The sequence below is a fragment of the Neolamprologus multifasciatus genome, chromosome 14 (genome assembly GCF_963576455.1).
Source record: "Neolamprologus multifasciatus chromosome 14, fNeoMul1.2, whole genome shotgun sequence".
Classification (NCBI taxonomy): domain Eukaryota; kingdom Metazoa; phylum Chordata; class Actinopteri; order Cichliformes; family Cichlidae; genus Neolamprologus; species Neolamprologus multifasciatus.
Window position 1 is genome coordinate 33,712,502 of NC_140452.1, and position 72,089 is coordinate 33,784,590.

The window sequence follows — 72,089 nt, forward strand, 5'->3', positions numbered from 1 at the left end:
TCATATAAGGACATTCTTGTAGTTTAATTGGGGAAAAAAGAAAACAAGAGAGACAGTGTTATATAATCTCCTCCATTCACATAGCAAAGAATGAAACCCGTGATTCACTGAAAATCAATCCGGGATGTCAGGAATTCACACACACTGCAGTCTCTCAGACTCAATGTGTCTCTTGCCAACCCATATCTCATGATGTTCACACACACACACACACACACCTGATCCCCAAGCCTGATTTGAATTCTTATGAAATCATATTAGCACAGCCTTAGCATTACTGTAAAAAAAGACACACTCAAACATAGTACACATTTGCTCAGTTAACTTCTTAAAGGTTTTCACGTGGCAACACAAATGCACACACATGAGCACAGACATGATATTCCCAATCACCCGCATAATCCCTGTCATCCCCATCCCATGACTTCCATTGGTGCAGAGTAGAGTGGGAAGGAAACCGTTCAAGTTAAGTGGTTGCACGTTCAACAGCTCTGCTCATATGACTGCCGTACCTTCAGATATTACTGCAGAAGAAGCAGGAGGACGTTACAGACAATGAGCCACTGAGGGCCTGAGAGCTTCCTCCAAGAATGCTGATCCAGTGGCTGACAGTCATTTCAGCTTGTTCCATGAAAAGGTTTCAAACGTTTTCAAAGGAAAGGGTTATTGAACAATGGTGTAACAGAATTTGGGGTTACTCATCCGTTGTATTAACAAACATAAACTGAAGTGAGGGCAAGGAAGTGCCTTCTTACATCTACATATTAGCTGTGCGGGACAAAGTTCAAGGGTCACCTCATTTTTTTCTCTCCTTGCAATTGTTTTGGTTGCTAGGAGGTTGCTCTGGCAGTTTCTGTTTGACTTGTCTACAAACTAAGAAGACTGTGAAACATGCAACACAAATTGGAAAAGAAGAAGGTTCTGCCTAGTGAATATTCGCCTCTTATGGTTTGTGTTTCTTCAAGTTTTATTACGACTCAGCTACTAGTTAGTGAGTGAGTGCTTGCATATAATTTGGCATCTTCCATGCAAACTATTGGCGATCAGGGTATCCAAAGCAATCACAAGGTGTTTTTTACCGTGGCAACTCCTTTGTGACTGATTTCGCCTAGCAACTGTGAGAATTGTGGTTTGGCTCTAGTTACAAGAAATCCTCATTGAACAGGAGTGAATGGAGCTAAAAACCTGCTTCCAGACAAAAAACAATGCCACTGTATTTTAGTTTCGGATCAAGATCAAGAAAGATATTGATTGCAAAATTGGCATTTTGGCTAACTTATGCTAATTGGTTGATTAAGGATTTATGACAAGACATGTCCCTTGATCAGTAAAAAATGACAACTACACTAAACATTAAGAGCAGAAGATTAAAACAATAACAGATTTGTAAGAAAAATTGACCACAAGTGAATGCCATAAAGAGGATGTTGACACTGGAATGTCCCTAAAACTTCCACAAAGGTATTTTCCGACAGCTAAACCACTGCAGATAATCTAAAAATGAAACTTTTGATGAAATTTTTTTAAATGAAACTTATTGTTCTCTCAACCACGAGATGAAAGTGTGATTATTTTTGACTTTTAATTTAACTTAACTTTATTTATAGATCTCTAGGATCCCTTTCATTCTTGACTATCTTATGATCACCGCCTAGTAAGACCAAGAGTGGGAGTTCTCCCTTGTCGATAAATGTATTTTTTTTATACTCATGTTCTTATATTCTTTATCTTCTGTACAGATATTTTAATGAATTTAAATTCGATTGCGGCAAAATGTAACTTTTCACTCTTAAAACATATTGATGTATCCACTAAATTCACATCACATTCAGCGATGAACTGACTAGTGTGTTTGTCTTGGCAGACAAAGGCTGAAAACACTGAAATAAACAATGGAGCTGTGAGTTAAGCAGGTAAGCAGACTAAAAATGCGTCCTGAAATAAGATGTTGTTATCAGCAAAAGTCTCAGCGTCTTGCCTGGGCCGAGGCTGAATGCGAGTTAAGTCATTGCAGAATTCGTTAACCACATGAGCAGACAGTGGTGTGCTGCAGGCAGGATGACACTGATTAGTGGCAGCCAGACGGCAGCGCTGCGGGACACTGTCAGCAGTAGTCTAGAAAGAAACGGACCATTAACTTTGAACCAATCGTGTCATTTTTCAAAACTTTTCAGTGGTGACATTTTCATTTAAATCATAAAGGAAGTGTTATGGCACTTTTAGAACTGCATCAAATATGTCTGACTTTGGCAAAATAAAACCAAAACACACAAAAGACCTATGTTTAAATTTTGATATTTCTCAATAGAAGTCTGAAAATAACGCAGAACAGCGGAATCTTTGTGCTTTCATTTAGTTTAAACTGTGGCTGCTGTTGTTTCCTACATGAGAAGAATTTAAAGTTTGAGTTAATGTCATTCAGTGCACTCCACTGCTGGTGATTTTATAACGGCTGAAGTAACTTAAATTAATTTCTGAATGTCATTAAGTATCTCTGCATGTTGACTTTTGGACCATTCATGCTTATTCTTAGCATGCTTCAGGCTTACCTTTACAAAGTATGGGTAACCCCTCATATTATAGCCTATGATTAAGGCTGTAATTCCCCTGTAATTAAAAGGAATTTCAATGACCTCAAAGCACATTGTGTGCTGTCGGTCTTGCGTGCTGAACAATAACATTCAGCATTTAGTATTTACTGTTATTTACACTTAATCAGATTATTGTGATGGTCTTATGTATTATGTTGCTCTCTTTTATTTAATATTACATATTAATTATATTTAACTACAGATACTTAATTGTATGCAAGCTAGAGTAAGGGGGTAACAAATCTGGTTTCTACAGGAAACAAATAAATATACTGTTAGTAAATTAAGTACTCCATAAGTAATTTTAAGTACTGCATAATTTCTTGGTAATTTTTCACAAAACAAACAATATTTCTCCATTTTGCATTATAAGTACACTGTACTTTTCAGGGTGGAGGCTGTATTATGAAGCTTAATTTTGCCTAACTTGCAAGTATGTTTAAGGAAAAGGGTGTCTCTTTTCCTGCAAAATACTTAAAACTACTTTTGAAAGTTACATTTGAACAGTGATTGTGAAAGACAAAGAAATTAAGTTGGACTTGTCTCTATCATTAGAAGGTTACACAGGACTGCAAATTTTAATGATATTTATTTTTTCTTGTGAGCTGTGGGAGGAAACTAGAGTAAACAAAGAACCCACGCAGACACAGTGGGAACATGCAAACTCAGAATCACCTTATTGTTTTGCAATACACTATATACCTACTGATATTCTAGGGCAGGGCTGTCAAACTCATTTAAATACCGGACCACATACATCCCACTTTGATCTTAAAGGACCAGTGAAGCGCTCCCTTCTGTCATTGTAAAGAAGATGAACTGTGCATTTAATGCCAGAGATATCTTTATATTAGAAAGGAAAGAGCAATTTCAACAGCATGTCTGGATTTCCATGTGATAAAGAAATAGTGCTCTAAGCATGACTTTTTGGCCTTAAATTGTAAAAAAAAAAAGTTCCTCTCTGTGAAAAAACATTTCTATAAAAAATTTCTGTAAAATTACAGAAATATATATATAAGAGTTCTTCTATAAAATCTTTCTGTAATTTTAAATAACTTGGACATTATTGTGATTTATCTACTACTTAATTACTTTGGTGAAGTATATTTACGATAGAGGTCTTTATCTGTTGGGAAACCTGTAAAACCTATTAATATACAGTTAAATGTCCAAAATTGACAACTTCCTTTAAATTTTCCAAACCTGTCCAGTGGGCCGGTTTACGGTGTCTGCTAGGCTGATTGTGGCCCCCAGGCCTTATGTTTGACACACCTGTTTTAGGGTATTTGTGGGACCTTAGGCCGATATAAATACCAATTTGATGTTAAATTAATTTCTTATAGGTAAGAGCACAACTAATCGAAATACTTAAGCAGCTAACTAGCTAGACAATATTATGTCTATGACATAAAGAGCAGTGCATGGGCCTACTAGACATTCAGGGAATGTTTGCTTGTGGGGACTTTGATATCACATCCAAACACCTGTCAGCAAAGACTGAGTGAAGACTGATGGTGAAAGAAAACACCCCTGCAACATAGGAATGCTTAATTGTCTGCAAAACTGTGCTTCAAACTAACAGTGACTTAACATTCCAAAATTTCCAGTAGAGGAGTGCTTTAACTAATCTGTAGTGTCAGCAATGCCACCTATAGAAGCACACACTCATTCAATAAATACCTGCAGATGTGTGTGGATGCTGGCATCGCTGCATCATCCAATCAATAACTTTTAAATATAAAAAACCTCTCTGATTAAAAAAATCACTCATCCTGCTCTATGCTGAGCTGCTATTCTTTTTAAACTTACCAATGCAAGGTTGATTTTTGAAGTCATCTTTATAAATGGCCCAAACACAGCTCTCTGCATAAATGAGATGCAGATGTAACCGGTGTGTTCCTGCGTTGTGTCTGACAAAGAAAGGTAAAAGAAAGAAAGACCCTCAAGTAAATAACTTGCTCACTGTAGCTCCTCTCCCACAGGGGAATTGTAGAAAAGGGGCAGAGGCCAAAGGGGTTCACTGTATTTACATGGTTGCACTGAAGAAGAAGAAAAGATGAGGAGGGGCTCTAACTGATGATGAATATAACTACAGGCTTGGAGGTCCTAACAGTCAGGTATAAAGAACACATTTTGTGTAATTATAACAATATGTAATCTATGCCCGGGTTACACTGAGACAGATTGTGTCTTGAATAAAATCACGTTCAAGACACTATCCTCTTTGGTGTTGTGTCAGGGAGAGCATCAAACATGCGGAGCTACCAGTTGTGGCCGTTCCTGATGGAAAGGGAGCAGCTGAAAGTAGCTTACATGCTTGCTTTGTGGCCTACTGTTGAATATTACATAAATTACATACGATTAAATAAAAGATTCTAATTTACAATCAAAGGTATTTAACTACACATCTCATAGGCGACAACATGCATTGCTGTTGCTGGTCCAGTAGATGGAGCAGTCGCGCTACGCTTTTGACTGGCTTTACACATTTGTTAAGTTAGAGAAAGAGTGCTAAATTAAAACCGGAAACCCAAAAGAGAACTATTTTTGTTCTGACCTCTTTCATAATTTATATTCACGGTAGTTATTATCCTGCTTAAATTCGCAAATTAGAAAAAAACGGCATATCTAAAAATAAGGCACACAATTGATGCCCTCGTTTATGTGCGAAATGTGGCAGGATATTTGCCATGGCCATTTTTATTTTGAAAATTGCGACAGGAAGTCGTGCTGTACATCGTCTCTGACTCGACGCCGGTCTCTTCACACTGTCCACAGTCAGTCGTATCGCGGACACAGAAGCGCTGGATTCAAGTGCTTGACCCTGTTGTCCGTGGCTCTGACAGCGGCAGTTCTTCCAGGTAAGAAAAACAAAAAACAAAATATTGATTTGTTGATGATTGTAGCTGTTCGAAAGTGTGCAACTAGTGTTTCCTTGTTCGTCTTTTTTGCAGCGAGTCGGATTGTTGATGTGGCAACTTAATGTATTCATGCTTGGTAACACAAAGCTACGCTTTAACATGATAACTTGCCTTTTTTCCAGCGCTTTGAAGCAACAGGTATAGACGAATAAAGTGAAAGGAAGTCGAGTCACAGTAACCCTGATAACACTGGCAACAGTGCTGTATTGTCCATAAAGCTGTCAGTCAGCGGGACTGCTGAGGCAACATGAAAGATTAATGAACGCCAGCTAGCTAAATGTTAGCTAACTAGTTAACTAACGCTAACAGACCCTTCTGTCCCGCATCTCTCAAGTACTTCCGTTTTTTGTCTGTTAGTTAAAGCGTGACTCCAGATAACTCAATGTTATTTGACTCCTTTATTTCGGATTCTTTGAGTTTCACGTGAAAGCAATGTGCAAAGTAGCACCCCGTTAACTTAAAATAGGCCTCCCTTATTCATTAAAAAAACAAAAAAAAGATAACAAGCATATGGATTAAATCAGAGGCGGAGGCAGGCATTTGATACACCCGGGGCTTAGCCCTAAAGGGTAGTATGCATGTGGGATTTGGAGGGGGGCGGTTAGAAATGACTGAAAGATTAATAGACTCTGTTTTGAGTTTTGTTAAAAAAAGAATGACTTCATATAGCAAAAAATATATATCACATATGCAGGACACCTTATACTAGGTTTTTAATTAGGCAGCAAGGCAGAACAAAATCAGGGCTGTATCAAGACACGAGGACTAAACCCCAATTCAACCAGACCCAGAACAGATCCGGAATTAAAACAGGACTACAACAGTTCAAAATCAGGACTACTTAGGACTTAACCAAGACAGAACCAGAATCAGAACTAGATGATAGTAGCACTAAAAATCATCATAGACCTGCACTACACTTATTTTTTAATTCTACACTATTAGTACACTATTTAGATTCAGAAAAGTTTATATAATTATTTAGCCTTGTTGTGCAAACAAGCCTGCAGAACTTAATAAATACAGAATTTGAAAAAATAACAAACCTAAAAAGAAACACTTGGTACGAGATACATGAGTACCGATGATACTTTTAGTAAACAACCATTTGACTAACATGTGTTTCTCACCTGCTCTTGTTCCCTCTCTGTTCTGACCTCATTCTCCATCTCCCTCTCTGTTCCTCTCTCTCCCTCTCTGTTCCTCTCTCTCCCTCTCTGTTCCTCTCTCTCCCTCTCTGTTCCTCTCTCTCCCTCTCTCTGTTCCTCTCTCTCCCTCTCTCCCTCTCTGTTCCTCTCTCTCCCTCTCTGTTCCTCTCTCTCCCTCTCTGTTCCTCTCTCTCCCTCTCTCCCTCTCTGTTCCTCTCTCTCCCTCTTTGTGCTGACAATCAAGCCAAACACCAACATCATCAAATATACAGTTGAAACCAGATATTTACATACTCTTCAGATAAAAACACAAACACTTTTTTAACTGTAACATCAAATCAGACTAAATGTTTATTTTTTTAGATTGATAAATATAAAAAACATATTTGTTAACTTTCTATCTGTATTTCTTAATTATAAATGGCACCAAATTGTATTCCAAATTGAGTCACACTTATGGAGCTCCACAATTCTTTTCCTGGTGTTTTGGTTGACATCTCTCGATTTTCCCATTTCAAAGAAACAGCCTCTGTGTTTTGCCTTATATGCATCCACAGCTGTGCCACCAATTTACTCACATGGACTCTACTAACCTATCAGAAGCTTCTTCAGTTCAGAATGGAATCATCTGGAGTTTTCTTATTAATTAACAATAAACTTAGTGTATATGTACTCCTAAATTTGATGAAAGTGATAAAAAATAGACAGCTCTGTCTCTCTTTATTCTGACATTTAACTAATTCAAAAGATATTTCAATATTCATTTATCCAAAACAAAACAAGTTTACTCTAAACTGATGTTGTACACTAAAAAAATGTTTTTGTATTTTCCATAAAGTGTATGTAAATATCTGGCTTCAACTGTGACTATACTGCTGTATATTGAAATTCCTCTTGTTTTTCATAGAAATATACTAAACAACATTCAAAACATAATATATAAAATAACATTACCGGAGTTTTTTCTTTGAAAGAAGCCCCTTATGTCCATTCTTGTATATCAGTACATTACTGAAACCGATTTATTTAGCCGTGGAGGGAAACAACTGAAAATATGAAATAAACACACATGTAAGCTAAGACTCTCTAAAGAAACAGCATTGTTGTTGTTCGGCTTTTCATTTTGCCTTTTGTTGATTCACTTGAAGAGCAAGTAACGTAATATGGGTTAAGTGATCCGTTTCTTTCGTGATACAACGTCATATTTACATTATTTGTACAGTACGAATGATTTGCTTTGGTACCTGGTCAAACTTCAGTTCTCCTCTGTTTGCCTGGCTGCGCTTCTCCAACAGCGCACTCGCAGGCAGCAGCTCCCCCCGCCCCCTCGCTCAGTGTCTGAGCTCAGATCATACCAATATTAGGGGGGATTTAAGCACAGTCGTAAATTCCCACAGTGTGCACTATGTGCTTCGAATATTGTGTGTAGTTTTTGTTTTATACAGTTGTCAGCCAGGCATCTAACTATGAAAAAATTACACTCCAAAAGACCCCGGGCTTATGAAAAAACAACCCGGGCTTAAGCCCAGTAAGCCACCCTCCCCGCTCCGCCACTGGATTAAATATAAGTGTATGTATGCCGAAACATCCAGTAGACATCCCCCCCCCAACCCTAAAATGCAGTCATACTGAGTTATGTCATACTTCTGTTTTTAAGATCACCTAAAAAAGGGGCCATTCCAGGAAACCTTTAGGTGGGCTCAGCCTCTGATCATAATGCCCATGCGTAAAAGTGCCTTGCAGTAATATTAATTGAATATCTTGTTTGCAAAGGTAGTCGACCATTTTTAAATTTGCAAACCGTAATTTAGGTGGTTACACATTACAGTCTTGCCTTAAAACAGTCTCATTAGTTGAATGACCTATTGCAGTTTTTAAGTATAATTCAGAATGAATAATCACAGATTTCAGTATAATACATTGGTTTTATGGTGAACTCTTTAGTTATTGAACCCAGAGCAAAGGATCAGCTATGTTTACCAGACACTGTTTCAGTCTCCTAACCACATGCAGTAGAGGTAGTCCACCAAATCATCAAGAATTTAAAGCAGCATTACTCCATACTGACTGATCCATATTCATTTACAGCAAAATTCAAACTGAATAAAGGCTGCTGCTGGCCAGTGACATGTAACATCCATTTGACTTGAAGTCACCTGGAACTGTAGCTGTGCTGTAAACAAATAATGAAGCCAAGTGTGACCAGAATAAGAACAGCAATCTTCAATATGCTGAAATAATAAAGTACACAAGCTCGCTGGCTGGTAACTAGCAATAAGCCAGAGGACTGATGGCTTGGGAGGCTCATTAATATAGCTCATCACTAGCTTAATATTCATTAAGTAATTTAGAGAGCAAATATGCATAAGCATATTTCCTTCGGGATTAATAAAGTATTCTGATTCATACACTTTCTAAGTGACAATGATGCCCTGCATTTGCAAACCAGTTTGCACTTTTGCTCTGTTTCAGGCAAAGTGTAGATCTGCACCACTGATTTGTGCGATGAAATTTTGTCTTTGTCTTTTTTCTGCTGCAGCAACCAAAGTCTGATTTATTAATGACAAACCAGCACTAGATGCATCATGACATCAAGAACACTGGACAGTTAAATGTGTTTTCATTCTGTCCTAGTACTACATCTATGTGACAGACAGATGTGGTTGTCTGGTGTAAATTCACATCAAGCGAGTGGACGTGGTGTTTTCAGCGCCCGCACACGCTGTCCAGTTAGCCTGAACCGCTTGGAGTATTTCCAGCAGAGACAACACATCTGATGCACCGCTCAAATTGATTCTCCTGAAACAGTCCGGAGCTTGTGCCAGAATGGCTCAGCTGTGCTTTCGTGAGGTGTCCATTCATCAGCGTTTGTTTCATATGGGCAAATGTATTATATCTGTGAATTTCATGACATAAAGGGTGGAAAACCTTTATCTGCTGATATGTTTGAAATATTTGAAATGTTGTGAAGCACAAGGAGAAACAAGTTTATTGCATGAAACTTTCAGGGATGTCAGGCAAAGGTAAAGATAATGTTTGACATGGATTCCCTGGCTCTGTGTCCAGATTGCAGGGGATTGGACTTGGTCTGGATGGCTGACGGACAGGGGCGCAGCAGACCAATCACATGATCACATGACAAGATGCTGGCTCGTAACCGCTTCCTCCTCCTGGTGGTGGTAGGTGGAGCAGCACTGGCCATCCTCAGCCTGAGCCTCCAGTTCTGTAAGTATGGTGTCTTTGAAGTGTGATGTCTGATTTTTAAAGGTCATTCATGTAATGAGTGAAGTGAGTGATTTGTTTTTTTTTTTTTTGGAGGCGTCGGGATCATGGACCGTTTTTTTTTTTTTTAAATTTATTTTGAACTCTTGTTGCTATTAAAGAAACACTGAGGTATAAACTAGTGTTTTTTTCTGCTATTTCCTCTTAAGTTGCTTCTGTTATTTTTTTTCTTCTGCTTGTGGTTTTGTCTTCACACATGCATATCCTGTCATTGCTGTCCCATTCAGGAGACCCCATTTGTATCTAAACAAAGCAGAATCCCCCATTGACTCTCTATTAATAACCAGCAGCACCAGTGGCCCTCTGTCGATGCTCTGTCGCCCTCACATCTGCTGTGGAATGTCTAGGTGAACTCAGTTGTGTCTTTTCTCAATCAAGTCATTGTTCAGCATCCCCTTCAGGTATTGTCTAGATAGCATATCCCGGCCGGCCGCAGTGAATGCAAGGAAACCACCGCTCTGTAAAAGGAGACAAGCTTGCCCCGCTCTGGATGTGATTTGCAAGTCGTGCTGGTGAGAAAGGGAATATTGCTGCTTGATGAAGCAGATGGGGTGTGGTGAACAAATTGCAAAGCTGTTTTGCGCTGGCTTCATGAAAACCCCCGAAGCAGCACAAGTGTTAATAGCGACTGCAAGCTTGTGTCTGGACGAGCGTATAGGATTAGACTGCCATAAATCACACTCACAGGATTATGCTGGTATTTTGGACTTTAAAATCTTCTGAGCTGTCCTTCATCAGCTGTTTTAACATTTTGTCCTCGTATAAAAAAAAAAGTCAAGTGTAAGATGGGGTGCTGAAATGACTGCATTTACTGCTCCTTTATTATTCCTCATATTTTGCCTTGAATGACACAAATTTGCAGTTTAATCTTTTGGAAAATAATGCAAGAGCAAGCTGGCTGTGACTCTTGCTCATCTAGTGATTGCACTTTGGGGCCTTAAATCCAGACTGTTTTTCTGTGCCTCTCTCCCCTTCTCGCACATAATAAGAAGTGGTTGAGCATGTTGGAGGAAGCTGCTGTGTAAGTTAATATTAGTGCCATGCTATCAGTCTCATGCTTGTCTCCTAGACTGTAATATTCTAGTTTGTAAAAGTGCCAGACACCCCTCTATAACTCAAAGTGTATTTAAAAATGTTAGAAAGTGGAGATGGCCTAATATATCAGCCAATATCAGCTTTGTTGACTGTGTGTTAGCAAATGATATGACATTTAGTGTTTAGCTGAATATTTTTTATAATGGTCATTTCATTTTGTTTTCTAAACTAAACAAGCAAAAAGACACTTTTTTTCTTTTTAAAGGTACAGTGAGTAATTTGCTGAGGTTCTTTGATAGACAAAAAGAATGTTGTAAGCATAAATATACATTGATTAATGTGTCTTCCAACAAACTGATGCATTCTTATTAACTTATATTTTCAATAGAATAATTCTATAGGAGCGGTCACCAGTTTGTGGAAACCACCATGTTGCTCAACCATCTGGAATACAGTAACTCAGTTGGATATCAAAGTTCCCCCTAATCTGGTTTTATTTATGTGGTTAGAGACCGGGCACATGCATAATACGCCTTTTAATTAATTCAAAGGTTTAATATTTGTACATGTATAATTTTCTCATTATGTCTTTTTCCATGTCCTCATCATCTGCCTCCTTCACTGCTTTCTCTCCTTCCTCATGTCCAATTCATCCTCTCTACCTCAAGCTTCATCTCTTGAACTGAACTCAGAACTCGTAACACATGAAAACGTACATCAACATACTTGCTTATTTTGTCATAATTACATACGGTCAGCAGATTGGGCATGTGGCCCTCCTGTCTCTGGACGCCTGACAACAAGCCAGCTAAACAACAATAACAACTGCTTATAGGCTAACATGACGCCAGCTAATATTAGGCTTGAGTGTCCTAAAATCACACGTATCTTCTGATAAACAGTTTGACCACATTCTCACATCGTATGATACTTTATGCATTAAGTGTCACTAAGATTTTACACAGTGTACATTTAATATTGGGATCAGCCCAGAATTTCACATTCATGGCGTCCTCATTACTTGATATCGTCCTTTTCATTAACGGTATTAAATTCTCTGGTGTCTTAGCTAAGAGATAGTTCTTGTGGCTTATCAGGACTTGAATTTCAGTGTGGGATTGCAGATGTGACCCACAATTCAGTCAGTCAATGCAGGCAATTCCTACACCCAGCTACATCGATCTAATAATGTTCAGCCCAACGTTTATACTAGTGCAGAACAGCTGGCCAGAAGCAGTGCAGAGGTAAATCGACATTCGTCTTGGACAACACTTGGCACACATGAGTATCAGGTCTCTGCTTTTTGATACATTCTTGCTACCTTCAAAGATCTGAACATGAAGGAATACAAACATGGACTCACTGCAGGAGTCTCACTGAAGGTCAAGTCAGCAACTTAAATCCACAAACTCCTCAGATAGCTAACTAGAACTATTAAGATCAATCAGCAGTCTAAAGTATGTCAGGCTAACTGGTTTACCAGCATATCCATGGCTTAGTCTTATAGCAGTCAAATGAATGGTTGAATTTGTAAACTATACAGTGCTATGGTGCTTGTGCAGATGTGCCAGATTACTGGGAAAGAACAAAGCATGCCATGGAGACCAGAGGAAAGACAACCACCAAGACAAAGATAGACAAAGCACAAATTACAGCAGCGTTATAGTTGGGAGGAGTGCAGCAAAACACAGTCTGGGAAAAAAAAAGACCTGTAGTTAAGCTCACAAGTAGCAATCCTCCCAAGAGCACTGTTTATGTTTAAAACTGCCCTCACAAACCTTTTTTTGATCAGTAATACTGCTGAGGAAAAGTTGCTGTCATCATTTATTCATCACAAATAGAAAAAGAATTGAGCCATTATCCAGAAAAAGCATGGTAGGAAAGCATGAGGGATTTTCTCCTCATGTTTAATAGATGGACAGCTTCTGTTTTTGTTCCACTTTTCTGCTATTGCTCGGTAGCCTGTTCATCTGCTCCAGTGCTGCTCTTCCTTCTTACCCCCAGCCTGCTTTTAAGAAAAAGCCCATCCTTATTTTTATTGTTGTTTGTTGACCATTACGGTGAGAGACAGAGTGACCGAGGATTATTGATGAGTAAATGAGCCTGTCTGGCTCCAGACTACCTCAAATTAAAACCAATACATGCTTTAGAGCAGGGCAGGCAAAGGTAGGGGAAGGGACTGACAGGGAACTCCCAGAGGACGGTGATGACAGTGTTCTGGGGCACTCCAGAGAACTGAGAGTAATCTATTTTGAGATGTAAGCAGCGAAAGTAAAAGTGATGCAGAACTTTGTGAGAGTCAAGCACTTCTAGAGTGTCAGATTCTGTGAGAGAGGACTGCCATGGGAGGATATAAAAGAAGAAGAAAGGCAGGTTGTCTGTGAGGTTTACACAACGATAAAAGCAAGTCCCATAAGTATACCCTTCAAACAAAGTGCTGTTTGGACAGATCAAAAAAGACCAAAAGCTTCTTTTCAGTGTTTTAACAGGCACGGGCATCACTTAACTTTTTTTTTTTTTTTTTTTTTTTTTACTTTGGAAATGATAATCTACCAATGAGTGTCCTTAAGTATTTAATAGGCATACCTCCAAGCACATGTCAAATTCCTCTCTCCACATTTCTCACATTCCTTCCCTTGCAGTCACTACCAGCGACAGTGATGGTGTCTGAGCAAAATCTGGATATGCTTTTGAGCTACCAGTACATGCAGTGAAAGTGCTATGGAAAAAAAATCTTGTGGAAGGGATTGTACTCAACGGCCCACTTGGCTTTCTGAACATTTCTGAACAGCTGATTCTGCTCTTTAATTTCTGTGGCCATTGAAGTTCCACTTAAGAAACTACACCTTCATCCAGCGTCTATAATTAAAGCATTGTCTATCTTTTTGTTCTTTTTATATTTATTCTCCAAATAATTATTTTCCAGCCATTATTAGCCCAAATGTGCAACAAGAATTGTGTCATTTCAGTCCATTTCCAGAGTTGCTGGAGCAAAGCTCACCAAAGCAGGAAACAGTCTCCATCGTTCATGAGTCTTAGTGTGGTTTTCAACACCATCAATCTCGGTATCCTCTTAGCTGGAAACCAGCTGAAAAAATATGTGGTCTGGCTCTCGTTTAGAAATGTTAGAACTGCTAGCCTACATCTTAATTCTTTAAGGTTAAATATGGTGTGGCTCAAGGCTCTGTTCGTGGTCTTCTGTTTTTCTTGCACTATATAAAAGCGTTGCCCTTTTGCTATGGTAACCTGCTGATCATCATTCCCTGAGAAGGAAAACAGAACAAATAGAGTGGAAGTCATGGCTGTATGAATACAGTTGCATTACCTTTTGTGGTGTAAGAAAAGCTTGCAAAAAAGTAAAAGTCTTTCTTCTGCTGGAAATCATAATTGAAATGCAACCTCCCCAAAACAAACATCAGTAATGGAGTCGGTAATTAAACATTACTAACAGCAGCATCTGCAAAGCTCGCACTTTTATTAGTAGACCAAAGAATGCTGTTAGCAACATTGTCATTTTTATCATCATGTAAAGAAGTTTCCCATAGACAGTTTATCTCTTCACCTGCACATTTTATGAATGAAGCCTGTATGAAGCGATACCATCTCTGTGATATCACATGCACATTACACTATGACTGAACACAATGCAGCTAAAGTTTCGGACCATATCATTTGCATCCACATGATGATATCTTACAGTATGGGCATCTCTGGAGACACACATTCCACACTTTTCTTCTGCTTATTCTAGACACAGTTGGTTTTCAGAGGCTCTGTTATTGGTTTATAACAAGTGACGCCCTCCAGAGCTGAAAAATGAAGGTAACGCAGAAGAAAAAATAAAAGCAAGTTAACAGACTTGGCCTCTTTGAATAGTTTTCCCCTTTATAACAGCTTGTTCACCTGCCCTTTATGTTCATTATTGTCAATTGGTTATAGGCTTTCAACATGTATTATAAAGAAGTCATTGGATATGACCACAAGGTGCGTAACTGAATGTATCTATAGACGTCTGGGGGGCATATAGACGCTGGCTTTTTATGCCAAAGTACAACAATTGTTACAGCAAAAGTCACTCTATCCTAGAGTGTATCCTACCCGAGTGTCCAAAACACCCAGCATTGATAGACCGTGGACAGAGTAGGCATCATTCCTCTGTAGCAGGAATGTCAAACTGCTTTTACATTACCCACTTTAATCTTAAGTGGGTCAGCCCAGTGAAACTTCCCTTTCTGTCATTCTACAGAGGTTTCTCTGCAATTTAATCCTAGTGATGTGTTAATATAAGATAGTAGTATATACATGTTATAAAATATAGACTGAAAAAACAGGAACTTTTATGTCATTTAATTGTTTATTTATTACTTTGGTGTACTATGGTCATCCGAGCGGTTTTTATAAGTAGGAGAAGCTGTAACACTTGTGAAAATACAGTAAAAAGTGTCAAATGTTTGCCCTCATTCACATTTTTCAAAGCAGTCCAGTCTTTGTCAGGCCAATTCTGGCCCCCAGGCCTTATGTTTGACTCCCATCTTCTATAGGCTGTTAAATACCCCAATTCTTTCATCTTTGGGCTGAAGGAAGAACAACACTCGGTGTATAAATACTCAATCAACAATCTCTTTATTCCATACAACACTTTGAGCATCCGAACGGGAGATGTGGACAGGAGGGTGTCCGCCAGATCTTGAAGTGTCTGACAGTTTCTCACATTCTTATAGCTTCAGCTTCCCTCCAAAGTCATAAAACCTAAACATCCACATTCTTTCTCTCTCAGTGAGCCTAAGTTATGACCTTGGCTTCCTGTGCAGTATGTTCTGTTCTTTTCTAATCAGACAAATAAGGCCATGATTCTCTGAAAACAGTATTTCTTATAAATCAGCAGTATAATGCATCATAAAACAATGTAATTCATTCACAATAAATCAGCAGTCTAATGTAATACAAATCAGTCTAATAAATCTAATAGTTGTCACCTTCTTCTAAGTCAAGAGTTAAATGCAACCTAAAACTACATAATGATTTCAGTCTTTAATTAGGGGTATAACGTGGCATAAGATAATATAATAATCTCACAAGGCTCAACTGAGACCAGCCTTTACTGATAGTAAGAGCCCATCAAATACAGGTGTTGCCCTTAAAAACATTCATTACATTGGGTGGATAGAAAATACGGAACATACGGATGTGGTGTTTGTGAGTGTTTGCTGTGGGGTTGTTTAGTCGCTTGAAGTAAAACAGGCTGATGTATTTTGATGAGATTGGATTTCAGAGTAAGAGTCAGCTTGCTGCAAATGCATGACAAACAACATTTAGACGGGTATTGAAAATATGACTTTAGAGAAGATGTTCAGCCTTTCCTGCCAACATTCAGACGCTATTACTCATCCTCAACAAAACAGCTCAAAACACTGCAGAGCACGATACGAATAGACCTAGTGTAGTATAGATATGCATTAAAGACAAATTGTGGTGCAGCCTACATTTTTAATGCAAAGCTATTCAACTGTCAAGCATACTAAATTAAATGGCTTCACTAATTATTAAAGTGGCCTGTTGTAGACTAACTGTCTGCACTGTTCAGACATATTAGCTGGAAGATAGAATGAGAATATTCCCTCACTCTATCCATCAGCTTTCTCTAGTGCTTATTTTATGCCAGGATGTATGAGCTGAAATGCATCCCAGCATGCATTTGGCAAAATGAAGGCTTCTGGAACGGTGCCAGACTGTCATAGGCGTAGCACACTGACAGATTACCACGCTTTATATTACCTGTGTGTTTCATATGGTTTATGACCTGGGGGGCTTTTTGCCCATGTGTTAACACACTTAAGGAAGAGTAAAAATTGCCACAGGTGCTGCAGTTATTGTCCTGTGAAGTCAAAGTAGTCCAATCTCAGTGAGTAGTATACATTACATGTGATTTTTATCATAAATTGTAAATACATAAATCAGAGTCTTGTGCATGCATAGCCTAATTTTTTTCTGGTAAATCTTTTAACCATGCAGATTCATTTAGAGCTTTTGAACTGTGACGGTCATAAAAATCATCCAGCAAATCATCAGTGTGGTTCAGTTGCTAGGACATGGCAGCTGTGCATGGCATGCTAATGGCATAACCTAAGTACAAAACTAAGCTGATTAGGTTGTTGGTATTGATGTTTAATGTAGATGCTGCAGACATGGACATGCATTTTGTCCTGCAGCCCTGAACTCTTTCTAGGATTTAGCTGACAGAGGTGGATGTAAGAGATCAAATGAGGTATCCTGATGATTTTGATGATTGGCCTTAGGGTCTTGCATCCCCAAGGCCAGCTAAACCAGACCGTAGGTGGAGTAGAAACCTAACACTCATATTTGCATTTAACTATGATTTAGCATTTCCATGTTTTCTCTTTGTTTTCTCCAGATGGTTCAGTTTCCACTAACATTTATATAATGATTCTAACCAAAGAGCTGCTGTGCCACCCTAATGACAAAATAAATCCGACCAGATACCGGGTATTAAAAGACTCAGATCTATATCGGGGGCAATCAGGAGCTTATGGGCGCTTTTGCTGTAACACTGACCATTAGTGATTAATGAAATGCGAACCACGAGGATGTTAATCTGTTTCGTCCCGGTGGATTGTTTGTAAAGCCGCATAGCGCTGCCTCCTCCAGCTGTGAATGATTTCATTCTTGATGAGCTTTTCTGTTACGAGTTGTTCCATTCGCGTTCACTAGACATAAGGTGAGGATGCAACAAGTCCTGGCTGCCTGCAGCTGCTCGTTATGTCTGTACTATGAGTCAATATTTGCTCCATCTTTTCCACTGGGCTTTGGTTACAGCAGTGCTGACAGTACAGTGTGCTCTCAAGTTGGGTACTATAAGTGGGCACCCACCTTCTTAATTTGAGGCCAAGCCACATGCTCTGAGTATCTTTATACTTCCATAATCGCAGCGGTGCTCGACTTGACACAGATGTGTTTGTGTGCATTTCTGAGGCAGAGCCGCCTGTTTGCCTTGAGGTAAAAATCAGGCTGCGTGTTTATAATGATGGCCTCACACATACTCAGAGGTGGGAGAATTAACAGGGCAGACTGTTTAGCTTTGAGTTTGTGAGTCAGGATGCATGAATGTTTGCATGCTGTCACCTTTGCTGAAAACACTCAGGTAGCCCTCTTCTCAGGTCTGATGGAGGTGGAAGGATACTTGGAAGGCATGTTAATCGAGCCACATTTAGCATGTCTGCATGAATTTGTTGTCCCGTGTGCGTAATGCTCTGTTTGCCGTTTCTGTGTATGCACGTGACAGTGTCGGGCAGGGAGTAACAAAAGCCCCATTGTGGAGGCAACTGTGACTGAACTGGCCTCCAAACGTTTGGTTTGTCCAGGCAGACTTGTGTGTGTGTGTGTGTATGTGTGTGTGTGTGTGTGTGTTTGTTGCTGGGAGGTGGTGGTGGAGGGGGGATAGCAGTGTATGGGGCACAGTGAGTGGAGGAGGACAAGTTATGGTAATGAATGAGCTCCAGTGTGTGCAGTCAGACCTCGAGCTACTGAACGGTCGTCAAAATGCTCTCCACTCGTGTCGCTCAGCTTGTCGTTTTTCTCATTTGTGGTGAGTTTATGTCCAAATTCAAAACTTTTCATGAAGACTTTCATTTTTTATTTACCAAGACAAAGACATCAGGCTTTGTCTTGGTAAATAACTGTTCTTAGATGTTCTTGCTTGTTCTATGTTCTAAAAGTCTACCAGCTTTTCTAGTATTTGTGTACTACAATTCTTGATTATCATGACAAACCTGTTAAGAAGCATTGACAAACACCTGTGACAGGTTGTGCTTTACGTACATCAGCTGCACAGATTGTGTGTGATAATATTGTTGTGCTGCTGAGGGAGATGTGAGATATGGCTCCATTCAGCTACTTTTACTAAAAGCAGAGCTGTTTGTCTCACTTTTTAAATATTTATTGAATGAACTATTGTGTTTTCCTTTTGATATTATTTACTTCTAAACCTGACTGAGTGGAAAACTCATAATGCACATGGACCAAAGTAAAACAGAAAAAAAGGGATTTAAAAGATACTGATGTTGCGAGTCAGAGTTTGGATCCTAAAAGCAAAAGCTCAGGCGCTTTAAAACAGCAGCCAAAGCTCACATTTGAATAGCTGGAAGCAGCAACAGTCTGGGTCTTTCCAATTGATAAATGCCTTTAAAGGATTATTTAAATCAGGTTAAAGTAATAGGCAAGATTTAATTTTGCATATATGCACAATGGTTACATTGATGGGCCATGAGGATATTTACTGTCCTTTCAGAGCGTTAGAAAGTATGGAGTCTTTCACAGACGGCTCACAATGCATGTGGCAGTTAAACAAATGGAAAACATGATCCTTGGAGCAAAAGTGCAAGGCAGTTCATTTGTGTAGTACATTTCAATAAAGTGGAAATTCAGAGGGCTTTCTCAGGGTTTAAAGGTATTATGGTAAAATATAAAGCAGGCATAAGTCAATCTGAAGTTACTCTATAAAAAATGGTGTAAATACTAGTGTGAAGTACAAACAGAAGTAAATATTTGAGCAAACTGTGCGGTCTTGATGAGCCCCGCTGGAGACAAGGCGCTGTGTAACATTATTTACACTTTGTTGTTGTTTTCAGTCATTTCACTCTGAGAAATAAAAACTCATTAGGTCTTTTATGATGAGGCAGACAGTGGGCCTCTCTTTTTCTTCTCTGCAGCAGGATGAAATGTTTACACAGTTGACTTGCCAGCCTGGATTTTGTGTGTGTGTGTGTGTGTGTGTGTGTGTGGGTTCAGCCTCTTTTTCTTCAGGGTTGGATCCGTTTAAATGATCCTTCCAGTTCCCACTGCCGCTCCGCTCTCTTTGGACCATTTCTCCTCGGGTTCACAGGTCAGCCAGTGCCTAGGCAACACTGTGGTGGCAGTGAGGGGGTTTTAGGATACAGAGCTGTTGACATGGAGATGAACTGAGATGGAAATGATTTTCTCAGATGTCTGTGTCTCGCTACTCCATTATTTTGTGGTTTTACTTTTCTCCTCTATTTACCATTAGATGAAAACCTTTTGAAACTTGTGCTGCCAGGTTTTAGACTCCATCTTATTATTATTACTATTATAAGAAGGTACCATGATGGCACCGTGTTCAGCACTATATATTTCCCTGTCAGCTGGCAGGACCAGTTTACTGTTGTGAGCATAATTGATATCATAAAGTTGGCTTTACAAGAAATACCCACATCCTGCAGGGACCCACGTAAGCATGTCCACCCCAGCTACTGCCAAAAATATAGATCCAGTCAAAAATATAGATCCAAAAATAGAATCCAGTTTTATGGAAAACACTTGAAATGTTGTACACACATTAATGAAATGGTAAAGTCCCATGTTGATCCCTGGGCAGAAGACAAAACAGTACTATTTAGAGTTCTAAGCCAGTGAAGCTGCTCACTATGATGCTTTAGATTGATGTTTTTTAGTTTTCCTAATTCTTTCATTTCTCTTTCTACCTTTACTTTTAACTTAAAAAACATATTTATACTGTATTTCTACCTGTTCTCATGCCACTTTGTTTCTCCACAGTGAACCTGATCCCCACCACACCGATAGTGGAGGAGCGCCCTTTCCATGCTCCGGATGGAGGTATCGGGGTGGCTGTGGGGAAGAGCAGAAAGCGAGTGTTCCCACAGCCTCACACCCAGGAGCCCAACCCCATATTTGAGGCTTATGGGTACTGCAACATTCCCAACCGCACTGAACAGGCCTGGGAGGGTGAGACCTGCACAGTGACACAAAAAAAACCAAACTTAATGCTGTGTGTGATTGTGAGTTTGGTTATATGAGAGACATATTCTTGAGGCCGACTCTCTCTTTGCATGAGTCAGTAGCAGATTTGATGGACAGCACAAAAAATGCTTAATTTAGTAATAATGTCAGCTTTAGTGTGTCAGCGCACGAGGGATGTGTTATTTTTGGAGACGTCACTTCTCCTGGACTGCATCATCTGTAATGCTGCAGCTCCATCTCACTACAGCACAGCTCTGTTTCTAGCCTGAGGCAACCATACAAATATCCTGCACTGCTTGAGATGAGTTACACAAGCAACCGCTAATTTACTGCGTGGTAGTTTCTCTCACCGGAGGAAAATAAATCACGTTCATCATTTAGATTTATTAGACCACCTGTCATAAGAACAAGAAATAATAAATCTTTTTTTTTTTTTTTTTTTAAATCTCCCCAAAAACTTGTTTAAAACAAGAACATACGTTGTTATTCATTAGGTACATAACAGACACTTGACAATCACTAAATACTGATTTTCCTGTTTGGTATGCAAGTAAATAAGTGTAATTTTGCATCTTAATCAAAAATTAATGTTCTTTTTTATATTTTTCTTTTTTCCACACATACCTGTGGATCGACCATTACGGAAACATAAAAAGTATTTTTGCTACTTATAATTGTGTTGATTTATAGCATCTGTGGCATAAAGCTAGATTTGACAGACTCTGGGCATCCAAAGTTATTGACATGCGCAGTGGTGGTTTTTTTGTTTTTAGGTGGTGTAATGTTCCCAAGGACACACACTCATTTCCCTGCATCTCCTATCTTCTGATTTGACTTTTAAATAACTCACTTACACTCACAGTCATGCACTCACAGTCAGTGCTCCAATTTCTTTGATGTGTCTCATGTTGCTGCCAACTCCAGCCTTAGTTGATGCCCCGAGCAGAGCACTTTTGCTTCAAATTGTCTCAAATCTTGTGATATTTTTTGTATAGTTTTTTACATTTGCAAATGTGCACTATATGCTAACTATCTCTGCCTTCCATTTGGTACTAGGTTAAAACAGTGAATTTATGAGAACTTTAAAACTGAAAATATTTCTCCCTTGTGTGTCAGAATGAGTACATGTTGGACTATATAACAAAAACAACTGAGTGATAGTTGGGGAAACAGCTCTGTGGAGATTGCCAGAAACTCTACGGGAGATAATTCGATGTACTTGTTGCTAAGAGTCACACTTTGTAAAGTGATTGCATTGTTGATAGAAAGAAATGAACATACCTGCTCTAATTTCTTATCATCATATGCCTGCTACATCCTAATCTAACCACAGTCTTGATGCTTGGATAAGTAATCTGATATCTGCTAACAAAAGGGAGAATAATGGTGAATAATAAAGTGGTGCCTTTTTCCACCGCATGCATTGGAACATTGCTGAAGATGGTCTCCTCTGACAGGTCACAGTCCTGCTGACTACAAGCTGCTGTCTGTCCATGTGATGATTCGCCATGGTGATCGCTATCCGCTTTATTCCATTCCCAAGACCAAGCGACCCGCCATTGACTGCACCCTGTCCACTAGCAGGTACACCCACGTTTCCCATTAGATGAACAAATACAACCTGCAGCATTTTTCATTAATCACATTCTTATTCTAACATGATGCTACAATAAACCTCAAGAAATGTTTTCTGGACTGATCTAAAAGTGTAGCGGAAGCTTATTAGTGTGGTGTTTTACTCTTTTAACAGAAGGGCAAGAGCATGAGTGGCATAGCTAAAGTGTTACATTGGTTTCTACAGTGTGAAAATGAAGGCTTTGTGCCCACTGTTTTAATTAAACCAGATCGGAGAATAGTGCTTCCTTAGCAGTAACTATCTCCCAGCTATGAACTCTGGCCCCCTTTTGTCTAATGGTTGGCAGGAAGACCTGATGGGAAGTGGGAGAGAGTGAGACACCAATTACTGAACCAGGCTTTGATATCCTCCTACAAAAACTGCTGGCTAGATAACAGCTGTCAGAAAATGAGCTCAATGAGAAAGCAGCTTTAGATTCTTTTTGTGTGATGTTCAAGAGCCTCACAGCAATTAATTTGCATCACACTTGGTAAATCAGGACCTGTATAAGCATTAAACATATGAATACCCCAGACAGTCGCTTGGTTTTCCAGCGATTGCAGGCGGCAGGACAGAAACTCCCTATAGAAATGCGTGGAAGCACGCACACATACACACACACACACACACAGAAATTAATATTGTTATCTTCCTTTATTCATTATGCTCCATTCTCCAGACTTTACAGTGTGTCTGCTCTTCCCGGCTCTGCAGCTCAGTCAAGAGGGGCTAGACAAGACTTCCTGATAGGAAGTTATTAAAAGCCAGCTTGCCCCTGTGCTTGAGCTTCAGAAGAGGTCTGCTTCTGTGTGGTTGTGTTCACTTCAGTTATTGCAAATGCACGTTGCTATGGCAGTTTTTCTTGTTATTCGGTCAGATGGGTTTTGTGCACTCACACTCTGTGGGATTTTGGACCATATGGTCAATAAATTCTCTGTGACCGGTCCTGTGTTTGGGCTGTGTACCTGGCTTCAGATTCAGTCACTTCTTAACTTAATTCTGCACCAAGCTTTAAAGCAGCAACATCAGCTCTGCACATCTGGACAGTGCAGGCCACATGCCAATCTCTCAGGCTGAAACAAATGGTTGCATTTCAGATCAGTTAGTTGCAGCTGATATGCAATGAACATTTGATTATTAAATATAAAGTGTCACTCTGGTTTTAGGTGGTTTATGATCAAGTACCTGCAGGAATAGAATAGAATAGAATAGAATGCCTTTATTGTGACTATACGGTTGTACAATGAGATACAGAATAACAGCGTTCCCATCAGGCGGAGTGGCAATTTGTTTTTAGTGCTTATTACTGAATATTGACTTTTTGCTTTGTCTTTAATAAAGTAGTTCTCTACTTAGATTGTATTTTTACCAAATAAGTTCATTCACAAAGATATGTAGAGCCACATATATCAGCCAATATTTGTTATTTGATTATATATTTATTTGTTATTTTTATTTGTGTCTAAAGTGAAATTTAAAATGAGTAAAGAAGAGATGGAGGAAACACCCTTCCACAGGTTATTGGAGTTTGTCCTTCAGAGGCAGGACTTCCCTGTTGGCAACTCTACAAAATCAACAACCAGCTGATCTAAGCAGAGTCGGGCAGAGCATAAACCGTAATCCATGACTAGTTGTGACAAGTATTTTAAAAGTAAAAATATATTTAAAAAGCCTTGTCATATCATGTCACATCATCTTAGTAATATGGCCATGCCCATAGCAAAGCTGGCTGTGGTGGGGCGTGGCCTGCGGGGCCGTGCAGGGAGGGCGGACGCACCTGCACGGCATCCTTAATCACGTCCACCAAGTTTAAAAACACGAGGACTCAGGGGTTGCGGGTGGTGGTGTGAGGTGTTGTAAATAAAATGTCTCAAAACGCTGATCCCTGGACCCGCCGTGCCTTATTCGCACCACACTGGTGCCGAAACCCAGGAGGCGGCATGGTGGATCCTTACCAGAGCCAGGGAAGGGAGGAGCTGGCTCAGATGGTGGTCGAAATAGCGGCCACCCAGCGGGAGCAGGCGGTGGAGGTGCGTCGCCAACAGGAAGAGCTGCGGAAGGAGAGCGAACGCCACCTGGGGAAGATGGCGGAGCTGGCAGCGCTGCTCCAGGCCTGGGCGACCTCGACGCCGCCACCCCCACCGGGGTATACTGACGGTGGTAAAGCGGTGGAGGCATCTCGGCAGCCGAAGGTGGTGGACGAGTCACGCGGGGGTCCGAGCCTGCCGGAGGAGGAGGAACAGCCCAGGAGGAGCCGCTCCAATCGGAGGTGGAGGACGAGGCGGGCGAGGGTCTGCGCCGGCTGGAGGGAGAGGAGCCGCGGGTGGTGACGGAGGAGCCACGCGAGGGGCTGCTTGAGGCGGCGGCAGCGGAGGCGGCGCCCGAGGAGCCGCTCCAGCCGGGAGAGGCAGCGGCGGAGGCGGCGCCCGAGGAGCCGCGGGATAAGTCGGAGGTGCCCGTGCAAGGGGAGTCCGCGCCACCGGAGCCCTAGGTCGGCGGGCGGAGCAGAGCGGCCTCGCCTCCACCAGAGGCCGGCGTGTGGTGTGGTTCGGCGTGCTGGATGCCTGCCCAGCTGCCCATGAGCCCTGGCTCAAGGTCACGCCGGCTGCGCCGCTGCTTGCCACATGGGTGGCCTCCGGTCCATCTCCGGGGCTGCCATTGGATACGTGGGCGACCACCAGAACAGACACCTCCCTCTCGCTAGGCCAGGGCCCGGGGGTGCCGACGGTCCGGGCTGATCCCCTCTCCCGCTCGCGGTGGGGGGAGTAGGTTCGGCCGGATGGCTCCCCGGCCTCAGTTGGGCGATGGGGGTATGTGGTGGGGCGTGGCCTGCAGGGCCGTGCAGGGAGGGCGGACGCACCTGCACGGCATCCTTAATCACGTCCACCAAGTTTAAAAACACAAGGACTCAGGGATTGCGGGTGGTGGTGTGAGGTCTTGTAAATAAAATGTCTCAAAACGCTGATCCCTGGACCCGCCGTGCCTTATTCACACCACACTGGCATATAGCAGCAGATTTTGGATTTGATGCGTTGTCTTCTTGTTTGGTGTTGAACTGCCTTCACTGTGGAAGAATTTAGTGTTATTTGTATTCAAGACTCAACTTGCTAAATATCTCAAATTGCGCCACTACCCTGACTTCCGTTCATTGTTAGTCCAACCGTCTGCAGTGGTACAGTACACAGTGAAACGTTCCTCTAAGACCACGGTGCTACATATGACATATAACAGACAGTCAACACAGGACTACATAAAGTGCAATGTTCAAAAATTGCAAAAAACCCCCCAAAGATGGTGCAACACCAGACAGAACAGAGCGATACAGACACAAGACAGTGCAGTCACAACAGTGCAATTAGAAATGTGCAAAAGCCTGTGTATTGTGCAAAAACTCACAATACTCAGTCTTGTACTATAATACTACTACCAACACGGAAGTGTCCCATTATCTTCGTGTTTATCGGTCTGAGAGCATCCCCACTCTTCTTGTTTTGCTGCTGACCAACTGGTCCTGACTCTTCCTGTCTCTTCCTGTCTCATTACATCACGTCACATTCTCCCTGCCGGCTGCAGTGCTGTGCGTTTTGCTGTTTTGAGGTCCTCTGTATCATTCAGTTTCACCCCTCTGAGTGGATCTCTCTTGATTTTTCTCCACCTCCAGTCTTGGATTGCAGATGGTTAGTCCTTCTGATCTTGTGAGCTGCTGTGAGCTGCAGGACCACTCTAAGCAGGAGGATGACTGGTTCTTTGCTACAGAATCATCAAAGCTACTTTGCAAATACATATTCACAGAGGAGCAACTAAAAAACAGAAAAGGTTTCACGCACTGCATGTATACATACCAGCAGACTGAGATAGAAGCTCTTTAAATGTAAAGTTATGTACAGAGAAGCCTGCACAAAACTGCCTGGTTCTTATCTTCGCCCAGTGTGATATAGCAGCCAGTGACAACACTTTACAGGCCCAGGAACAACTTCTTATGGATGCAGTGCTTCTCTCTTATGTCCATAATTCCACGGTGCCGCTCAGGCTGCCCAGGAACACCACAGAATATGATAAAGTCCAGCATGTGAAACCTGATAAGCTGAGAATGGACAGGTTTCCTAACCATGCTGAGTTTGCTGATAACAACCCTTTGATTGAGAGTGGGCATTATTTAAAAGGTCTAGGCTACAATAATATGAGTTTCCTCAGTTTTATTTATGCAGGATTACTTTGTGGGGAAATAGATCGTGCTGTGCAAAGTTCAGCACTATAAGGGGCATTTTAATGCTTATATATTTTTAGCTGAACCATCAACTTGCTCTTCTGTCGCCACACATTTTGGATCTCTGTCAGTGCCATCCCCGTTAATATCCTGTGTAAACACTCACCTCTTTTCATTTTTGGCTGTAACTAAATGATCATCATGACAGTGTGTTTCATTTTTGATGGCCATGTTTTCAGTGTCAGTCCTCAGTCTATTTAGTCCCAACTGAAATATCTCATCTGTTAAAGATTTATGAATAAATACTCCATCCATCCATTTGCTTCCGCTTATCCTTTTCAGGGTTGTGGGGTGCGCTGGAGCCTATCCCAGCTGTCTTAGGGCCAGAGGCGGGGTACAGGTCGTCAGTCTGTCGCAGAGCTAACACGTAGACACAGAAAACCATTCGCACTCATAGTCACGCTAACATTTTCTCACGTTTACAACATGGTTTAAATTAAAACCATGTTGTAAACATGACATTTTTATGGCTGAATTTTGGGATTTTTAACCTAAGAGGTCATGGGGATTGATCCACTTGTGAAGCAAACTCCAACTTCAGCTTGGTTTCAGGGGGTTGGTGGACACTTCCTTGTTGGCTTCGGTCCCAAACATTGCTGCTTGGTTGGTCACCACTTCAAAATTCTTTTCAGGTGTAGATCTCAGAAAGATTCATAACCTAGCTGAAATGCATTTGTGTTTGTCTGTTGTGTGTCTTGGTTTATTCTGGTAATAACATAGGTAGTTCTGTTTTTATTTAGACCAGCATGTAATTACAGGGATCTCAACTAGCATATGCCCAGGGCAGGATCCTTACAGAGAGCTCAGCAGTGTGTGTCCTTGTGTGTGTGCACGTCTGTGTGTGTACCCTGGCACCAGCTTGTCGACCCACTGTCTCCGTCTGTGGTTAACTGAGCTCTTTCATCAGGGAACATCTCTTCTCTTCTTCTTCTGCTTTTTCTTCTTCTACCAATGCAGTCTTTGTCCAGGTTTTTGTCTCCCTGAACCAGTCATCCGATTTGCTTTCATCCCAGCTTTGACCACACCATCTCATTCCCTTTTTTATTTACCCCACCCCCTCCTCTCATGCTACCTCTTCTTTCCTCATCTCTCCATCCAGCCACACTAATCTTTCCCTCCATCCCATTCAGTGATAATAATCCCTGCTTAATGTAATTGGGCTGCATAATCTTTGGTTAGCAACAATCAGCCTAATAGACAGCCTGGCTGGCTCTTTGTCTGCACTAGTGTCCCCATCCGCTGACATCCAGTCTCCCAGTGTAGCCAATTAAAATGCGAATTGTCTCAAACTCCCTAAAGCAAAGTCATCAGTTGATGGCACCGAACTGGAGCACTTGTGGGCACTGAATAGCACATATTCAGTGTCGTTTAAGGGAGCATTAACTTGTGATAATGCAGAGAAAGGTTTGGTTAAATGGTGACAACAGCTGCTGATGCAGCATGATAGGAAAAGGCAATAATGATTAAAAAACTAAGAGTTTAATGCTGTGAAGCCTTTGTTTTGGCATAAAAAGCACAAACTACCCATTGTCATCATGCAATTGTCCTTTGTAATGTAGCTGCTGGCTGTAGAGCTGCGTCACAACAATCACAGGCATGATTTAAGGGTGATGACGGCTCTGTCTGCGTGTGTGTTGTTGTTGTTTTTTCCTAAAACGGCTCATTCCTGAACCAGTATGTAATCACTATGGAAACTGTGTATGTGCGCATGACCCGTTTTAATCTGAGTGAACTGAACTGCAGCTCCCTCAGATTTGTTATATTGAACTGTAATCTTCAATCATCTCTAATCTACTACAACTTGGATTGCTCCTCTCGCTGCCCTCATCCCTACGTGTTTGTGCGTGCTTGTATACGTGCTTGAGTGGGTGTTAGGCTTTGTGCATGTGTACATGTGTGCATTTCTCCCAAGGCAACAAATTCTTTCATCTTTTTATATCTCCATTTCCCGTATTGCCTCCCACACATATTGAACAGTGCTGCTGCTGCAGAGCAGTGTTGTGCGGGAGAGACACCTGGTGGTGAATGTGGGGAGTGGCACCACATGCTGTGACTGATGATTATTTTCGTTACAGGTTATCTTATCAGCTTTGTTAAGATTTCTAAGAGGGCAAATGACAATTTCATCATTTTTTTCATACCCCAGTGTGATGTTATAAGATTATGTAAATTGTATAATACAAAAACATCCTCACATTTTGGAAGCACGCTGTACATTTTTTTAAAAATATAATGCAAACATAATACTGGCAGGGCCTGGTTTGAATGCACCATCCTTTCTGTGTGGAGCTTGCATTTGTTCCCCATTTCTGAGTGGGCTTTCTCTGGGTACTCTAGGTTCCTAACATGCAGTTAGTGGGGTTAGGTGTGAATGTGAGTGTGAATGGTTGTCTGTCTCTCTGTTGGCCCTGTGTGGCAGTCTGTCCATGGTGTGGATCTGACTTGAATAAGTGTAAGAGGATGGATAATGCTAACAGGCTTCATAAAAATTGTAAAGCCTCAATACATAGACTTAAGTGATGCATTGGCTTGCTGTTTTAGCTTTACTGCACACCAAGAAGATCCTTGGTTTGAATTCACTGGCCCTCTGGGACTGTGTGGAGTCTGCATGTTCTCCTTATGGCAGCTTTGGTTCTCTTGGGTCCACAGGGAGACTCCCACAGTCCAAAGACGCGTTAGGTTAACTGGTGATTCTAAATTAGCCGTAGATGTGTGTTGGTCCTGTGGTAGACTGGCAACCTGTCCAGAGTGTACTTAACCTTTTGTCCCATGACACCTGAGGGAGACCCTGTGACTGTGAATTTGATAAGGAGAACAATGATGGATGTTTCAGCTTTACGAGTGTTTCATGTTTTGAGGGGAAAAAAGCATTATTATATAAATACCTTTCTTTAGTTATTGTATTATTCCTATTAATTTATTAACAAGGGGTGGGGGAAAAAATAGATACTGTGTAGTATCGTGATATTTTGTTTGCCAATAATGTATCGATACAGGGACAGCAGAAATCGATATTTTCTGACTTCAGAGCATGTTGATCCTTTTTCTGAGCAAGAATCCTGACATTCCTTCACTGTCCAAATGTGTTTAACTTTTTTTATGGCAGCAATAAACATGACAGTTTACTTATTTTAATTTAAGACATGTTTTATTTTAATTAAGTTTAAAACTTTTTTATTTAATGTAAAATTATATTTTGTTTTAATTTACTTTCAAATTCTTCAGTTGCTGAAGGGGCTGCATAGTTTCCACAAATTGCATAGTTCAGAATAGCTATAATTGTACCAGATGGTTGCATTCAGTTAAGTTGGACTAGACTGTAATACAAACCGTTCAGTTTGTCAACAATAAAACTGACTGAAATGAGAGAAAGACTCAGTGTGAGACTTTGATATTAGATAAAACAAATATTGATGAAGTTTATGTACAGAATCTGAATATCGCAAAATATTTTAAAAAATTGCAATGATATTGTATTGTGCGTTAAGTATTGTGATAATATCCTATTGTGGGATGTATGGTGATTCCCACCTCTATTATTAACCTTGGGGATTTTATAAACAATTCATTATGTAAGTCAGATTTTCCATTAAGATTTAAAAGGGAGTATTTGTATTAGTTTTTATGCATTTAAAATCTTTTTGAGTGGACAACAAACATAAGCAGGATTAAAAGGAGCAAACATCATGTTAGCAAAAAGGTTAGACACTCAGGGGTCACACAGCTGCCTGCCAGTGGTTAAAGCTGAAATATGAACAGGAAGTTCTGTTGAAAGGTTAGAAGCAGTTTAGAGAGTTAACGTTTGCCTTTGCAATGCTGCGTTATATAGTGTAATGACATGAGCTAAAGGTTATTCCATGTGTGGATCTACTGGATGACTTTTTTTTTTTAAAGCAGCTTTAGTAAGAAAACGCTGAGTAAATGTTTAAGATTGAGCACAGTTTAATTAATTAGTCCTGACAAATAGTGCTGTACACATTTGCTTGGTAAGTGGAAGGTTGCTGGTTCAGTTCCAGCTGGAGACACAAATCCCCTGTGGGGCTGTGTCAGGAAGGGCATCCAAACATGCAGCACTGCGGCGACCCCTTGTGGCAGCAGCCGAAAGTACCTATAAACAGAACTATTTGAAACAAGTAATCACATTCAAATACTCCACTACTGTTTGTCAGCCTTTACTGAACTTGATTCGGGTATTGTGTAGAGTTGCTGAGAATGGAGCTCTGCCTGGTTATTTAGATGTTACATTAAAGTCACTTATGATTGAAAATATTATGATTAGTTGGAAATATTGTAATTGGACATCTTAAAATTATTTAAACTCATTTATCATCATTTGTCAACTGTGACACTTCTGATCAATTTAACGATGTCTTTAAAATCAAAAAGCTGATCTCTGTTCAGAAACAAAGAGCAGCTTTCAAGCTGTCACATATTTCATCTGTGTGGGGAAACCACATCCACCTGAGCAGCAACGCAGGCTTAAGTTTGTGTTATGTGAACATGAGACCATGGATTACATCTTTAACCCCTCTTGTCTTTTCTTCTAACCCTCAGGAAACCCTCCCACCCCCTGCTGGACTCCTTCATCCATCACATGGGCCTGGGGGGTCGCGGCCACTGGGAGTCACCTCTGGGCTCGGTTCCTCGTCTGCCCAGCCACAGTGCCTGTGAGATGGGAGAACTCACGCAGACAGGTGACATGAACAGATGAACCGAACCCTTACAGACATTGTTATGTGTTGAGTACTCACATAATTTATTCTACATCATTCATGCCACATTTCATTTTCCCATCGTTGTCCAGGTGTGGTGCAGCACCTTCGCAATGGGCAGCTCCTCCACCACGCCTACAAACAACACAATCTCTTCCCTTCTGATTGGTCGCCCCGTCAGATCTGGGTGGAGACCACAGGGAAGAGTCGCACTCTTCAGAGCGGGCTGGCCTTCCTCTACGGTTTCCTTCCGGACTTTGATTGGACGAAGCTGACCGTGCGTCACCAGTGGAGCACGCTGTTCTGCAGCTCGGCCTGCGACTGCCCTGCCAGGAACAGGTACCTGGAGGAGGAGCAGAGGAGGCAGTATCAGCTCAGAGCGGCCGATACTGAACTGGAGAGAACTTACATGGATATGGCACGAACTTTGGGTCTTCCCACTCGGCAGCTCCGAGCTGCAAACCCCATAGACTCCCTGCTGTGCCACCTGTGCCATGGCCTTTCGTTCCCATGTGTTCCCATAGGGGATAGTGGCGCCGGCGGATGCCTGACTATGGAACAGTTTGCCGTGATCCGACGGCAGCAGCTGGACGATGAGGTGGACCGGAGGAGAGCGGGGCTGTACCACAAATACGCCATCCTGGCGATGTATCCCTACCTCAACCGAACCGCTGCCAAGATGGAGCGGATCGCTAAGAGCAGCGAGGCTGGTCGTCAGCCTCGATCCGGGGGCGAGGAGGTCTTCACTCTCTCTTCAGCCCATGATGTCACAGTGGCTCCATTGCTAAGTGCCCTGGGTCTCGAAGAAGCCCGGTTCCCAAGGTTTGCAGCAAGAATTGTCTTTGAACTGTGGAAAAGTCCCCCGACGATACAAGGCCAAGTAAAAAAGAGAGGTGGAAAAGGTGAGAAGTCAAAGGCCAAATACAGCGAAACATTCATCCGGGTGCTGTACAACGGCGAGGACGTGACATTTCACACCACCTTCTGTCGCCCACACGACCGCCAGGTCAGCCAGCCTCTCTGCCCTCTGAAAAATTTCCTGTCTTTTGTTAGGAGAGACATGTTCAGCGTTGTCAATGCCACCTCCTACAAGGAGGCCTGCTACAGGCGCCCTGGTTGACAGACGGAGAGGAGGGCGACTGAGTAAAGCTTGATGGCAGATGGTTGTACTTTCATTTAGAACCTGTTTTGAAGACGGCGTACTCTTACTCTGCTCGTAGCGTCTCCACATTTTATAACATAGTCCTTTACATTTCTGAGCATGAAGTGTGACACAATCACACACAACATGACCTTCACTTTATAACCTTTGTACAAGCGTACGATCATTTTATAAGGATCTGTTCTCAACTCTATCTGTACAACACAAACAATTCAAGGGAAGTTGAACAGCACTCAGCCACTTTATTCCAACATTCCACGACAACTTGAAACTGCAACATTTCATTATTTCCAAATGCCTGTAAGAAAGAGGAATATCGAAGCTGGAAATACTATGATGGGAATATTTTGTGTATAATAATGTATTTTAGTCAAAACTTTGGTCTAGTTTGAGCTGTAGAACTCAAGATGACCAAGTTTTGTTTTAACATTTAATCTTTGCAGCAGGCTTTGTTTTTAGCAGTAACATTCTCACACGTTGCCGTGCGTCTTTTTATTCTTGGTTTCATTCAAATTGTTTGCGGTACTCTAATAGTGACAGTTTGGTGCTATTAGTAATCACGCTCCTCTTCTCATTTTGGTCTTTCTGAGGCTAATAAACGTTTTTCCGAACAGACGTACGTTACTGTAAAACAGTAAAATAAATGCCGCCGTGTTTTAATGCTCTGTTCTCTTAATGTTTTTTTTTTTTCTTTTTTCAGCTATGACCCATTAGGTTTGGATTTTGAATACTGAATAAACAAATCTTACTGATCTTACTTTGTCTTACTGGTGATTTTTAATTTTTTTTAAAGCGATGATATAAAATCATTGCATCTAAAATGTACCCATATGATTAAAAGTCGTTAAAAAAATTTCTGCAAGAATATCAACAATGTCGTTTCATACCTTCGTATGTCGTTTTGTCACCCTTGTAAAAATGTCTTGCTTTAGGTGTTAGCTGATCCTTCTACCACCATCTTCCATTTCAACTCACTCTTTTTAAAAAAATACTGTCCCTGATTTTGACTAAGCCATTTCAACACCCTGGATTTCCACTTCTCGGCCCATTACTTGGTGGATTTTCTGTTGTTTAGGATCATTATTCTGTTGAAATGGCTCCCTCAGGTCCAACTTTCTGACTGATAACTTGAATTATCTTCAAGCATATGCTTCAAGCTGCCAAATGTGTCCTGTGTTAATGAAGCCAAACGGTTCTTTGTTTCATCCGCGAGAGTAGATCCTCCCAAAAGGCAAATTGTTGCTTTAAAGTCTTTATGGAGCATGAATGTGTGTGGATGGCACACCGTTCACAAAGCTCAAACCTCTTTCTTTCTGCACGTTTAGATAAAGACAGTTCCAGGAGTTTCCCTTTGATTCTGGGATGAACAGTCTGTATTAGATCTTCTAAAATTGCTTGTCAGACATGAACATCTACAAACATTAGATAATGCTTTGGATCTTGGCATGATTATGCCCCACACTGACAGTGAAGAGACAGCAGTCGCTATATTTGACATTCACCAGGTCACAAGTCGCCCATCTAGGGTTGGGATTGGGTTTTATTTTGGCTTAATCTTCAACCACTTACAGAGTTTCCTATTTGTAACTCCCACATGAAAAGGCTTTTGACAAAATAAACTAACAATAAAGGCAAAATAAATGTATGAATGTATTGAAATGTAAAGTGTGAAGAGAGATTCTATTTCCCGGCTGTCCTGGGAACGCCTTGATGTTCCCCCGGACAAGCTGGAGGAGGTAGCTGGGGAGAGGGAGGTCTGGGCTTCTCTGCTTAGGCTGCGCCTGCGACCCGGCCTCGGATAGGCGGAAGAAGATGGATGGATGGAGTGAAGGTGTGCCTATACAACATGAAGCTAAAATAAAACCCAGTTCCATCCCTACATGGGTGACGACCTCATGGATATCAAAAGAGAAATAAGGAAGCTTTCTATCATTCACACCTAACCTACAAAACCTGATTATTATTGTTTTGCACCTAAAGTCGTGTAAAAAAATGTGTCTTGACTGACCTGTTGTCTTGTTTATCTCCTTCTATGTGTGGCTCTGTTGGTTTCCTACATATCTGTACTGAATTACAAGTGCTAATTATAGCTATTTTAGATACTTTTGGGTGGCTTTAGTTCGAAAATATCTGCCCTGTAACTATGTTGCTTTATAAAGTTGAAATTACTACCGTCAGAGAAATCTGGAGTAAACACTTTCACATGTAGGAAAAATAACTGAACTGAAGGTGCTTTCCTTCACTCTGTGCCTAATTTGCTCAGTACTGAAGTGATAAGAGCGGGTTGTACTGCATAGACAGTAAAATTACACCACTAGGTGGCATATTAGCTCCACAGACCATGCATACCTATGCAGTCTGACCCATCTGCTGCTATCAGTTATCCACTTTGTCAGCAGAGCTGCAGGGCCACACCACAGAGGCAATCCATTTATATAAATGTGTGCCTATTCCTCACTACCGGACGAGTCATGTGTCATCATCATTAGGAGCATAATACATTGATGACAAGGTATCTATTGTACAGCTCATTTTCAAAAGTGCCTCAGCTTGTTCGCTGTGTTTTTTTTAGTCTTTTCCGAATCCTCTGAATCAGGCGAGTATTGACTGGAAAAATGCAATAACATGAATGAGTCGGTAAATTACATTTGCAGTATATGGATGTGATATTTGTCCTGGCGGCAGAGGGCTATTTGGTAGTGAATAAAAGCGTGCACAATTGATACTGAGGACAGATTACAAATGTCATGTGCTCTAGCAGGAGTTTTTTATTTAGCCACGCTGCAGTCTGAGGGGAAGAGGGCTTGCTGTCGTTTTCAGGAGCCGTGCGAGTTTGTGCTGAGTTTCTCAAAGCGTATTGAACAGTTTCATTGAGTCGCCGAATCTTATTGTCAGACAGGAGTCACTCTGGCATTTGAACAGCAACGCCGGATTAAAAATCGAGTTGAAAACTCGAGTTGCATCCTGGCACTTCGTGTCTCAATCCCAAAGTTCAGGCAAACTGCAAAAGTCTATGCAAATTTATTCCAAAACTTTTTCCCCCGCTTCCATTCAAGCCTCTGAGGCCATTTCCCATTTTATACCATGACGTCAGGGCTGTTAATGATAGGAGCTAACCTCTTCTGGACGGCTTGATTCCTCCCTCTTTTGTCCTGCCCTCTCTCACCGACGCCTTTCCCTCCAGGCCCTGACACCCCTCTGCCACCCACGCCACTGATGTCATCCTGCCACAGAGAGGTGGAGCAGCAATTTCCTCCTGCCACAACTTGCTTAATCTTTGATGTTGCTACGCCGCCTCCGGCTTTGGGTTATACACCGGTGTCTATCACCCTTCCGTGTGTGTATGTGTGTGTTTGTGTGTGTGTGCGCGCATAGGAGGGTAAAGACGGATCACGGTGAATGTATCTCAGTTCCAACCTTGTGTGTGTGCGTGTTGACCTACCAACAATGTCCACTTGACACAAAAGCTGCTGTATAGATTTCCAAACAGACCCAGAACAGTAACACAGAGGCTCCTGTGTGTGTTGTTTTGGATAGATGAGGGCAAAGCAGCTGACTGACAGCTCAGACAGTAGGAGAGGAGCATTGCGGTCAACGCCAAGGAGAAGGGAAGATGGAAGAGAGGGAGAGGCTGTGGTCATGGTTAGATATTAACCTCATGGAATTATCCCCGGACTCTCCTCGCTCCCAAAACCACAGTTTACCAGCCACTGGTTGGAGGAATTAAAGAGAGATATTAAATTTCATGTTGTGAAGAGGTTTCAGAGCGGGAACGACAGCTACCAGGCTCAGGGCTGAAGGAGGCCTAGTGCAGCAACTTCCTCTGTCTTCCCACGGTTTTATTCACTGTAACTCATAAGAAATGAGCCACTAAGAATACATAAGAGAAATAAATGTCCCAGGCTCTCAAGGATATTATCTTTACATGTCTCATTGTGGACAGTTTAACAATTTACTGTAAATCGGGGGGGAGATCGTGATTTGGGAAGCTGTGATGCTATACTTTCCTGATGCTGAGATAAAGACTTTTCAAAGGAAAAGTCTGACATTTTACAAAGTGCTCCGTTACTGTAAACCCCCCTCACCCAAACTCAGGCTACATTTTCGGAGTCGCTGGTATGTGTTATAAAAGTAAAGTGCCTTAAATGTGCCTTCTTTTTAATGGGGCAACTTTTCAGCTTCTCTGTGATGTTGGTGGACATTTAACTGATGAGTTTATGGATAAGGCCATACTGATGAAAACTATGGCCTTGAATTGGGTAAACAAATGAGTGCGCAGCGTCCTTAGGTTAATATCTGGTTTCAAAACACAAATATAGCAATGGCAAAAATGCTCATATCAAAGGTTTACAACAGGTCTTCACTTATTAGTGGATGATACCATGCTGGCTACATCTATGCTTTATAATATATGGCCAGAGCCAGCTTGCTGTTTGCCTGTGTGCTATGCTAAACAAGCTATCTCCTAGTTGTAGCTTTTTTTTCTGTAAAGAAATGACTAAGAGCAGTATTGAGCTTTTTACTCTAACAGTTTGTTCAGAACAACCAGAAAGTGGAGTTTTATGTGGCAAGGTTACTTAGAAAGTCGAACAGGGGGAGATTCTTTCATAAACTGTTGATTTTCCTAACAACACTAGCAATCATAAATTCAACTCAGTTCAGTTGACTTAAATTTATATAGCACAAGATAACAACAACAACCTCGAGTCACTATATATATAGCGAAAACCCCAATAATCTAATGACTGCCTGTGACCAAGCACTTGGCGACAGTAGGAAGAAGAAACAGGAAGAAACCCTGCAGCAGAACCAGGCTCAGGGAGGGACTGCCATCTGCTGCAACTGGCTGAATCAAGGAAGACAGGAAAAAAGACACACTGGGAAATTGGCTGCTAGCTTTCTCTCTATATGCAGCTGGAGAAAAAAAAAGAAACTATAGGATGTCCTTCTAAGTTGTGCTAACGTGTTGGGGTGGCTGTAGCTCAGGAGACAGAGCAGTGAGCCACTGATGGAAGGTTAGTGGTTTGATCCCTGGCTCCTTCAGTCTGCAAGTATCCTTGGGCAGGATACTAACTCCAAATTGCTCTCTGATGCGTCCATTGGAGTATGAATGGTAGTTAGGAAGCACTACGAAACATAGAACACGGTGATTGGGTGAATATGTCATGTTGTATAGAGTGCTTCGAGTACTCTGAGAGAGTAGAAAAGCGCTATATACGAATTAGTCAATTTACCATGTTGCTGTTACTTCAGGTTGAGGTTATACTCCGCTTTCTCTTGGGGGTTAGGGTCCAAAAATTCTAGCATGATTTGATCTGAAAACAATATAACTCTTTTAAAGGAAGTGAATAGATTTCCCCAAACATCTAAATAATCTCTTAATGGTTATTATGAGGTACGCTACATAAGGTGGTAGTTTTATAACGTAGTGTAGTATGCTAATGTACAAGCTAGTCAAACTCCACACTAACAGCATGTTAAAGCCACTGAGAAAAGAGAATATTAAAGGGTTTTCTAAAAAAGGGTTTTGCAGTCAAGCAGCAACCTTTCTTGTAAAAAAAAAAATAGGTCTTGAAATTTAAGGATTTCTTGTGGAAATCCTCACCCCCTTTTAAGTTATATTGATGCTATGCATACCCACTAAGCTAGCAAAAGTTGCACAGTAAACACACAGGATTTATAGTCTTTGTGCTAATCTAAGATAACTGTTAGGGAGCTATATCTCCTGGCGAAGAGAAATTATATTCCTTTTAAATTCTTCATATAATACACACAAAGAAAATTACAGCATTGTGCAGAGTATAAAAGGTATTATTGGGTGTGTGTGTGTGTGTGTGGGGGGGGGGGTAAGGTGAAAAGAGTTTGTGTGTTGGGCTAATTTGCAGTCTGTGTGGTTTGTCTGTCACTGTCTAGACTGTGCCACCTCCATGTTTTCTCAGATGGGAGGCTGTGTTACGCCCTCTAGATACGCAAACAACACAGCAACCAAGTATTTGTCCATGAGAGGGGAGTTTGTGTAGTCTTTGTACAGTTTAAATGCACGTTGTATTTTATGTTCCTTGTGTGTGCACTTTACCTGTTTGTGATTTATTGAGATGGGAGCGAGTTCTCATTAGCTAAAATAATCAGGATTTATGAGTCTCTCTGCGCTGTAAGCGACAGGCCGGAGGCTGCGCCCCACACTGGCGCACACAGCCTGGCTAACTGAGTTTGCTCATCACTGTCTCGCTCCTCCATCGAGGCTCATTCAGTCAATCATTCATCAGTTACGCACACTTTAGAGTAATTTGTGCTTTTTTAGTTTTTCTCTCTCTACACACATTCTTTGAGCATGTCTAAAGTGTTCCTGGCTTCCACATGAGCAGTTTGTCTTCGCGCGAGTCTTCCCCTGATGTCCATGCTGACATCATTTGCCCGTCTGTGATGTTTGCAACTTTATTATCCTAAATCTTCTCCTGCATTTGTCTGTATCGTCTTCCACTGTTAGCTGTTACTCAAACCAGGTCATTGTGTGTGTGTTTGTGTGTGTGGAGGGTAAGTGTAGTTCTTTCTTTTTCTATAAGGACCAATTTGAGATTTAGTCCAGGCACAACCAGTTGCTAGGCCAAAACGTGACTTCTCTCATCAGTTGGTGAGTGGTTGCTGGAGGCAGCTGTCACTCCTGTCGCTGACTGTGAAACCTCCATTTACTCAGGCCTAAAGACATGTCATAGACACTGGGAACTGCAGGTTGCTGGAGAAAAGTGTATTCCACAACTGGTTGGCAAGTGGTTGATACCGTGCTCTACCAAAAACCTCCTTGCAATTGTATTGTTCGCTAGCAGGTTGCTGCGGTAGTTTACATGGCATATGCTGATTTGTCTACAAAGATTTGCAAACTGCTCACCAAATGGTAGTGAAACTGAAAAATGTGACACAAGTTTTGAAAACAAGCAGTAAGGCACAGCTTTCAATTTGAAGACAGGTGTTTGCAGACAAAGCAGCATCTTTCATGCAGACTATAGGTGACTGGGGTAATCTGCTAGCAACCAAAGCTTTTACAAGGAGGTTTTTGGGTTGGCACACTTTATGTGTACAATTTCACCAGGTGATAGGCAGCAATCTCCAGCCAAGGTGAACGTGGAAGTTTGCCTAACCAAGTTTGCTAGCATTAGCTGCTAACTAAACACTCCCCCTTCTTTTCCAGTTATAGTGCTTAAAAAAAACTACCACAGCAGCGACTAAAACTCTTAGTTCCAACTTCAGTATTCTTCAGACTTTCAGAAACCAATGTGATGTCACAGTAACAACTTCCATCTTTTATATACAGTCTATTGGTACAGCTCTCGTATGATGGGACTTTTTGGAAAGTACTCTGTGTTTTAGTGCTTTTAGAGACAAAAGATTTCAAGGTCATGCTCGCATTTTACAGTTCAGGTTAAAGTCAGATGTAGGTTAGGGGTGGGGTTAGACTTTTAGTTATGAAGCAATGCATTATGTTACCATGAGGCCAAAAAAATCGCGAACTACATGTGTGTGTCTAAGATCCCTGGAAACACCCTCTCGAATGTAAATGGCTAACAACCCCCCTCTGCATCTTTCAAGAAGGAAAAGCAGGAAGAGAAGGGAAATGAGACAGGCAGACGAATGACCACCAAACACAGTCGAGTGATAGACACGCATACAAATATACAGCAAGTCAACGGCGAGGGACTCAGAGACAGAGTGAAGGAGGAGGAGGGGACGGGATGGTGGGGATAAAAGCGTTCAGTAAAATGGGTCAGGCCTGTCTGCCATACCAGGCACATACACACAGTGTGCAACCCCGAGAGAGAGACCCAGACTGTACAACATGCTGCCGAGAGGAGAGACGGCAGGAGGGGAGGGAGAAGTAGAAGGATCACAGAAAAACATGGAAACAGAGATGGGCTCAGATATGAAAGTTGCAGTTCACTCAAATCACACAAAAATATGTTCTTACTTGCCTTCCTATAGCGCTATAGGCTCGTGCACGTTGAGATCTCTGAGATTTCCATTTACACCAAGAACAACGTCTTCCCAGGAAAACAAAGTACTTCAATTCAGAAGTGGCACCCTCGCAGGACTCAGGTTAAGGACGTTAACACAGGAAAGCACTCAGTCATTTTGATGAGGCGAAGCAGGAGGTTTCAAATGACTGAAAGCTGATGAACTGCAGCTTTGCTGTATTCACTGTGCACTGGCTGTATGATTTTTCTGCAAACTCTCAGTTTTCACCTTTTTGGCAGTTGTATAGTCGTGGGAAGCGGGGATGGTGGAGATGTCAGGTGACTGTGTGATACTGTAAATCTGGGTATCAATCCAATACCAAGGGCAGGGCATTATTGCCAATACTAATATTGATAGCAATACTTTTAACATGTAAAGGCAGCTTATATAATGAGTTATGAGGTTAATTATTATCAGTTTGCAAATTCTGAACACATTTTAATGACCACTGTGATTTTTACTTTCTTGCAGATTTAAATTAGTTGGATTAATTTTGATGACAGGTATTCTTTCATGGGCAAAGGTACAAGAAGATGAAATCTGTTCTTACTAAAGCAGTGTACATGCTTCTTCATCTGCTGGACAGTATTTTAAAAAAGACAATCTTAGCTTTTAGCTTCAAGATCACACCACAGTTCTTTTTCATTCATGTGTTGTCATTAAATTTCCGAATGACAGGTCTGACGGGACGAGGAGGAAGTTGGTTTTGACCTGTGACTAAAAGGGCCTCGCGTTAGACTCTGACCCGCGATGCTGAATGCGGTTCTGCCGGCTGCCGTTCAGGCCGCGCCAGTCATTTTTTATGGTACGCTGCTCGCCTGATGAAAGGACGCGGGCGAGTTTGTTTGGTGGACTGGAACTGCATCAAAGAAAAGAGAGAGAAGAAAGGAGAACGAGCCAGGCTGTCACTGAAGTGAGAACTGCTCCGCGGCTGCTTGGCTTGAACAGATGAAAGGGTTAATATCATTTGACAACACTCAACAATGAGTAATGACTCCAAAGCCTCCCACTCCCCTCCATACCTTCACGCTGTTTCACTTTTTTTCTTTTTTCCTGATGCGTGGCTTTATTTGCCGTACTGCTTCTGCTACACTCTGCCTTGTTTGTCTCCATTGTATGCACAGCAGCGTGCTGCTTACCGTCTGTATGTGCCTAGGTAAACACGTTTTGTGAATATCAGTTAATCCATCACGGCCGTCACGCTGAAAAGTTTCTCCCCCAGGGCCCTGCGGTGCTGCAGTATCAGGTGGAAGAGTTCCACTTCCTGTCTTTGTGGGCAGGTTCCTGGCCGAGAGGAATCTCCCCACTGGCCCCCGGCGGATTGAGCATGCAGCCCTTGGGTGACACTACCTGTTCTGCCACGGCCCTGGATGGCGCCACTGTGGGGCTGGTGGGAGGGTGTGTGTGTGTGTGTGTGTTTGTTAAAATGGTGCAAAAAGGAAGTTGCGGTTTGTTTTCTGTGGCCTGAAATAGAACTCTTGCTAACATTATTTGCACTCCTGCTGGTGTAATAGCAGAAATTCGACAGTGGTGTTATATTTTGGTGTGAGGTGGCGATCACTTTGTCGTGGGGAAGGATTCATGTCAGTATCTCCCCCTCTCACACACACACATTTGCACAGGCGAGCTGCACAGATTTTAAATTGAATCTCTCTTGTCCGCGCTGTGGGTGACCTTCCCATTCAGAGCTGAGGAATGTTCCAGAAAGCCAATACGGCCACCGTGATTTCATTCTCATGCAGCCGGGCGGTGACAAGCAGGGAGAGAGATCCAAGAGACAGGGGGGAGCGAGGAGCCTCATACTTTCTGACCTTGTATGCGATTATAGAAGGTGGCCCAGAGGAGCTGGTCAATTCTGAACGGACTCTCGTGGGTTATTAGATATTATCCACGTGTTACATGGAAATTAATTAATTTATATTTAATCTGGGAAAAGAATACAACATCTTCTCTTTGTGTGTGGGTAAAAGTCTCTAAGTCCCAAAGTAATGCGCTATTTTCACTTATGTGAACATGTTACTGTAATAATTTCATTTCATGTGTGCGAGGAGATAAATGGTGTTGCTGCTGTAACGCAAACAGCAGGTAGGACAGAAACAACAACATGCTAACACAAAGCTAGCCAAGAACCCGGAGTCATGTTAAAGCTGAGTGAATGGCGACCCCAGCTCAGCAGCCAGAGCCTGGATTTCAACAGGTACCCAAAAAAGGCAGTGATTAATTATTTATTTCATTGTATGTTTCATTGTATCAACAACTGTGAAAGTGTAACAGTGCATAACTGTGGATACAGCTTTCTAACTAAGTCAGCTCACACTAGCTGATAGCTGAACACTCAAAAATCTTTTATATACAGTTTATGTTTTTAAAATTAATGTCCATCTTTATCCCACTTCTACAAATATAACAGACAACAGACTTTCCACGCCTAACAGCAGAAGACTGCTTTCAGATGTGATTTAATAACACTTTGTTTCAATCACAGTATGCCTTTTAAGCATTCAAAATACAAAGAACAGAGACTGTGACACACGAGGCTTACTGTGGTATTTTCACACCGACGTGGCCTTACAAAAACACATCAGAAGAACTTCCACCCTGGTGAGGAACAGCCTCCCCGCAGATGGCTTTCTCACCAGCAGCGCACTGAAACAAAAGTTCACTTCTACCACTGTGGGTGGAGTGAGGAGGATGAATGCATCAGCAATGTAACAAAGCCCCAGAAGACCAAGATTACTGCATTGGAACAAGGAAGGGAGGTGGTAGTGAAGACGAACTGTTAGACTTTGATATCTGCATTTTTATCCAACTTCTGTAATCTTGTTTAGCTTTTTGCATCAAATTGCTAAATAGTGTAACGCTTAAATAGAAAGGCGCAAATGAAAAAGGAGAATTAGGTAAGTAAAAATCAATTCAAGGTCAAATAAAAGAGAGAACAAAGTGAAAACTCCAAAGCAATAATCTCCCGTCAAACCAGCAGGCTAATGGGCCCCAAACTATTTCAGTCTTGACTAAACAAAAGAGAGACAGCGCTTTAATGAGTCTGCCACTCACCAAGAGACAACAGCCCCTTCACTCTGAAATCATTTCCGAGCTACATGCTTGATAGTTTCAGCTGTGTGAGACTCACCTTGAACTCAGGCGATGTAATCACTGTTTATTGTCTCTGTCTCAATACCTCAATTTATTCTGTTTCTGTGCTTTATGAAGCTTGAGTAACAATCATTGCTTCAGTCATATGACAACAAGGGAAGATGAATCATATTGGTGAAGAGACAAAAAAAGAAAAAACTGCAGGTCATCATGAAATGTATGTTTCTCAAAGTTTTGTGATATCGTGAAATTGTGATATCGTGGCTAATGTGTTAGCAAGTCAGGGTGTGTACAACATTGTATTGTTTTGTTCCATCAGGTTTTTGATCTATGATGTGTGTTTATAAGGCTAAGATTAAGCCCATTACTATTAGCTACGATTTAGACTTTTAGGGCCATTACACATTGACACAAAGTTGCGATTTTTTTCAGATGCAGACTTGTCATGTAACGTATAGAAAAACCAAAAATGTTGCCTTTTTGGTTCATTTTCGTCCTCAAAAAATGTGCTTCATTAATAGGTGAGTTCATAAAATATTTTTAATGCATGAAATATTCTCGCAGATTTTACGTGTTTGGCGTGCATGTCTTGTTAGGTATGCTAGCATCAAAGGGGCCAGGGTTTTAATAGTTTTGCAGTTTTCATTAGTTTTTATTTTTATTTAGTTTTGACTTCAGATTTTCAATTTTATATCAGTTTTAATTAGTTTTTACCAATTGTTTGCTAGTTTAGTTTAGTTTTTATTTTTTGAAAATCCTTAGTTTCAGTTTAGTTTTGATTAGTTTCAGTTATAGTTTTAGTTGTGTTTGCAATAATTAAGTGTAACAAAAATCCCAGTTTCATCATATCAGTCATTCTCTTCTGCTTATCCTTGGGTATGTTGCTATTCCAGCTACCATACCCTGCACCCTGGACAGGTCGCCTGTCTGTCGCAGGGCTAACATGCAGAGACAGACAACTCACATTCCCACCTATGGGTTCTTTAAATAAATAAATAAAGGCAGATGAACAACCATTGATACCAGGCAACTATAAAACGTATATCTTGGCCCCAATGAGACTATTAACTCTTGCAGCACCGGGTGTTCGTAATTGTGGTTCAAGTGAATTGATAAACTTTTTGAAGGTAATTGACTCACACAGTTGTGTAGATATCCCCGTCCTGTTGTCTCGGGATGTATCACGCTGCCTTGCCTGGGGTTAGCTTCTGTTTTCTGGGGATGAGGGTTGAGTGTGCTCCCTTACCTTCTCAAGGTAAGCTAGGTTAGCCTTCTTGTGTGAGCTTTTCAAGTGCACTTTAAGGTTTGTGGGATTTTTTTCCCTTTAGAAATGTCCCTCATAATTTGTCTGTTTCCACTACAAGACACTTTCTTTATCCAAAACACAGTCATATTCAAAGTAATCCCAAATTGGACTCTGGCGCTTTCTCCCGACTTTTCCTGACATGATTCTGCGCGTGGACAGAGCAGCAACACAGACGACTCGACTAACGTACTGCCACCTGCTGGCATAATGAGACACAGCAAGAAAACAATCTGTAAACTAAACTTCATTTTCACCCTTGACTCTTGTATGACACGCACACATCAACGAAAACTAAACACATTTTTGCTATAAATTCAGTTAATTTTAGTTAGTTTTGTGAACACTCATTACAGTTTTAGTTAGTTTTCCTTTTTTTTTTTTTTTTTTAAATTTCCGTTAACGAAAATGTTTTTTCACTTCTAGTTTTCGTTATTTCGTTAGTTTTCGTTAACGATAATAACCTTGAAAGGGGCACATGGGTTTTAGCTTCTTTTGTCACAAAGTGCTACAGATTGGTAGATAATGGGGATTTCTGTCATTTTAGATCGTTCTTATCAAGCTGATGTAGCCTACATAGTGCCATGCAACCTATGTCAGCACCACACTTTCAAAAGACCAAGATGATGATGGCAAAATGCTTACTCTCTATGTGGTTATACACCACTTTGCATTTAATGATTAAACTCTGGCTTGCACGGTGTTTCTTATCTTATCTTATGCAGTCTTCCTCTCCATAGTCTAAACTGGTTGCGGCAGATGGCCGCCCCTCCCTGAGCTTGGTTCCACCGGCGGTTTCTTCCAGTTAAAAGGGAGTTTTTTCTTCCAACTGTTGCCAACAAGTGCTTGCTCATTCTTGAGGTTTTCTCTGTAATATAGTAGGAAAAAACCCTAAAGACCTCCACAACATAAGAGGCCTCGAGTCAGCTGTTTTTGTGATTTGGCTCTATCTTAATAAAATTACATTGAATTGAACTGAATGTAGAATATACCCCTGTGTTCTACGGAAAGTGCTATTAATTTAATAGAATTACAATCAGTAATATTTCTCTGTTAGGAAGAAGGAAAAAAAGCATTACACCAGTTTTAATTTGTCCAGATAGAAATGTCAGGGTAATTTATGCAGAGAAGCAAATGTCAAAAAGAAAATGAGGCACATTGAAAGAAAGGAAAAATGAGAATTAAAAATATGAAATAATGGCACTGCTCTGCATGGCTTGTCCCCCCCACCTCCCGCCACCAAATAAATTCTGATGCTCTTTTCTGCCGATAAGAAGCGCCATGGGTGTAAGATCAATAACTCTCAATTCTGCTAGTGAGCATGGCTTTACAGCAGAAATCTATAGCACTGTTTTGAACTATTATTACAAATCCATTGCTCTTGTTTTTCCCTTTCCCTGCTAAAAGGGGTGGGAGTTTGTTGAAACAATGAGAGTAGATCAATGGCTATTGCAAACAAAGCACATCCCGTGGAGCCCCCAGCATAGGTCAAGCCCCAAAAAACCAAAAAGAACTGCTGTATTATGATTAGTATGATTCAATAGTCCTTCCTACGTTGGCTCCTCTGAGTAGTTTACACTCCGAGTGGCTCGAGGGGAAATGGAGGGATGTTTCTATCTATCTTTCAAGAGGTAATGAAGTCATCATCTCCCGGTAGATGTGTCCTGACCCCGTTGTGTCCTGATGGTGAGTCATCCGCCTGTCACTCTGGTCACAGACTGCACACACACAGGCAGATTTTTCTCAGCACATGCTCAAAGCCTCTCTCAACACCCTGCTTCCACTTCCCTCCTCCCGTTCTGTCCTCGTCTGGTTTACAGCCCCATCATAACAAATCACTGATATTCGACATAACACCATTAACACAGATATACACACATCGGTAACATTAGGGGTGAATTAAGCGTATAGGAAGGTGATGTTGAACGTAAACGTCCAAACACAGAGGAGTTAATACTGCACACATGTTGCCCTGACAATGGAAACATGACATGATTTGATCTCTGTGTAAACATAGCTTACGTTTAGATGGCCACCCTAGATTAACACTGTACATGTGCACACTATCAGCATGCTGTACATGTAGATATGTGGTGTTGCACATTTTTGACACTAACATGGGGAATATGAACCAGAACCATGTTTCCTGGAGAAATCTTTATTTACTTAATGCCTGTTTCTCTGTGGAATGGGAAATGTATTACTCATGGTAAAGCTTCACGATTTAAATCTCTTATATTAACTCATACATTTCTGTGCAAAAGTCTCGGGCCACCCCTCATTTGGGAAATAGTTGCAGTGACTTGAAACGTGGACAAGCATCCTTGGAAATACTGGGGATGCCAATACATGAATGATAGGGTTTCACTCTATTTTTCTATCCCAGTATGATTTTGCTGCATTGGCAGTATGCGTGGATCTCCAAACCCTGAAAGAGCATGCATCATGTTTTACATACAAGTGTAGATACTCATTATTCTGTATATCTTGTGACCTCCTGCTTACATACTGATAATGGTTTGAACCACATTTTTCACATTTGGATTCATTGCTCTAACACAGGGGTGTCAAACTCAAATACACAGTGGGCCAAAATTCAAAACTGGAACAAAGTCGCGGGCTAACGTTAATATTTATTGAAATATATTTATTCCTCCAGATATAAGAATGAATCTTTTCTTATGGACTCAAACACGTTTTGCTGAAAAACTGAATATGGAACAAGCAAAGCTTAATACTAAACAATATATATATTAGCTGTATAATACCAGTAGGCCAGCTCTAATAGTAATTTGGTATGGCTTCGCGGGCCAAATGTAATTAGGCTGCGGGCCAAATTTGGCCCGCGGGCCAGAGTTTGACACCTATGCTCTAACAGATCTGTTGCCATTAATTTTAAGGCTAGTTTTTGTGTCATTTGATACACCTCACCCCTTTCTTAAGAACAGCTTCTTGGCAGCAACCCTTCTACCGAGACCATTTCTGATGACGGTTTGGGGAACAGTGGATGGATCATCATAAGGACCCGATATGTCTCTCAGCTCCTGTGTCAGGTGTTTGCTGAATGTTTTTCAGGAAGTAACTTTCAGATCGTTCATCTACTACAGATGCCAAGATATATATATATATATATATATATATCTTGGCATCTATATATATATATATATATATATATATATATATATATATATATATATATATATAATCAAAGAGCTCTTTAGGAATCACCTTATTTTGATTCCCAAAGATGCCTGTTTTATCTTTTGTCTGTTTAAGCTTACGTTGGCTTTGGCAAATTCATTCGTAATTCTCTGGCAGACTTTTTGCTGAGTTCTTCTCTGCCAAGAAGCAAAAAGAATGAGTTAAACTTAATTGGAGTTAAACAATGATATTTTTTTAACATTACATTAATTATGACGACTAACTATAGTTGTAAATGAACATCTTTTAAAGGAAATAGCAACTTAGACCATCATGGTCTCGAGCAACACAGGATGGTCACAAGTGGAGGCATTTGGGACGGGGTAAGGTTGGTTTATGGCAGGGGTGTCCAACTCCAGGACTCAAGGGCCAGTGTCCTGCAGATTTTAGATATCATCCAGGGTCAACAAACCTGAATGACATGATTACTTCATCACCAGGCCCCTGGATAACTTCAAGACAAGTTGATGAGGTAATTTAGCCATTTAAATCAGCTGTGTTGGATCAAGGACACATCTAAAACCTGCAGCACACCAGCCCTTGAGGCCTGGAGTTGGACACAACACTAATACCCCTTTCCTGGTCTAAAACCTTGAACATGTAAAAGAAAGGCAATACCAAGGTTTGTAAGTGCAGTTAATGACTTTCAAATACTTAATTAATCAACAAAAAAAGAAAACAAAAAACCCTCATTAGTCTAATGTGTTACTGAGTAAGGGGATACTGCCTAACTGCAGCTCTGACAGCATACAGAGAGCCACAGATGGGGACTCTGGGAGAGCCTGAGAAGCAGAGGACAGCTGAAGTCTCTGTTTGACAGCTGCCGCAGCTCTCAACTGCGCGGAATTAAATAGTTGACATAGTTTTGATGGAGCACTTTCACGCCCCTCCCATTCGCTCTCTTTCACAGAGCAAGCTGGCCGACAGAATATAAACACGTATTAGTCGTATGATCTCTCATCGACACTTAATGCCACAGCGCCGGGTGTTAACCCACCACAAGCCGTGCTAATGCACTGTGGTGAACGCAGTTTTAAGTGACGGCATTAAATGGTTACGGTCACTGAGACATGTCCGCATGAGTTACAGGATGTACAAAAACTACCAAAGAGCGCCGTGGTATCAGTTTAACTGTGTAGTCACGGAGACCGGAAGGAAGGGCTTCAAATGTTTTGTCCGCATATTTTCCACAGACCTGCGAGGCTTGATTTAGTCGTGGCTCAGGAGGTTAAGTTCCTCTGTAATCACATGACACAGTATGATGGGTTTATGAACACGTATCTATTCAGCTGGGATCAACAGGTTTATTAGTGTGACGGGGCAGAGGGCGGCAGCGGTAAGGTGTCAAGCTCATCCAGCCAGCGTACAGTGTGAGTGTGTGTTAGTATGTTGAAGCGCCTGGGGTGCCTCAACCTTGTCAAGTCATGATGGAATCTGTAATTGATAGACCCCAATAGTTGCCGCTTCAATTTTCTTTTGCAGTAAAAACCAATAGTGAATTTCTTTTTTTTCTGTCCTCATATCTGAAAGTACAGATTTCGCTTTTTTGGCTGATACTCTTTGCTCGCCCACCCTCTTTCTATTTCTCTCTCAGTCTGTAGCTCACACTCTCTCATCCTCGTCTTCGTTGACCTTGCTGAATTCCCTCCTCCCCTGATTCCGTCTCTTCCCTAATCTGGCGGCTTCTCTCTCTATTGATCGTCCCTCTCATTCGATTTCTTTCCCCCATTGTGCCACATCTGATCTAACTTCATTTGTTGACAGGTTTCCATTGCTGTATTTACACAGTTAACAATTCTTGTCTTTTCTCATTACACAGCTTTATTTCCAGTGTTCCAGCACCCATCCCCAACATGTATATTCCTCCTGTTGTCATGATCACCAAGTCTTTGGTGCTAATTGGATGATTTCGTGATGGGAAATAGCCAACCATGCTGCTTTGATCCCAATTTGTTTTTATGAACTTCTGCTGAACGGTAGGAGGAAAACACTGATTATGTTCCCTCCAGGGTCCGTAGATGTTTTGAAATGTTCTCTGCTTCATAATTGATTTCCCTTCTTTGTCCTACTTTGTGTTTGCTCATGCTTGCACTGCAGAAACGTCCATCTTAGGATGTCTGGTGGTGAGCCAAACACTTGGGTCCCATAAAAAGTTCCACCAGTGCTTGGATATCATTCATGGAGTTTCAGTGGCAGCTTTGTGAACAAAAGATTTGTTATATCTTTTGTTCACAAAAGATATAACAAAAAGATAAGATAAATCTTTAATAAACCACTGCTCTCCGTCCCTTCTGATCCTTAGCTATTTGTAGCATCTCGCTCAGCTAGAGTACGATCCTCATCGATATTCAGAGATATTATCTACCCACTTCTTCTGTCTCAAATTACAGTGTTTTGCAGGATGATCTTGGCAAGACCAGATGAGCAGGTGATGTTGTGATGGTGCAAAACCATGTGCGACATCATACCATACCACGTTCCTCAGCAGGTCCAACAGTGACATAAGCCAAAACATGTCCAAGAGCTCGAGCCTTGTCAGCCTCCAACAAGAAGCTCGGATTATCTTCAAAGCACAATACTTTGTAAAATATATAGGAAAACTGTTCCCACTACAGGTAGAAACAACTAACTTGAGACCAGGCTACGAAGCAAAAGGAGTACGATGCTAGCAGCTGATGACCTGTAAGCTAAAAGCAAATGAACAAAACTAAACTAAACAAATGAGCCAACTGAGGATTGCTGGAAAACTTGCTGATACAGTTACATGGCAGTAAAGCAGCTCATTAGAAAAACTCCACCAAAGATAGAACATTCCAGGTAGAAAATGTCATCTTCATCTTCACTGTGTGCCTCCCGATGAACTACAAGGTTAAATGACTCATGTCATTGTTAATCTAAAGTTTTAAGCAGTTACAGTATAGTATACCTTAACTTAAAATGTCCAGGAAAACACTACCTAGGCCACTTCTGTGCTTATATTTCTTTGTAATGCTATGTTGTTAGACTGCTGCTGCTAGCTTCCCATGGTAGCTAGTCATAAAAAATGTCTTTCACTATCAGTGAAGATATCGTTAGATTTGACATTTTTATGGTGAGCTTTTGATCTGCAACAGCTGCTTCCAGTCCCAAATTCTCTTCTTCTCTGCCATCTTTAGCTTTGGGTTGGCTACATAATGAAACAATATCTGTTAGCATTATCTGTTTAGCTAACCAACTAGCAGGTGCAATCCTTTAACCTGCGTACATTACATTACTGCTTACATCATTATTTTTGAGCAATATCAAACAAATGCTACCTGGTTTCATTATTGCAACATAACCACAGCAGACCCGATGCGGTTTTTATGCTTTTCAGTATCTTTATTAACACTCCGGTTGCTTTACAAACGCACGGCTGCAGCTTTCCAGCTCGCAACCGAACATACACACGAACAACAACAATAACCCAGGAGTTAGCCCACACAGCTGGCGAGGTGTGATTCCGGATGCCACCCAGGTGCGTTAACCTTCCCTGGAGCGGCACCACAGACCACGCCCTGCCACAATTATCTTTAAGAACTGGCAGACATTTCTCATACTTCCAAACTGGGAAACCCATACTAGAATATTCATAGCCCATTTTATTGATGACTATAAATAAGTAAATGGTAACACTCATAGATAGTTTTCAAATGTTTCCACGTTTGGCAGTTTTATTCAGCGTTTTAATTAGAGATGGACCGATCCGATATTACGTATCGGTATCGGTCCGATACTGACCTAAATTACTGGATCGGATATCGGAGAGAAATAAAAAATGTAATCCGATCCATTAAATATCAAAAAAGCACAAAAACTTGCGACATGGCGTAACTCGGCTCATAACCGTAGCACGTTGAAGCAGTGTGGTCACGTGATAGAGCGGCTGTGTGTATTTGTAGCCTGCTAGCAAACATTTTATCTCCGAGGAAGTTATCTCAGATAGAAGTAAAGCAAGTGTGTAAGTTCATCTCTGAATGTTTGTAAAGCATTCCCGCGTTAAGCTTAACAACCGATATATAGAGCAACTGCCTCTCTCTCTCTCCCTCCCTCCCTCTGCTACTTCAATTGTGAAACTGCTTAATGATCAGCTGATCGGCTTTTCTGTCGCGAGTCCGTCTCTCTTCTTTGTTTTTGGCCCACTTTGCACCAGAAAGAGGAAACCAGCGGCTGAACAACAGCAGCACTATTAAGCTTGATAAGCTGTTGTTAGAATTTTTTTAATATTCCTTTCTAGACCAGGATCTTTTTCTACGCAGCTGACGGCTGTTAACTGTGCAGGGGCGGATCTAGCAAAGTTTAGCCAGGGGGGCCGATAGGGCATGAACAGGGAAAAGGGGCACAAAGACATACTTTTCTTTCTTATTCTCATTTAAAATATCTAGCTTTTAATTATTTAATAATTATCTGAATCTTACACCCAAAGTTTTAATCTGATGTAAAATGTATAGAAGTCCATTACTGTATATAATAACTGTTAAGTCTAATATACCCTAGTAAGCTGTAGTACTTTTTCCTTTGGGAAAGTACCATCTGTGAATTCTGCAATTCTGTTGAAGAAAGATGTTGAATCTATTTAATTATTCTTGAAAAATAATTTATTTCTGTGAATTTTTTTCACCCTGCATCAAATTAAAGTTGATTACATTGATTAAGCATCATGAGGAAGAGGGTGGTTCCCTATTTTCTTTTGCTGGGAGTTTGCAACCCTATTAGTTAGGTTGCTTAATATTTCTGCTAAGTACTCTTTAAAATACCAGAATAGGAAGGATGGTGCAGGTTTAACTTTATTAGATTGATCAGTGTTGCTGATCTATGAAATAGTTTGGGTGCAGTGTGGTTTTTTTGGGTTTTTTTTTAAACATACAGGTATAACAGAATAGCTTTAGTGTTGTTGTTGTTTTTTAACTTGAGTATGAACTTATACAAAAAGTAGCAAGATATTAAAAAAACATTTTTGTTGATTAAAAAACACACTATATCGGATTCATATCGGTATCGGCAGATATCCAAATTTATGATATCGGTATCGGTATCGGACACAAAAAAGTGGTATCGTGCCATCTCTAGTTTTAATACAGTCCATGTGTTAAATACAAATTTTAAAAAGAGTAGCTAAGCAGTCAGTGGATTGCACAGTACACACACATGGGAAACATACTGTTCCTGATGTCCTAAAAGAAAAAAACCAAAAATCAATAAAAGCTTCAGCAGCTTAAGTGTGTGAGCGAAAGGAGGTATCTAAATGTACCTGGGTGCTGAGCTCTAAAGACATGGATTGTTGAATTCCTCACACCAGTGTTGGTGAATAGTCGTGCCTGTGAAATCTAATTATCTGTGCATTGTTACGTTTTTATCTCACAGACCACTTTTGACACAAATATAATTCCAGAATTGTCCACTTTTGCCCAGCTGACTGCTCATGTAGTCGTAGATAAAACTGTTACATGTGGTTAACCTGGCTGACTCTTTTTTTGTCTTGTTCTTGTCTTCCAGGTGGAAATAGTTCAGTTTAACTGAAAAGTATTTATATATTAATTAACTGGTTAATACAGGGTAAATATGTAGTAATATGGCAATAGTAATCCTGCAGTACTACAATAGCCCCACATTCAGCTACTAGTTACATGGGTCGAGTCTAGATGGGTAAATAGTACTAATGAAAAAAAGTACCTGATTTTGTTTTGGGTTGAACTCCCCCTTTAACAGCTGACTACATTTGTGTCAGAACGGCCGATATTCCATCAAACGGCACGTCTCTTCGAGTTCGTGAGTGTGCTTGTTCGACAGCTATAATGTTGACTGAGTTGTTCACTTTGATGCACCCGTGCTGATCTCGGGAGAAATGCTTACAGAAAGTTGGAGGGAGTAATTATAAGTTTGCCCTCCTCTCCATAAGAAAGTTGCAGGTCTAGTTGGTCCAGTCATCTCTGATGGAGAGATAAAAGAGGAGGAGGAGAGGGAGGAGGGCTTGATCTCAGCATACATGAGAAATAGATGACTAACCAAATAGGAGGGCCCAGCCAGCCATGACCACAATCAATGAGCTTTTTCTAAGTGTCTTCGATTTAGACTCACACTCCTCTCTCCAAGGCAATCTCATTCTCCATCTTTCTTTCTATCTCTCTCTTTAAATATATCTATCTATCTATGTATATATGGCCATATACTTCACTTATTTTCACCAACTTTTCCATTCTGTATCCTTACCTTCTGCCCTTTTCCTCCCCTACATGATATGACTTTATTTCAGTCCCTTTGTCTCTCTTCTTATCTTTTTTCTTTCTTTCCATTTCCCTTTATCATCTTTTTTTCTCTTTAATTCCCCCTCTTCATGTCATGGTCTTCCCCTCCTCTCAACTCTCCTCTTCTGCCTTCATTCATCCATCTTCTCCTTCTTTGTACTTCACTTTTCCTGTGTTGTGCTCTGCAAATGCCCCCCTCCCCCCGTACCGAGTTGGTATTGATTGAGTCTTCACAGCTTCATTAGGATTCTCCCATTCACCTTGTTGGATGCAGCCCTGGGGCAGTGATCCAGCAGGGCTCTTGAGAGCGAGGCACGCTCAGGTTACATGTCAGCTCTTCCCATATTTCACTTTTAGCCGACTTACTTTGCCTTATCTGCTCATTCCAGGCTGCTGGAAGTGTGCTTCAAGGGTGTTCCCGCCTCACCCCACTGACTCGCCCCATCATGGGGTTTACTGTCATGAAGATGTGTCTCAGGTAAAATGGACGTGAAGACTCAATTAAGGAGTGTGTGTCGGGGGGATAATTTGCATTCATCAGAGCTCAACTTCTGAGCCTTTTTTGAGCACTTGTCTGTTCTTCTTCAGAACTTCATGTGTTCACAGCGTTCTTTGATGTCAACAATATTTTTTGTGATAAAAGGTGGATAAAATGATGACATGAGGTTATTGAGAGCAACATTTAAGGACTGTTCACCTTTTGTAACTGTGCAATTCAGGCTCATGAGCCCACCTGAAATCACATGACTAAAATTTCATTCACAAAATGATGTCTAAAGCACGATAATGAAGGCTGAAGGAAGGCGGCAAGCCACAACATGCTATTACATTTTTCTTATCACACCATCCCATTAATTTCATTTAATTAATGAAAGAACAGACCTGAGATCATCAAAATTACTGTCTGATTACAGAAAAAGTCAAGGAAAGCTGTGCTGTAGTCAGAGGACATGCAGAGACATGGTGTGACAGGTGAGATAGAGGGAGATGACCCAATGTGGCGAAGCAGCCAAAAAAGTAGAAGTTAATTACATACACTTAATGACAGGGTGAAAATAAAAAAAATATACATAACATTTTAATGTAAATATCACAAAATACTTTGCAACCTACATCCTAAAATCATAAAGGCGCAAAGTTTCCCAAAAGCAAGCTTAAAAAGACAAGTTCTGTTTAAAAACCACAGAGTCCATAGAGCCAGCAGGTCCTGGTCACATGACCTTAGGATCCTGCTGGAGATGTATGGATGTAAAAGTTCACAGATGTACACTGGTGCTTGATCATGCAGGGCTCTGACAGTCAGAACCAGAATGCTAAAATGGGCTCTGAAGTTGATGGGGAGCCAGTGCACCATAAAAAACATCAGTGTGACATGTGAAAGAGAGTGTTAGGGGTCATGTGGCAGCGCTCTGAGGCTCCAAGTGAACACCAATAATCCGAATGCCATGGAAGCTGCTAAGTTGTGCACCAGACACACTTGCTGACACACTTGCAAAAGGAACTTGAAGGGGACTGAGCCATCAACCTTTTGCTTGCAAAGCAAATATGTTTGCCATTACACTATTGGAGGAGCTCTAGTGAAATAAAAGCATGGATAGAAATCTTAAATTAATAAACATAAGCATGAACTGTATTCCCTGATGGAACATTAATTGTTTTTTTATGTATTTCAAAGCGGAGTCTAATGATCTTTCTACATCAGTCAATGTTATTCTGTAATGTCTACTCAAGGAAATCCTACCTATTACCTGCCCACCTGCTTTTGCAGTGTTCTTTTAAAACAACATTCAAATAGTTCAAATATGTGTTTTTTCAGTTTTGACCTAATTTATGTATAATCTCAGGAATTAAGAAAGACTGACTCCCAGCTTTTTATTTTTGGAATCCCCTCCAGAAGGGGATGTTGGATCTCAAGCGGTTATATCCAGATATAATAAAAGATTTGCAACATTTTTCTTTCTGAAACACCTGTGCAAGCATAATTGAAATACACTGAACACTGCTATCATATTTCTTGCTGCGTTAATGTGAAAAAAAATCATAACATATGAAAATTATGAAGTATTTAGTAATTAGTCGTGCTGCATAAACACATAAATGAATCATTTAATTTTACTTTAAATGCCGGTGATAATATATATGCAGTAGGTATGAGGTGATCTCCTGTTCGGGGTCATCTTCTCAGCAGTGGTCTCATTGCTTTCGGCACAGCTAGTATTTTTAGGGAGCTTAGGCAACAGATCTGGGACGAATAAACCAAACCACAATTGGGCCAGATGTGGCATGCCATCACATAAACACATAAACAGGGTCATCACTTCCAGACCTGGCCCACATCTGGTTGACATGCACCCTGCCATGACACCAGTCAGTCAGAAGTGCCAGCTTGATGCCCGATCTGGGCCAGACCTGTTTTTTACGGGCCTGGGCCACATAAACCAAACCACAATCGGACTAGATGTGGCATGCCATCACATAAACAGTGTCACCATTGCCAGATCTGGCCCATATCTGGATGACATACCACTTAGTATGCCTTAGTAGTCCGGCGTAGACCTGTCTGCTATGTGGGTACACGTTGAACCATCCTTGGGCAAATTACTGAACTCCTGATGCACTCCTGTGTGAATGTGTGTGACAGTTACAAAGAGCTTAAAGGCATACGATACAAAAGCACAATAGACCTACAAGTCCTGTCCATTTACCACTCGCGATGTGCAATTTTAGCAAAGATCCGACACTTTTGCTGTAATCAACTTCACTTTGCTTTTTTGGAAGCATCATGACTGATGGTGAGAGCTGAGTAGGTACAATCAAGCAGTCCACATTTTCCCAAGGAGACGTTTAAGCAATATTGACAGGGTTAGACTTTGTTTAATGCTCTGTGAAAACAACTTACAGCATCACCATTTTGACACACTGGATGAGATCCCGTCACAGAGGCACAAATAAAAGACGATGTTCTAAAAATGATCCACAAGTGCATGTGGAGGTCACTCTTAGTGAAAAATAATAATAACAGATTGCATTTATAAAGCACTTTACAATTCCACTATTCATTTACTCTCACACACTGGTGGAGGCAAGCCACAGCTGTAGCCACAGCTGCCCTGGGGCAGACTGACAGAAGCAAGGCTGCATATCGTGCCTTCACCAGTAGGTGAAGAGTCTTGCCCAAGGACACAACAACCAAGACAGACAGAGCTGGGGATCGAACCGGCAACCTTCCTGTTACAAGATGAGCTTCTCAACCCCCTCAACCACAGTCACCCCAATCAGCCCAATCTGAGGTTAAGGGATTTGATTTTGAGCTCCCAAAACTTGTGCCCAAAAACTACAAACCAAACCATAAGCCAAAAATGCCATCCGCTAACCAAGAAGGCAAATAAAATTGATGGGATGTATCATTTGGTATGTCAACGTTCGGTCATATAGTCAGGATTCAGGCAGACCTGAGAATGGTGGCAAACACTGAGTGCTGTTCTTATTCAGAGTATATCTGACAGGGCTTGTGGGCACTCTTGTCAGCAAAGGTGAGCATTTACTTTGTTGCTCAAGGAGCTACGCCTCATGAATCAGAGTGGTTCGAGTGCTGGTATAGAATAGAGCAGAACACATCAGATCTCTGGTGTCTCAAACTCTTAACACGCACAGCTTAATAAGAGCCACTGCTAAGGTCTGCTTATTATTGCTTTTAAATGAACGAGTGCTCTGAATAAGAAAGAGGAAAAAATGTGAGTACATTTTAAAGGTCCATTTAACACAATTTAATAAAAAGTCAAGAGAGAGCCAAGAAAAAGACCCTTTTTGCCCAATACAGAAGCAGATTATCCGTCTTTACAGAAACTATCTCTGCTAAAGCTCACGTCTTATAAATGGAAACAATTTCCAATATGACGTCTACATACTTATGGAGCACTTACAGCAGGGAGGGTAAGAACACTCAGCCTGTCTTAACACTAAATCCAAATATAACTCTGTTGCTGCTGTTTTGGTGGGTCGTCCCCCCACCACCCACCCCGCCTCTTTGTTTTTCGATATTGAGCTTTTACACCCTTTCAGCTGATGTCTCAAGCAGACGATTCGTCACGCCTTTGCCTAAATATGTCAGAGTGCGGCGGAGAGACAAAAAGCAGAAGCAGGAGATGGAAAGTCTGTCATGTGGGAGTCAAACTGGGAGAAAGCGGGGACACCCCTCCCCTCCCTCCCTGCAAGACACATGCCGATAACCCATGCATGCACGCCTCCCGTCCTATCAGATGTGTGTAAACACGACCGCATTAGGACATTCATTCAGTGGACAGTGGTCTTGGTAATGTGATAATGACATGGCATTTTCCCACAAAAGAAACATCACCGCTCTGCTTTGCACTTACTTTTCCCAACATTGCTTCATTGAAGCGGCTGGGCTGTGATGTTATGCAGACCCTGTATTTGAGATGTGTGTTTGATATGTGCAACTGTATGTTTTCACTGGGCAGCTGCCGTCTGCCTTCATGCGCAGAGTAGACTGCTGGATGATATATTGTGGTGCTGTAAATGTAGAAATCGTTTTTTTTTTTTGGGCTCTGGTTTGAACCCATATACACCGCCGAGTAAGGAGAGAGAATAGTACGGTTTGTTAACACTGTACACAAGGCGCGTGGTATTTCAGATGAATGGATTTCACTGTTCATATTTCATTAATTCATTAAAAAAAATGTAACTCTCAGGTTAAGAGTCCAGTTGGTGGACTCCTAATGTGCTGACATAATCATTTCTATAGGATTCAAATGTGATTAAAGTGAAACAGGGCTCCTCTAACTCTCTTACAGTAAATATTCCCACATGTCTGCAGGAGGCCAGGCCTAACTGAGACTGTCTGACCAATAAGATGAGGCGATAGTCGTATCATGGGCAGCGATTAGCCAGGAGAGGGGCAAATGAATTCAAAAACCCTTTGACTCCAGTCAAATCATAAAACGTTTACAATGCCATTAAAGGTCGAGTATGTCAAATCCCACCACTAGATGTCAGTAGATTGCAGTCAACCGAGTTCTGTTTTCATACACTTCCCAATTCAAGTGCATAAGCCTAGCTACATGGATGCTATAGGAGAAAAAACTCTAGTTGCTGTTATGCTGTAGTGAGAGTAAGCTGTCAGTCCATCGTTTACCCCAGCTGTCAGTATGTGTCCACATCTATTTACTCTGGAGGACGCTGTAAAACTGTGAATGGAGTCTGATATGAATCGATTAGTCAGCGAAGCTCACTTCTACCTGATGACAGTGATGCTGGGGTGAGCCGAACTTTTCTGTCAGTACGAGCTGCTGTTTTTGCTGCTGTTAGCCAGCATTAGTGAAACTTACTCTGAAGTACATCTAACATTGTTGGATGTACTTCAGTACATGTACATCTGTCTAATCTGCTGTAACTGTGAAAGTATTGGGACTAAATACAGATGTTTATGCATGTTTTCATGTGTTAGAGCACTGACTTTAGTTCAGCAGATGAGGCTGGCGGTGAGGAGAATGCCTAAGAGTTATTTTCTTTTGCTTTTGCGTACCAAGTGTTACAGCCGATAGTCTCTCTCTCGCCAATAAAATAAAACACAATTAGGAAAGATGGCTATGTCCATGGCAGTCACTGTATTTAAGATGATGAGGCAACGGCAACACGGTGACTTCCACAAAGTGGCACCTGCTCCTGTGTATATTTGATGGATTAATTCTAATTTTTAGAGGAATCAGCAAGTGCAAAGAGTTAAAAAACAAACAAACCCCGATTGTGCCTTTAAGTAAGCATTAACTATTTTATTAACCAACAATAGCAATTCTTGCATGAATAGTGGAGATCTGAAGTTCTGATTTGGATTTTACTAAACTGAAACTATGGCAGCAACTTTAAATTAAATCCAGTGAAAGCTTTAAACGAAGACAAATTCAGACTTTGAACGTGCAGGAGCACAATGGCTAGTTAGTAGACAAAATCTCTTTTTGTCAAAGATTCAATAAGCCATTGAGCATTTATCAACTTAAAAACGTCATGTCAGAAAGACTCAGAGAGACTTAGCAGCTTAAACATCCACAGACTTATTTTAGAAGACTTAACAACATTCTTCTAACAAGAACTTTCCTCTCCAAGTAGAGTGAGTGAAATGTGCACATCTCCTTCTCTGTGTGTTGTTTTAATATTGACAGAACTGTTTATATGCCTGTGTGCATTTCTATAGGTTAAATTCTACATTGAGTCTTGCTTGGCTGTGTTTAGCTGCTTGAGCACCAGGGGCAGGCCCAGATAGGCCAGAAAGGCAAGAAATAGACAGTTTTAAATAATAAAAAAATGTTGGACACTATTTTTATATTTTTAGAAGCCAAGTAGTCATAGATAAATTTGTCGATTACTGCTACTTTGTCCTGATTTTGTTGTAAAATACATAATTCTCCTTTGATTTTGATGAGAGCCATAGAGAGCTGCAATGACTGGTTTGATAACACGGCATGTGCAAGTCTTGCATTTGCATGACACAGTTATGTGTAAAATTATACCACTGACCTCAGCAGTGTTATTGTCTTACTTGACCTGTTTGGTTTTGTTTTTAAAAGAAAAATTCAGCTCACTTGCCATGCCACCTGCCGCCTCGCAACGCCACAAAAGAAGACTCCAAAAAACAAACAATGCAACTTAGAGAGGATCAGGATCAGAAAAAAAGCTTATGGTTTTCTTTTAAGGCTTAAATTTTCTCATGTAGTGTCTACTCTTGGTCATATAGGAATCAGAGTTCAATTTATTGTAATTATATAGACATATGAGGCTGAAGGCACCTTATATTATAAGGTAGAAGGTAAAGACCTTACAATAATACAGAGAAAACTCCAACAATCAGATGAGCAAGCGCTTGGCGACAGTGGGAATTAAAAACTTCCCTTAACAGGAAGAAACCTCCAGTAGGACCAGACAGCCATCTGCTGTGACCGGTTTCAGATGAGCAACAGTCCAGGAATGACTCATCTATATATTCTCTTTTTCTGGTTTACATTTTCTTTTCTTTTAATGTTTTGTTTTTTTAAAAAATATTTTTCTTCCTGCAAAGATCCTTGTTAGTAGAATAGATGTGCAACAGCAGTAAAACACAATGCCCATGCTAATGAAGACAACATGTAAACATTGTGCAACAATTTTGGGGAAAAATGCATAAAATAAGTGGTTGAAGCATCTAAAATGAAAACAAAAAACAGGTCACTTGGTCACAGTTCAGCTCAGGTGCATACAGATACAGACGTGTGTAATTTAGTTACAGACACATAACTCATACACCCTGGTTATACATATGATTATGTTAGTGGAAGTATCCATGAAACATTTCACAACAATTTAAAAACACAGTTATTCTCCCAAAAGAGAGAATGAAAAAAAGTGATTTGTTCATTTTTAAGAATACAGCATTTATCACCTTTTCAGTCTGCATACACAGCTACCTGCCCTCGAGCCCATATCACTCAACCCCCTTGTGTGTCTACGTGTTCCCTGACATATATGCGCTCTTGTGAAGTGCTGTTTAGTGTTAAGTACCTTTCTGTGCCGCCCTCCGCCCTTCCCTTCTCCATCGCCGTGGGGAATGATGTAGGGGAGTTCGGGAGGGCTGCCTCAGTTCTCCTGCAGACACTGTGTTTATTTAGCCTGACATTCCTCCACTGCTCTCTGAACGGGAGAGCCGGCTACTCTGCCTAGTCTCATCCTAACTCACGTCCACCCCGTCAGAACCAATGACATTTGAAGTGAGTGTGTGTGTGAGCAGTAGGCAGAACATAGACAATATTCCAGCACATATGACTATATGGTTACCAGATCTTGAGCGTACGTTATGGTCTTTATGCTGCTGTGTGATGAGCAGGAAGCCATTACGCTTGACGATGGATGGTTTATATGTCGGGCTCCTCACCTCACAATGAGCTTCATGCTAAAAGAAGAACCAAAGCAGCGGTCAGGCTGGTCTGTCCTGTGTCACCGCAGTGGGAGTTTATTTATCCTTCAAGTCTCATTAAGCCACTGACTTTGCCCCGTGTGCATTTTGGATCATCGAGTAGCCACAGTCCACGGGGGCCTCTAATGAGTCAGTGGAGTTTTCTGTCGATGCCTTTCACGTGGACGTCTTTATTTGCCCCTGTTCAGGGCTTCTTCTAATTGATATTGAGTGCCGACTCACAGTTCAGTTAGCGTGTGTTGAACTGCTTGTCGCTCAAAATTAGCAGATTTTTACAAGGCAGCCCGGGCGCCGATGTGTGCGCCCAAACCCGTCGTTATTATGCGGTCAGCGACACAATTTACAATTCACTTTCTTCACCTCGACTTTTGGCTGCACGGGTGCATTTCTTCTGTACCCTTTTTGGGTGAACTTTCTGTGTTTTATTCCTTCTGGAAAGCTCAGTAACATATTTCACTCCGAGTTTGGGTTCAGAGTCAGAGTCTTGGCTTGCTTATTAGAAAAACTCACCCACTCTGTGTTCGTGTTTCTTTATTGCTGTTACTATGTGTGAAAATGTGATTCGAATCTGTCATGCGCCATAGGTTTGTGTCATTGCCGCGGTGTGCATGTGTTTCATTTTTCTCCACGACCAGTTGCTTCTGGCCTGTCTCACTCGTTACCCTGTCATAACAAGCACTTTGCCGCCGTATTTCACCTTACATGCATACAGCCAACACACACACTTACACACATTCTGACTTTTCCTCACCTCATTAAGCTGCAGAAGAGAAGAGGCAGAAATAAGGGAGCAAGAGGGCCGTAGAAATGGACAAGAACGAGAAAGCGCGAGACCTTGAAAGCCTGTGTTTTATGTGTAATGCTTTTTTAGGTCATCCTCTAGTGCTGCAACCTGTTAAGTCATCCTCTGTTTTGAAGATCTCTTAAATCCAAAGTGCCAGGTCGGATCTGTCAGGAGGGGCCCGGGCATGAGAGATAGTGGATGTAGGTGTGTGTACGTCAGACAAAGTTTGTGTGCTCACTAAAAACTCCCACTCTGCCTTTCACATATACAGGCAAGCATGGATGAATGCACAAGACACATATATACTATATCATCCCTTCCACCTCTGAACCTCCAGAGACACACACACACACACACACACTCACACACACACACACACTACTTCTCTGAAAAAGCCAAAGGCCCGCTGTGATTTTACAGGGAATGCCTTTCAGCCTGGTAACTCAGTCTGACTCAGACTCTTTACAACAACCGTGCAATTCCGTCATGCGTGGCCCGGGACACACGAGCAGCCGCTGGATGAGAAGCTTTGGCAGCTGTCCTCCCCTAGCCGTGGACGCTCACAGTGGGACTTGACTGCGGGGAATGTGATAGCGACCTTGTCTTAGCGCACTAATGCTGCCTCCGCAAACACAGGATGGATAGCCTGTCCGCAATGGCTGCCGTTCAGACTGGAGAGCGCTGCTAAACGCATATCCTGCAAGGCTTCTTATGTGTTGCACCGTTCCTGTTGTTAAGTTATGGTGTGGTTATTGAGCATGGTCCCCAGACATGGAGACGAATAGATTTCACTTGTTTTTTGAGGATATGCAATACAGTCTGGCCTCAAGGTCGGCCACATGGCTTTTCCCCTTTGGGTCTGTTTTACTGATTGGGGGAAAGTTAAATACTACCAAGTATTCCCCAGGTTAGGTTAGATGTACACATTTTAAAGGTTAAGTTCCTTTTGAGGCAGCGCTTTGCTATGAAAGCTAGCCAGGAGTCTCCTGCGGCTAAAAAAACAATCAATGAAATAAGTCATAACCACTCATGACAATTATCGAGACCTGCAAGAAATACAATATTCTTCTAGATTTTGTGGATTTAATGGACATGTAGTGTTTTTTAAATCAGTAATTCAGGTCTTTTAGATATATGGAGACAGCATTTCTTGTACCTTGTGAGGCTGCTGACATTTGCTAATTGGTCCTAAAGGTACATTTGAGGGTAACAGAGATGTCATTAGTCATTAATAGGGAGGTTTTGGAGTCATTTTTCATAATACAAGTACTGGACAGTTGACCTGATGATAGTAAAACATTAAAAGTTCATTACAGTACATTCATACACAAGTTCCCCAGTGATATTTATTGGATCCCAGTCGGATAATGGGCCAATTATGAAATTCTGTGATGTTGTATGTTTAGTATGTCACGCTGCAGCAGTGTGTTGGCAGAACCATACATTTTGATAGAAGGAGAGCTAACAGCTCACCAGGCTAACATCAGTTAAATGCAGTTTATAAGCAAACAGCCGTCAAGGAAGCTGATAATACCTGAAAACCCAATAATGGCATTTTTTTCTGTCTCACCTTGTGGTGCTCGTGTCTTGTTCTCCTTATATATGGTCTGTGGTTTTTATGGTGAAAGATAAATAACTTTATATACAGTCCTTAAAAAACAAGTAGACCTCCTCCCATAAAATCAAATTTTCTGTTTAGGAATGTAAAATAAATAAATAAAATTATATGGTGTAATCATAAAGGCCATAAAGGGATGGACATAGTCTGCAACAAGGCTGTGGTAGACTATGACACAAATGCAAAGCAGGCTGGATCCATGCTTTCATGCTTTTTTTGGCAAATTCTGACTCTTCCATCTGAATGTCGCAACAGAAATTGAGACTTATCAGAAACTGACCCTCATCAGTAGGGATGGGAGCTTCTGTTCTCCCGTTTTTGGTAAGCCTGTGTGAATTATAGCCTCTAAATGACAAAAGTGAGACCTGGTGTAGACTTCAGCTGTTGTTGTCCATTAATCTGACATTTCAATGTGTTGTACAGTCAGAGATGCTCTTCTGGATACCTTGATATTCAGAAGAGGTACCCTAAAGAGTTCTAGTGTCACGGTTCTGGGTCGGTTCGACCCAGTAGTTTGAGTTCTGATGTTTTGGTTTAATTTTGAATGATTGTTGTGTTTTCGGGTGCTATTATTATTATTGTTATTAGAATTCTTTGTGTCTGTTCTTGTTTAAGGATTTGTTCTTTGGTCGTGTCTGCTTATTGTCGTGACATCTAGTTTCTTTTGCCTTTTTATTAGCTTAATGCAGGTACTTACTATTTTTCAACCATTCTCTATAAATCAAGGGGATGGCAGTGTGGGAAAATCCAGGTAGATCAGCAGTTTCAGACTCAGCAGGTGCCAGGCATTACTCAGACCTGGCAACAATAACCATGCCAATTCAGCAGGTTGCCTTGATCATGCCTAAATCCACTAAATTGCTGCCATCTGATTGGCTAATTAGATATTTGCATTAATGAACATTTGGACAGGTGTGCCAATGAAGTTAAGTGTAAATAATGTGTCTTATTTTTATAGTATTTTAATCAGGATCAAACTAAGAAACATGTTAGCAGAGCTATGCTAACAGCATAGAGAACTGAGACTATTTTACTACACAGTGAAACATACATACTTAATTTGTGCTACTAAATAGAATAGACTGAGTTTAAATAGACTGAATTCAAAGCTCATTAAATGAAAACCTGCACTATGGCAGCTTTCCTCTTGTCAGACATCTGGTTGTGCCATTGTCACTGGCTGTCAGAGGGCTGGGGTCGCCGTAGCCCTGGGGCTCGGATGCCAGTGCGAATGCGTTACCCGTTTTGCCCCTGGGTTGCTCTGGTTTGACAGGTCCCTGTGTGCAAACTACATATTTTCCCTATCCTGCCCACAGCGAGATAGATCAATCAAGCTCAACCAGAGTTTGGTCTTGGCAGCCACAGTGACAGACATCTCATCCTTTATCACTGTCGGAGTACCTGTGATGGATGAAGAGCTAAATTGCCGCTATTGGATGAACTGTTGAATCATTAGGAGTGCATTCATAAGATTCAGTGGTGCATGAAGAAAAAAGACCTAGAAACAATTCTAGAAATATGACAGAAACGGATGATAAAAAAGAGAACAGGTCAAATAAGAACTGAAAGACGACACAGAAACAGTTTGACCACCTCTATTGCTCAACAAAAATTCCACCTTCATGCTATCCTTGAGCCCCCCCCCCCCCCCCTCAAAAGGAAAGCAGACCATTTCAAATTAAACTCTACATTCTCCTGACTTGCTGTTCGCTCCTCAGGAATTCTCCGCTTCGTTCCAATCATAACTACAGGAAAGAGAGTTTTGAAATGGGGGGGGGGGGGGGGGGGGGGTCGGCGGTAGGAGGTGATGGATGGCTTTTCAGCGCCATGTTTGCACAGTGCATAGCTGGAGCTGCTGACGGGAGGGGAGGCGACCGTCCACCACAGATGAAAAGGGATACGAAGAAGAAGAACAAGAGTTTGGAACACTTTAAGTGTACCCGCTGATTGCACAAATATCGCTGTTTATGTGTTAAACCAGCTATGTTATGTGGACAACAGTCTTTGGTAAAAAAGAAATAAAATGAGTGTTGTGTGTTTTGTGTTTGACGTAGAACCAGCTCTGAGTTATTTGTCTCTTGGCTTTGGCCAAGTGATGGGTCTGCAGGGGTCTAATGTTTCTGCCAGATGTTTCTCCCTCTGTCCTCATAGATCTTTTTCTTTCTTTCTTTCTTTCTTTCTTTCTTTCTTTCTTTCTTTCTTTCTTTCTTTCTTTCTTTGTCAGTTCAGTTGAATCCAGTGGCATTTTATTAGCTTACTGTAACTCTGCAGTCTCATCTGAATAAACTCAACACAAAGCCTGCAGGATGAAATATATCCATGGATCATATTAGTGTCAATCTGATACATTTTCATATCCATAAACAGTTTGTTCTCAAGCGATGGATGCAGTTCTCCCTATTTCTATATGAACAATAACAGTGTCATAAAAATAATGCAACACCAAATATGGATTTTATTCATGTAGTAATGGATTTAAAAGTATGAGCTGTTACACCTGAAGTCCAAATGCACTTTCCTAAAATGTCAGTCAGAAAAACACATCACTTTGACCTCTTTCAGGGCTGCAACTAACAATTTACATTGACTTATTGATAAACAATGTAAGCTTCAGTCTCAGTTTTGTAATTTGTGGCTGCTCAGCTTCAAGCAGCAGAAGGAGTATTTGCCAGGTGCTGTGTTTTACTCCGTACAAAAAGATAAATGCTGCATGTTGACACAGCTACAGAAAATCTTGATTTTCCATGTTTCTCTTGAGAGAAGCATCAGCTTTGGTTTTGGCAATCAGAGGGAGAAAAACTGGCTGCACTGCTTTTCCGCGTATCTGCCATAGCTCTGAAACAGAAATAAACTCTAAACGTCTAAAACAAGCTATGTAAATATCGGTTTTACTCTTTCCTTTACATTTGTTGGCTACAGACTGGATTAATACATGGACCATACATCAAATGGATGGATGTTGTTGTGAACGTGTTTGTATTATGAGATGTTGAATTACGTCTCTATAAACCCAGTTTGATGCTTATGTTTGATTTTATATTTATCCTTTGTTTCCAGTTTAAAGTGTCACTCCATATCTTCTTATTTATACAGTACATGCGTGTTTTAGTTTAAAAAAGCAATGCTTTTTATTAAAGTATTTCAATGATTTGAAATAAAAATATATAACGTTTTAGAGAAAACTCCATAGTCGAAAAAAAAGAGATTGACTTCTGGTTAAGTATCAAAAAAAGATAAGTTATGACATAGTGCTGGGTTACAGCTACAGCTAAGTTTCTACTAAATTTTCTATATTTTACTAAGTTAACAAGATAACCACAAATCCTTAAAAAGTTTCATAAGCACTGAAGTAATTAAATTGGTAAAAAATTACCAATAATCATCTCACAGATGTAATATTATCTACAGCTACTCTTAGTACCATTGATGTTAAGTTAGACTCTTTTTCTCCAATCGATCTTTCTGAGTTAACTTCAATAATTACTTCCTCCAAACCATCAAAGTATCTTTTAGACCCCATTCCTACAAAACTGCTCAAAGAAGTCCTGAAATTAATTAATTCTTCGATCTTAAATATGATCAACCTATCTCTAATAATCGGCTATGTACCACAGGCCTTCAAGCTGGCTGTAATTAAACCTTTACTCAAAAAGCATCTCTAGACCCAGCAGTCTTAGCTAATTATAGGCCAATCTCCAACCTTCCTTTCATATCAAAAATCCTTGAAAGAGTAGTTGTCAAACAGCTAACAGATCATCTGCAGAGGAATGGTTTATTTGAAGAGTTTCAGTCAGGTTTCAGAGTTCATCACAGCACAGAAACAGCTTTATTGAAGGTTACAAATGATCTTCTTATGGCCTCTGACAGTGGACTCATCTCTGTGCTTGTCCTGCTAGACCTTAGTGCAGCATTCGATACTGTTGACCATAATATCCTATTAGAGCGATTAGAACATGCTGTAGGTATTACAGGCACTGTGCTGCAGTGGTTTGTATCATATCTATCTAATAGACTCCAATTTGTGCTTGTAAATGGAGAGTCCTCTTCACACACTGAGGTTAATTATGGAGTTCCACAGGGTTCAGTGCTAGGACCAATTCTGTTTACATTATACATGCTTCCCTTAGGCAGTATCATTAGAAGACATAGCATACATTTTCACTGCTATGCAGATGACACCCAGCTCTATCTATCCATGAAGCCAGATAACACACACCAATTACTTAAACTGCAGGAATGTCTTAAAGACATAAAGACCTGGATGGCCGCTAACTTTCTGCTTCTTAATTCAGATAAAACTGAGGTTATTGTACTCGGCCCTGAAAAGCTTAGAAATATGGTATCTAACCAGATTCTTACTCTGGATGGCATTACCTTGGCCTCCAGTAACACTGTGAGGAACCTTGGAGTCACTTTTGACCAGGATATGTCCTTCAACGCACATATTAAACAAATATGTAAGACTGCGTTCTTCCATTTGCGCAACATCTCTAAAATTAGAAATATCCTGTCTCTTAGTGATGCTGAAAAACTAGTTCATGCATTTATTACTTCCAGGCTGGACTACTGCAATTCATTATTATCAGGATGTCCAAAAAACTCACTGAAAAGCCTTCAGCTAATCCAAAATGCTGCAGCAAGAGTACTGACAGGGACTAGAAAGAGAGAGCAGATTTCTCCTGTTTTGGCTTCCCTTCATTGGCTTCCTGTTAAATCCAGAATTGAATTCAAAATCCTGCTCCTCACATACAAGGTCTTAAATAATCAGGCCCCATCTTATCTTAATGACCTTGTAGTACCATGTCACCCCATTAGAGCACTTCGCTCTCGCTCTGCAGGCCTACTTGTTGTTCCTAGAGTATTTAAAAGTAGAATGGGAGGCAGAGCCTTCAGTTTTCAGGCCCCTCTTCTGTGGAACCAGCTTCCAGTTTGGATTCGGGAGACAGACACTATCTCTACTTTTAAGATTAGGCTTAAAACTTTCCTTTTTGCTAAAGCATATAGTTAGGGCTGGACCAGGTGACCCTGAATCCTCCCTTAGTTATGCTGCAATAGATGTAGGCTGCCGGGGGATTCCCATGATGCATTGTGTTTTTCCTTTCCAGTCACCTTTCTCACTCACTATGTATTAATAGACTTCTCTGCATTAAATCATATCTGTTATTAACCTCTGTCTCTCTTCCACAGCATGTCTTTTATCCTGTCTTCTTTCTCTCACCCCAACCGGTCGCAGCAGATGGCCGCCCCTCCCTAAGCCTGGTTCTGCCGGAGGTTTCTTCCTGTTAAAAGGGAGTTTTTCCTTCCCACTGTCGCCAAAGTGCTTGCTCATAGGGGGTCATATGATTGTTGGGTTTTTCTCTGTACCTATGAAGCGCCTTGAGGCGACTTTTATTGTGATTTGGCGCTATATAAATAAAATTGAATTGAATTGAATTGAATTGAATTGAATTGAATTGAATTGAATTGAATTGAATTGAATTGAATTGAACTTCACCTTTCAAAAGTCTAAAAATTCTAAGCTGTATTAGATGGGATTTTATTTTAAAAAAATTCTGGTGTTTCTCTATTCAATATGGTAGATAGCGTTTCAAACTTGGTATGATGGGAGGGAGTGGGAAAAAGGCAGGAGCAGGGTATAAAAAAACTAAGCATACCATGACAGCTTTTATTAGATGGTAAGTAGCAGCCAGGTGCTGCTAATCAAATGCATTTAATTAGTTGATCATCAGCAAGTGTGATCACCTCTATAAAATCAGAGGTTTTGGCAGCTTGCTGGTCTGGAGCATTCAGGTGTGTGTTAATACAATTTCATGGAAGAAATACATCATCGATGATCTTATTGAAGCAAATGTTTTTTCCCATCAATGCAGGAAGGGTTTTAAGACCTTTTTAAGACCAGAAACTTCATCGTTCATCAAAAGTTTATCGTTCGTGAAAAACATTTAGTTGCCAATCTTCCATGGAATGATGTCTGAGCAAATTCGACCCAAGGTCAGACCGAGCAATCCTCAGAGAAACTGCAAAAACCCCAAGAGCTCCATCTCTGACTCTACAGTCCTCAGTCAGCATGTTAAATTGTATACTTCATGACAATACAACTAAAAAATGGATGAACAAGTATGGTTTGTTTGGAAAGGTTGCAGGAAAAAGCCTTTTCTCTCTATAAAGAACATAGCAGAAGTGCTTAGGTATATAAAGTTGCATCTGAACAAACTGCAAGACTCGTGGAACAATGTTCTTTGGAGAGATCAGACCAGGCAACAAGGTTTGGCTATAATGCACAAACACCTCCTACCAACTGTCAAGCTGGTGGCAGGGTGATCATTTGGGCTTGCTTTGCAGAAACAGGGCTTGGGCACCATGCAGTCATTGAGTTAATCATGAACTCCACTTTACAGGACTCATAGGCCACCTCTCAAAAGCTAAAGCTTGACCAAAAATGGGGTCATCTAACAGGACTATCACATCCAGTCCAGAGGGTGTGTTTTCTTTAAGTTACTCTTAGACACTGAGTCTAGCTTCCTATTGGTCTGCTACATAATTGGTTTATATGCTGCCTTATGAGTAGGGATAAAGTTTGGTATAGTACTACTAATTTAGAACATTGTGACCCTAAATATGTGCATATTATATGTAAACTTATTAAAACTATTCCAATTAAAACAGGCTTGGCAGAGGCAAAAACTGAATATCTATAATCGCACGACACGTTCAAATACTAGTAACAGCTTCTCTCTCCCTCTTTCTCTTTTCCTATTAATTCCTCTCTCTGTCGTACTCTTCCCTTTCCTCTCCACAGCTGAAAGCGAGGTGATTAGAAGTGACTGCATGGGGTAAGAGAGGTTTCCGCTGACACGGGACAAGGAGAGGTCTGTGTGCGTTCACATGTGTGATTCAGGTGACTGGACTGAATGTGGCTTTCAGAGTGTCAAAGTGTAAGGAGCCCCCACCGGCTACTTACTAACCAGGGAGCAGAGGCGGATGACAGAAAGCAAAGCAGGGAAGGAGTTGACAGTCCGTTCTTTATACAATCAGGAATGAATGAGTGATCGGGGGGTCAAGAGGTCAGAGCTCAAGAGAGGACTGCGGGGCTTATACGCACATTTGAACTTGTTCAACGTGGGGCCATATAAGTCCTGCATGTCTAAAAGAATGGGGTTATAATGGAAAGCATGCTTTGTGGTGTTTTGTGGGGCCAGTTTAGGAACACACCGAGGTCTTTAATTGCCCTTCAAGAAGAAATGCCACGCTTTTATAAGCGCTGGCTGCTTTGTCTCTGTGTGTGATGACTGTATAGAATCGGGCCCGGTGGGTGTGTGGTTGGGTTTCATA

The 72,089-nt window shown here is 41.1% G+C and overlaps 1 protein-coding gene across 2 annotated transcripts; it reads left to right on the top strand.

The window, feature by feature from the left end:
• Window positions 1–5,317: 5,317 nt before the first annotated feature.
• On the top strand, window positions 5,318–33,286 carry pxylp1 (2-phosphoxylose phosphatase 1). 2 transcript variants are annotated; one of them, XM_085130474.1, is made up of 6 exons: window positions 5,318–5,452; window positions 9,727–9,885; window positions 20,566–20,754; window positions 22,227–22,353; window positions 31,206–31,345; window positions 31,456–33,285. In XM_085130474.1, exons 2-6 carry the CDS (start codon window positions 9,804–9,806, stop codon window positions 32,481–32,483), a joined length of 1,566 nt encoding a protein of 521 aa, XP_084986600.1. In that variant the 5' UTR covers window positions 5,318–5,452; window positions 9,727–9,803; the 3' UTR covers window positions 32,484–33,285. The 2 variants fall into 2 exon arrangements, with proteins under 2 accessions (XP_084986600.1, XP_084986601.1); XM_085130475.1 differs by lacking the exons at window positions 5,318–5,452; window positions 9,727–9,885 and adding an exon at window positions 11,283–18,580 and having other exon boundaries at window positions 31,456–33,286.
• Window positions 33,287–72,089: the final 38,803 nt, after the last annotated feature.

Excerpts from the sequence above, each read along its gene's own strand:
- pxylp1 (XM_085130474.1), top strand. The coding sequence starts at position 9,804 with ATGCTGGCTCGTAACCGCTTCCTCCTCCTGGTGGTGGTAGGTGGAGCA. Across the intron at positions 22,354-31,205 it reads TGCACCCTGTCCACTAGCAG|GAAACCCTCCCACCCCCTGC; the intron begins GTACACCCACGT and ends TCTAACCCTCAG. Across the intron at positions 31,346-31,455 it reads GGGAGAACTCACGCAGACAG|GTGTGGTGCAGCACCTTCGC; the intron begins GTGACATGAACA and ends ATCGTTGTCCAG.